Source organism: Triticum aestivum, chromosome 2B, assembly GCF_018294505.1.
Source record: "Triticum aestivum cultivar Chinese Spring chromosome 2B, IWGSC CS RefSeq v2.1, whole genome shotgun sequence".
NCBI lineage: Eukaryota > Viridiplantae > Streptophyta > Magnoliopsida > Poales > Poaceae > Triticum > Triticum aestivum.
In genome coordinates, this window is record NC_057798.1 from 807589898 (window position 1) to 807661986 (window position 72089).

At 43.1% G+C, this 72089-nt stretch overlaps 3 protein-coding genes and 1 long non-coding RNA gene across 5 annotated transcripts; 3 read left to right on the top strand and 1 right to left on the bottom strand.

The window, feature by feature from the left end:
• Positions 1 to 14145: 14145 nt before the first annotated feature.
• Positions 14146 to 19651, top strand: LOC123047591 (disease resistance protein RGA5). The gene is made up of 5 exons (XM_044471183.1): positions 14146 to 14296; positions 14550 to 15413; positions 16985 to 18969; positions 19053 to 19100; positions 19277 to 19651. Exons 2-3 carry the CDS (start codon positions 14593 to 14595, stop codon positions 18957 to 18959), a joined length of 2796 nt encoding a protein of 931 aa, XP_044327118.1. The 5' UTR covers positions 14146 to 14296; positions 14550 to 14592; the 3' UTR covers positions 18960 to 18969; positions 19053 to 19100; positions 19277 to 19651.
• A 14742-nt stretch (positions 19652 to 34393) lies between these two features.
• Positions 34394 to 38928, top strand: LOC123047594 (receptor homology region, transmembrane domain- and RING domain-containing protein 1). 2 transcript variants are annotated; one of them, XM_044471186.1, is made up of 5 exons: positions 34394 to 34570; positions 35652 to 35958; positions 36380 to 36604; positions 36890 to 37303; positions 37795 to 38928. In XM_044471186.1, exons 2-5 carry the CDS (start codon positions 35817 to 35819, stop codon positions 38595 to 38597), a joined length of 1584 nt encoding a protein of 527 aa, XP_044327121.1. In that variant the 5' UTR covers positions 34394 to 34570; positions 35652 to 35816; the 3' UTR covers positions 38598 to 38928. The 2 variants fall into 2 exon arrangements, with proteins under 2 accessions (XP_044327121.1, XP_044327122.1); XM_044471187.1 differs by having other exon boundaries at positions 36899 to 37303.
• A 2742-nt stretch (positions 38929 to 41670) lies between these two features.
• Positions 41671 to 45567, bottom strand: LOC123047593 (probable LRR receptor-like serine/threonine-protein kinase At3g47570). The gene is made up of 2 exons (XM_044471185.1): positions 42483 to 45567; positions 41671 to 42330 (listed from the first exon to the last, which is right to left on the bottom strand). Exons 1-2 carry the CDS (start codon positions 45565 to 45567, stop codon positions 41930 to 41932), a joined length of 3486 nt encoding a protein of 1161 aa, XP_044327120.1. The 3' UTR covers positions 41671 to 41929.
• A 9-nt stretch (positions 45568 to 45576) lies between these two features.
• Positions 45577 to 46949, top strand: LOC123047595 (uncharacterized). The gene is made up of 3 exons (XR_006423031.1): positions 45577 to 46146; positions 46227 to 46319; positions 46473 to 46949. It is a non-coding gene; the product is annotated as an uncharacterized lncRNA (long non-coding RNA).
• The last annotated feature ends 25140 nt before the right edge of the window (positions 46950 to 72089 follow it).

The following is a 72089-nucleotide window of genomic DNA, read 5'->3' on the forward strand; positions in this document are numbered from 1 at the left end:
ACAATTCGTCGGATCTCGACAAACACACCGCAAAAAGAGTTACATCGAATAGATCTCCAAGAAGATCGAGGAGAACATGGAATTGAGATCCAAAAAGAGAGAAGAAGCCATCTAGCTAATAACTATGGACCCGAAGGTCTGTGGTAAACTACTCACAACTCATCAGAGGGGCTATGGTGTTGATGTAGAAGTCCTCCGTGGTCGATTCCCCCTCCGGCGGAGCGCCGGCGAAGGCTCCAAGATGGGATCTCGCGGATACAGAAGGTTACGACGGTGGAAATTATTTTTCGTTGGCTCTCTAGATGTTTTCGGGGTAATATACGTGGGTATATATAGGAGGAAGAAGTAGGTCGGTGGCCGCCCGAGGGGCCCACGAGATAGGGGGGTGCACCATGTAGGGGTGGACGCCCCTCCACCCTTGTGGCCGCCTCGGCTGCTTCTTGGCTTGCACTCCTAGTCCTCTGGATCGCGTTCGTTCCAAAAATCACGCTCCCGAAGGTTTCATTCCATTTGGACTCCTTTTGATATTCCTTTTCTTCGAAATACTAAAATTGGGAAAAAATAGCAATACGGGCTGGGCCTCCTATTAGTAGGTTAGTCCCAAAAATGATATAAATGTGTAAAATAAAGCCCAAAACATCCAAAACAGGTAATATAATAGCATGGAACAATCAAAAATTATAGATACGTTGGAGACATATCATCTCCGAAGGTGTTTGTTGGGTTGGCATATATCGAGATTAGGATTTGTCTCTCCGTGTTTCGGAGAGGTATCTCTGGGCCCTCTCGGTAATACTCATCACTATAAGCCTTGCAAGCATTGTGACTAATGAGTTAGTTGCGGGATGAAGTCTTACGGAACGAGTAAAGAGACTTGCCGGTAACGAGATTGAACTAGGTATGATGATACCGATGATCGAATCTCGGGCAAGTAACATACCGATGACAAAGGGAACAACATATGTTGTTATGCGGTTTGACCAATAAAGATCTTCGTAGAATATGTAGGAACAAATATGAGCATCCAGGTTCCGCTATTGGTTATTGATCGGAGACGTGTCTCGGTCATGTTTACATAGTTCTCGAACCCGTAGGGTCCGCACGCTTAACGTTCGATGACGATTTGCATTATGAGTTATGTGATTTGATGACCGAAGTTTGTTCAGAGTCCCGGATGAGATAACGGACGTGACGAGGAGTCTCAAAATGGTCGAGAAGTAAAGATCGATATATTGGAAGGCTATATTCGGACATCGGAAAGGTTCCAAGTGATTCGGGTATTTTTCAGAGTACCGGAGAGTTACGGGAATTCGCCGGGGCAGTAATGGGCCTTAATGGGCCATACGGGAAAGGAGATAAGGGCCTCAAGGGGTGCCCCCCCCATGGCAAGTCCGAATTGGACTAGGGACGGGGCGGCGCCCCCCTCCCTTTCCTTCTCCCTCTCCTACTCCTTCCCTCTCTCCCCTCTTGGAAAAGGAAGATGACTCCAACTAGGATTGGGAATCCTAGTTGGACTCCCCTATAGGCGCGCCCCTCCTAGTCCGGCCTCGTCCTCCTTCCTCCTTTATATACGTGGCCAGGAGGCACCCCATAGACACAAGTTGACAATTGTTTAGCTATGTGCGGTGCCCTCCTCCACAGTTACACACCTCGGTCATATCGTCGGAGTGCTTAGGCGAAGCCCTGTGCCGGTAACTTCATCATCACCGTCACTACGCCGTCGTGCTGAGGAAACTCTCCCTCGGCCTCAACTAGATCAAGAGTACGAGGGACGTCTCCGAGCTGAACGTGTACTGAACGCGGAGGTACCGTACGTTCGGTGCTTGGATCGGTTGGAGCGCGAAGACGATCGACTACATCAACCGCGTTAACTAAACGCTTCCGCTTTCGGTCTACGAGGGTACATGGACACACTCTCCCCTCTCGTTGATATGCATCACCTAGATAGATCTTGCGTGTTCGTAGGATTTTTTTTGAAATTACCACGTTCCCCAACAGTGGCATCCGAGCCAGGCCTATGCGTAAATGTTATATGCACGAGTAGAACACAGAGAGTTGTGGGCGATAATAGTCATACTGCTTACCAGCATGTCATACTTTGATTCAGCGGTATTGTTGGATGAAGCGGCTCAGACCGACATTACGCGTACGCTTACGCAAGACTGGTTCCGACGTGCTTTGCACATAGGCGGCTGGTGAGTATCTGTTTCTCCAACCTTAGTTGAATTGAGTGTGGCTACGTCCGGTCCTTGTTGAAGGTTAAATCAACACACTTGACGAAAAATCTTTATGGTTTCGATGCGTAGGTAAGAACGATTCTTGCTAGAAGCCCGTAGCAGCCACGTAAAACTTGCAACACCAAAGTAGAGGACGTCTAACTTGTTTTTGCAGGGCTTACTGTGATGTGATATGGTCAAGGCATGGTGTGATATAAATTATTGTATGAGATGATCATGTTTTGTAACAAAGTTATCAGCAACTGGCAGGAGCCATATGGTTGTCGCTTTATTATATGCAATGCAATCGCCATGTAATTGTTTTACTTTATCACTAAGCGGTAGCAATAGTTGTAGTAACAATAGTTGGCGAGACGACAACGATGCTACAATGGAGATCAAGGTGTCGCGTCAGTGACGATGGAGAGCATGACGATGCTTCGGTGATGGAGATCATGAGCATAAGATGATGATGGCCATATCATGTCACATATTTTGATTGCATGTGATGTTTATCTTTATGCATCTTATTTTTCTTAGTACAGCGGTAGCATTATAAGATGATCCCTTACTAAATTTCAAGGTATAAGTGTTCTCCCTGAGTATGCACCGTTGCTATAGTTCTTCCTGCTGAGACACCACGTGATGATCGGGTGTGATAAGCTCTACGTTCACATACAATGGGTGCAAAGCCAGTTTTGCACACGCAAAATACTCGGGTTAAACTTGACGAGCCTAGCATATGCAGATAAGGCCTCGGAACACTGTAGACCGAAAGGGCTAGCGTGAATCATATAGTAGATATGATCAACATATAGTGATGTTCACCATTGAAAAATACTCCATCTCACGTGATGATCGGACATGGTTTAGTTGATTTGGATCACGTGATCATTTAGATGACTAGAGGGATGTCTATGTAAGTGGGAGTTCTTAAGTAATATGATTAATTGAACTTTAATTTATCAAGAACTTAGTCCTGATAGTATTTTGCAAATTATGTTGTAGATTAATAGCTCGCGTTTTAGCTTCCCTATATGTTTTTTATATGTTCCTAGAGAAAACTAAGCTGAAAGATGATAGTAGCCATGATGTGGACTAAGTTCGTGATCTGAGGTTTTTCCTCATTGCTGCACAGAAGAATTATGTTCTTGATGCACCGCTAGGTGACAAACTATTACAGGAGCAGGTGCAGATGTTATGAACGTTTGGCTAGCTTAATATGATGACCACTTGATAGTTTAGTGCACCATGCTTTACGGCTTAGAAGCGGGACTTCAAAGACGTTTTGAACGTCATGGACCATATGAGATGTTCCAAGAGTTGAAGTTAATATTTCAAGCAAATACCCGAGTTGAGAGATATGAAGTCTCCAACAAGTTCTATAGCTAAAAGATGGGGGAGAATAGCTCAAGCAGTGAGCATGTGCTCAGATTGTCTGGGTACTACAATTGCTTGAATCAAGTGGGAGTTAATCTTCCAGATAAGATAGTAATTGAGAGAGTTCTCTAGTCACCATCACCAAGTTACTGGAACTGAGTTAATCTTCCAGATAAGATAGTAATTGAGAGAGTTCTCTAGTCACCATCACCAAGTTACTGGAACTTCGTGATGAGCTATAGTATGCAAGGGATGATGGAAACGATTCCCGAGCTCTTCGTGATGCTGAAATCGACGAAGGTAGAAATCAAGAAAGAGCATTAAGTGTTGATGATTGACAAGACCACTAGTTTCAAGAAAAGGGCAAAGGGAAAGAAAGGGAACTTCAAGTAGAATGGAAAGCAAGTTGTCACTCCCGTGAAGAAGCCCAAAGTTGGACCAAAGCCTGAAACTGTGTGCTTCTACTGCAAAGGAAATGGTCATTGGAAGCGGAAATGCCCTGAATATTTGGTGGATAAGAAGGATGGCAAAGTGAACAAGGGTATATTTGACGATATACATGTTATTGATGAGTACCTTACTAGTGTTTATAGTAGCCCCTTGGTATTTTATACTTGTTTGGTTGCTAATATTAGTAACTCGAATAGGAGTTACAGAATAAACAAAGACTAGTTAAGGGTAAAGTGACGATGTGTGTTGGAAGTGGTGCCAAGATTGATATGATCATCATCGCACACTCCCTATACTTTCGAGATTAGTGTTGAACCTAAATAAATGTTATTTGGTGTTTGCGTTGAGCATACATATGATTAGATCATGTTTATTGTGATACGATTATTCATCTAAGACAGAGAATAAATTGATATTCTGTTTACATGAATAAACCTTCTATGGTCATATACCCAATGTTGATGGTTTATTGAATCTTGATCGTGATGATACACATATTCATAATATAGATGCCAAAAGATGCAAAGTTGATAATGATAGTGCAACATATTTGTGCCACTGCAGTTTGGGTCATATCGGTGTAAAGCGCATGAAGAAACTCCATAAAATGGACTTTTGGAATCACTTGATTATGAATCATTTGATGCTTGCGAATCGTGCCTTATGGGCAAGATGATTAAAACTCCGTTCTCTGGAACAATGAAACGAGCTAGTGACTTATTGGAAATAATACATACCGATGTATGCGGTCCAATGAGTGTTGATGCTCATGGCGGGTATCGTTATTTTCTGACGTTCACAGATGATTTGAGCAGATATGGGTATATCTACTTAATGAAACACAAGTTTGAAACATTTGAATGTTCAAAGAATTTCAGAGCGAAGTGGAGAATCATCGTAACTAGAAAATAAAGTTCCTACGATCTGATCGTAGAGGAGAATATTTGAGTTACGAGTTTGGCCTTCATTTAAAACAATGTGGAAAAGTTTCATAGCTCACGCCACATGAAACACCATAGCGTAATGGTGTGTCCGAATGTCGTAACCGCACTTTATTAGATATGGTGCAATCTATGATGTCTCTTACCGGGTTACCACTATCGTTTTGGGGTTATGCATTAGAGACAGTTGCATTCACTTTAAATAGCGCACCATCAAAATCCATTGAGAGGACGCCTTATGAACTGTGGTTTGGCAAGAAGCCAAAGTTGTCGTTTCTTCAAGTTTGGGGCTGCGATGCTTATATGAAAAAGCTTCAACCTGCTAAGCTCGAACCCAAATCGGAGAAATGCGTCTTCACAGAATACCTGAAGGAAGCTGTTGGATACACCTTCTATCACAGATCCGATGGCAAGATCGTTGCTAAGAATGGGTCCTTTCTAGAGAAGGAGTTTCTCTCGAAAGAAGTGAGTGGGAGGAAAGTAGAGCTTGATGAGGTAATTGTACCTTCTCCTGAATTGGAAAGTAGTTCATCACAGAAATCAGTTATAGTGATTCCTACACCAATTTATGAGGAAGCTAATGATGATGATCATGAAGCTTCAGATCAAGTTACTACAGAACCTCGTAGGTCTTCCAGAGTACGGTCCACACCAGAGTGGTACGGTAATCCTATTCTGGATGTCATGTTACTAGACCATGATGAACCTACGAACTATGAGGACGCGATGATGAGCCCAGATTCCGTGAAATGGCTTGAGCCCATGAAATCTAGGAAGGGATCCATGTATGAGGACAAAGTATAGACTTTGGTGGATTTGCTCGATGATCGACATGCCATATAAAATAAATGGATCTTCAAGAGGAAGACGGATGATGATAGTAGTGTTACTATCTACAAAGCTTGACTTGTTGCGGAAGGTTTTCGACAAGTTCAAGGAGTTGACTACGATGAGACTTTCTCACCCCTAGTGATTCTTAAGTCTGTCCGAATCATGTTACCAATTGCCACATTTCATGATTATGAAATTTGGCAGATGGATGTCAAAACAACATTCCTAAATGGATTTCTATAAGAAGAGTTGTATATGATGCAACCAAAAGGTTTTGTCGATCCAAAGGATACTAACAAAGTGTGGAAGCTCCAGCGATCCATTTATGGACTGGTGCAAGCCTCTCGGAGTTGGAATAAACGCTTTGATAGTGTGATCAAAGCATATGGTTTTATACAGACTTTTGGAGAAGCCTGTGTTTACAAGAAAGTGAGTGGGAGCTCTGTAGCATTTCTGATATTATATGTGGATGACATATTGTTGATTGAAAATAATATAGAATTTCTGGATAGCATAAATGGATACTTGAATAAGAGTTTTTGAATCAAAAACCTCGGTGAAGCTGCTTACATATTGGGCATCAAGATCTATAGAGATAGATCAAAGCGCTTAATTGGACTTTCACAAAGCACATACATTGATAAAGTTTTGAAGAAGTTTAAAAATGGATCAGTCAAAGAAAGGGTTCTTGCCTGTATTATAAGGTCTAAAGTTGAGTAAGACTCAAAGCCCGACCACGGCAGGAAATAGAAAGAGAATGAGAGTCATTCCCTATGCCACAGTCATAGGTTCTATAAAGTATGTTGTGCTGTGTACCAAACCTATTGTGTACCTTGGCATGAGTTTTTGCAAGGAGGTACAATACTGATCTAAGAGTAGATCACTAGACAGCGGTCAAAAATATCCTTAGTGAGGACTAAGGAGATATTTCTCCATTATGGAGGTGATAAAAGAGCTCGTCGTAAAGAGTTACGTCGATGCAAGATTTTACACCGATCCAGATGACTCTAAGTCTCAATCTGGATACATATTGAAAGTGGAAGCAATTAGCTAGAGTAGCTTCGTGCAGAGCATTGTAGACATAGAATATTTGCAAGATACATACGGCTCTGAATGTGACAGACCCGTTGACTAAACTTCTCTCACGAGCAAAACATGATAACACCTTAGTACTCTTTGGTTGTTAATCACATAGTGATGTGAACTAGATTATTGACTCTAGTAAACCATTTGGGTGTTGGTCACATGACGATGTGTACTATGGGTGTTAATCACATACAGATGTGAATATTGGTGTTAAATCACATGGTGATGTGAACTAGATTATTGACTCTAGTGCAAGTGGAAGACTGAAGGAAATATGCCCTAGAGGCAATAATAAAGTTATTATTTATTTCCTTAATTCCTGATAAATGTTTATTATTCATGATAGAATTGTATTAACCGGAAACTTAGTACATGTGTGAATACATAGACAAAACATATAGTCCCTAGTATTCCTCTACTTGACTAGCTCGTTAATCAAAGATGGTTATGTTTCCTAACCATAGACATGTGTTGTCATTTGATGAACGGGATCACATCATTAGGAGAATGATGTGATGGACATGACCCATCCATTAGCTTAGCATTATGCTCGTGTCAGTTTCATTGTTACTGCTTTTCTTCATGACTTATACAAGTTCCTCAGACTATGAGATAATGCATCTCCTGAATACCAAAGGAACATTTTGTGTGCTACCAAACGTCACAACGTAAAAGGGTTATTATAAAGGTGCTCTACAGGTGTCTCCGAAGGTGTTTGTTGGGTTGGCATATATCGAGATTAGGATTTGTCACTCCGTGTTTCGGAGAGGTATCTCTGGGCCCTCTCGGTAATACTCATCACTATAAGCCTTGCAAGCATTGTGACTAATGAGTTAGTTGCAGGATGAAGTATTTCGGAACGAGTAAAGAGACTTTCCAGTCACGAGATTGAACTAGGTATGATGACACCGATGATCGAATCTCGGGCAAGTAACATACCGATGACAAAGGGAACAACGTATGTTGTTATGCGTTTTGACCGATAAAGATCTTCGTAGAATATGTAGAAACCAATATGAGCATCCAGGTTCTGCTATTGGTTATTGACCGGAGACGTGTCTCGGTCATGTCTACATAGTTCTCAAACCCGTAGGGTCCGCACGCTTAACGTTCGATGACGATTTGTATTATGAGTTATGTGATTTGATGACCGAAGTTTGTTCGGAGTCCCGGATGAGATCACAGACGTGACGAGGAGTCTTGAAATGGTCGAGACGTAAAGATCGATATATTGGAAGGCTATATTCGAACATCGGAAGGGTTCCGAGTAATTCGGGTATTTTTTTTGGAGTACCGGAGAGTTACCAGAATTCGCCGAGGGAAGTAATGGGCCTTAATGGGCCATACGGGAATGGAGAGAAGGGCCTCAAGGGTTGGCCGCCCCTCCCCCACCCATGGCAAGTCCGAATTGGGCTAGGGAGGGGGTGGCGCCCCCCTCTCTTTTCTTCTCCCTCTCCTACTCCTTCCCTCTCTCCCCTCTTGGAAAAGGAAGGGGACTCCAACTAGGATTGGGATCCTAGTTGGACTCCCCCTATAGGCGCGCCCCTCCTAGGCCGGCCTCCTCCTGCTCCCTCCTTTATATACGTGGCCAGGGGGCACCCCATAGACACAAGTTGACAATTGTTTAGCCGTGTGCGGTGCCCCCCTCCACAGTTACACACCTCGGTCATATCGTCGTAGTGCTTAGGCGAAGCCCTGCGCCGGTAACTTCATCATCACCATCACCACGCCGTCGTGCTGACGAAACTATCCCTCGGCCTCAACTGGATCAAGAGTTCGAGGCACGTCTCCGTGATGAACGTGTGCTAAAACGCGAAGGTACCGTACGTTCGGTGCTTGGATCGGTTGGATCGCGAAGACGTTCGACTTCATCAACCGCGTTAACTAAACGCTTCCGCTTTTGGGGGTTCGGGGTGAAACTAAAATCCAGGCCCCTTTGTATAAACATCTAAATGATAATCAATATATATTACCAAAAGCCACTTAAAGTGTATCCAAATCATATCAAATAACTAGTTGAGTTAGAATTAGGGAGGCTTGCACAACCTTCCCCCACCTCATGTTAGGGCAGAGCCGCAGGGGGCAGAGCCCCCCATCCCCCCCCCCCCCCCCCCCCCATGACATCACTATATTTCTTTTCAATAGTTGCTTAGGTTTGAGTACATGTATTCTATAATCATCATATGTATCACATACACACACTATATACTCCCTCCGTTTCTAAATATAAGTCTTTGTAGAGCTTTCACTATGAACCACATACGATGTATATATGTGCATTTTAAGTGTAGATTCATTCATTTTCCTCCGTATGTAGTCTATTTAGTGGAATCTCTACAAAGACTTATATTTAGGAACGGAGGGAGTATATGTTGTATCAGGACATTATTTTATAATCAAAGTTACATTCTTGATGGGCACCCGACCATGCTACTCCTCCTTCTGCCGGCGAGGTGTTGTCATGTTCAGATCACCAGATTGTACTGGTCGATGTAGACAGAATAAAATAGAAGACTTGACCTTGCTACCCTTGTTGCCATTCTAGCTTTCATAGAATTTTCAAGAGCGTGCCTCCACATTACAAGTTACTCCTTTCCTTCGGTTTTATAAGACATCCCACACATTTTATGCTTTACTTGACTATCAGTTGGACAGACAATATATGATTTATGTGTCATATATATGATTTATGCAAAGGTGCTTAGACCAAGTGCTTAGTGACTTGAGGACGCTAGAAACTTAACTCTTCAATAGATAGGTATTTAGTTTGTTGTGGATAATTTTATTTTATTTTATTAGTTGTAGGATCTTACTGGTCACTTAAGCGGCAAAAGGGGAGAAATAAAAGTAAAGTTAAATGGATGATGACTATGGGATCCACATGGGATCAAAATATACCTAGGGTCTTGTGCCTATCACTGTTTGTTCCTGGAGACACCAAAATCATCTACCTCCTCCTTAATTACTATGTCACATCAATTTCTTCTTATGTAAAATGCTTAGAATTGATACAAGGTGGGGTATTGGGAGGACCCTTAGCTTTCATAGAATTTTCAAAAGCGTGTCTGCTTCTACAAGTCTTGCAGGCAATTTATACAAACTTGCTCGCTTTGCTATGCATCAATGTCAGTGTTGACCGAATAGATAGGAACTTTGTCCAAGACAATCAGTCTCGAGACACGTGCATGGGTTGAGTATCATATCATGATACCGTACCATATTAAATGATGTGCTACTATTATATGATAAGAGGCTGCATCCCATGCATGCGGTCCTTTTTCTCCACCACTGCATGCTCTAGGACTGCTCGTTTACTGGTTGTAGGGCACACTGCGTGTTAATTTGTCCACTAATTAGACGCCTTAGTTAACAACCGATGCTATTTTCAGTGCTCCAATCACTAACCATCTTTGTCCCAAAGATTTTTCCAGTGCGCCCTGTAAACTGTGATGGAGGGAGTACTATTCTTGAAGTATACAACTTGCTCGTGTATCTCTGCATTATTCGTCGGTGCGCACCAAATAAAATACTGTAGAAGACTTTGTCCGGGATACCATGTCTCGTAATTTGCTGTCATTTTAGCTTTCACAGAATTTTCAAGTGTGTGTCTCCACATTTCTCCCTTTGTGCGGGTTTATAAGGCCTCACATGTATTTTGGGATTTGCTTTGAGCATCTATTAGATAAATAATATTTTGTTTGAAAATAACAATTATACCATTAGAAATTACTTTTGTATACGAATTCGATGATATAATTTATGTGCCATGGTTTGGACACCAAATTCAATGATATAATTTTTTACCATCAATTAGGTAAATAATACTACTACTCTCTCTATCAGGATATATAGGGCCCAATACGTATTTTGAGATTTACTTTGACTATTGGTAGTATCAATAATATATGAGAGATATGCTGTAAACATTATACCATTGGAAACCCCTTTCAAATACGAATTCAATGATATACTTTTTGCAACGTACAAATCATATATTATTGGTCTAACTGATAGTCAAAGTAAATCTCGAAATACGTATTAGGTCCTATATATCCGAATGGAGGGAGTATATGATATGGCATAAAAATTATTTCATTAGAAAATATTTTTCTGGCATATTAAAGTTATAACTGTTGATTGCACTAGGACCCAGGTGTTGTTTAGAGAGGGTAGCACATGGTAAAGCCGTTCCTGAGTGTTTTTGACCATTTAGCGAGTGTTTTTGGCTTGGGAAATTCTCGATTCTGGTAGTGGTTAATCTTTACCGAATGTTTTTGACCATTTACCGAGTGTTTCTTGCGTCCTAGCCTCCCGACGCAAACACCAAATAACATTAGTCTCAGTTCGTAACACGACCGGGACTAATGCTCTAATCTGCGCAGGACCAAAGCCCTGTTTTCTACTGGTGACATTGGCCAACGGCCCCGTGTTCGCATCCTCCTCATCCGCAGCGAGACAGGAGAATCACAAAATGATCCGCAAGATGGCAAGGAACCACTCGCCGGGCAGTTGGGGCAAGTGTGAGGTGATACGCCTATTCGCCATGAAGACTTGGTCACAACCCACACGGGCACTCCTGTCGTGCAACAGTCCGATAGAGCTGAGGTTTTCACACGGCCCATACGTCGTACATTGTTCGTCTCTAGTAGACAGGCACACCTTGGACAATGCATACAAGTCTAGACCCGCTCGAACAAATATCCTGGAAACACAAAGAAACGAGCCATGTCCGCACAATACACTCTGAAGCACAGTCATTGATCACAAAAAACCAAACACAATTGAAAACGAGAATCTTGGACCAGTAAACGGTCCGCGTGCACCCTTGTTTGCCTCGAAATTGCCGAGACATGTCACACCCTGACGCAGAAGATCTATGTCTGATTCCGGCTGAAAAGTATTCAGTAGAACAAGTGGCAGCGCTCGAGGCTGGGCATGCCACAACAATATTGTCCAGCTAATTAAGACAGTGACAGCAGCCACGGTAACTGACAAGGTTGACTGACCGACTCGAGGTCTTCGCTCCATTGGCGGTCAAGCTTGATATAACGTGTGAGAATTACAAGCTAACAAGACGGGTTGCTAAGCTTGCAAGGAGGTTAGGTATCACAATGTACAAAAAGGAATGATCGGAACTTTAATTCTGCTCCCTATCCACGCAAGCTTGCTTGCGAGTTATTGTTAGAACACCAGCCAGGCGGCTAGTATCCAAGTGTAATTCGTCGTATAAAATCTAATATGGTATGCTGGCTCGTGTATAAATTGCCGGTTCACTCATATCTTTCCGTGCTTCTAAGTATAGTGGCATCGATTTATCACACTTACGCTTATATTTTTCCTCGACATAGGATGCTTTTATTGACTCATATTATCACATCAAAGGGATACAACCATACAAGTTCACACCCGACCTCTGCATAACTAAGATGCACACGGCCACCACACACTCAAAAAACGTCGGCAAAATACAAAGTCGCACAAGACCAAGACAATGCCTAAGGCAAGGGGAGAGGGGGGATGGAGGGTCGATCCACAGACTAAACCGGCGTCCATGTTGGGTAAAAACATCCTTGGCCGTCTGCTCTAAACGCGTGCACACTGCTCTAAGAAGCAATCAATGTTCTTGTCGCTGAAGAATAGACCACGAACAAAGCCAATGTCTACATTGGTAGATAACCTGCGGCGGAGAGTAGTTTTTGCCTTTAAAACCATATCATTTCTGCATAGCCACAACGACAAACCAAGACGGCCGCTCCTGCCCTTATGAGGGCGATAAGAGTGTGATATATGCCATGTAGCCAATTACCAGCCATGTTGGCAACACTATGCGGCAGATGCAAGTTAGAGGCATGACTTGGATGACTGACCATGTCGCATGCACAAACTTGCAGTGGAAGAGAAGATGTTTTACTGTCTCATCGGATTGACAGAAACATCATCTCTTACTTCAGGGCTAGTTGAGAGGCACAGGCGGACCTTGATCCCCTTCCGTAGTGGCATGTGGTCCACATCATCGATCTCCCTCACCTGATGCCGGACAACTCTGTCGGCTTGAGCCCATGTGGCCAATGGTGGCGGTGGAGCTTGGAGAGGATCCCCGATGCCCTCTGCTGCGGCGGTGTTCCCTAGTGCGGCATAGGCGTGAGGCATGAAGGCAGCACGTTGCGCGACCACGGCGGATAGCGGCGATCTATGTTGGTAGTGTGGCATGGCAGACACAGTGCGCGACGACAGTCCCAGTGAAGTCGGCCAGCAGAGCGGCTTTTCAAGCCATGTATCTGTTGCCTTGTGCGTGGATTCCGAAGGCTTGACAGTTCATATCACTGCGAGGCGCTTCGTGGAGTTTGCATCGCCATGACGGAGCTAGCGGCGATAGATCGCGGCAATGGCAGTGCAAGTGGCGGTACTAGGTGTATTTTCCCGGGGCCATGCCTAGATCTACCACCGCCGCACGCTTGCGAAGAGGTGTGGGGCTACTGGAGTGTCCCAATTGTGGGATTTTGGCAATACCGGTGACCTTCCTCTCATGCCAGTTTGTTCCGTGATCTATGCAACGCCGTGTGTGGTTCAATGGATGTCCATGACTTAGTGGGTGGCTCATGGTGACTGGACTTCCTACTCTGTGTGGGCACATCGCATGACATTGTCGACGTCTACATTGTCTTCGTTGGGCCAAAAAGTAGTGGAGGCAGCACATGTGGACTTCGTTCGGGGTTGCTTTTCCTTGAGTACCCGGTATCGAGCTCCAAGGTGAAAACCCTAGGCCTGACCTTAATGGTTATTCTTAGCAGTGGTAGTGTTTTTGCATTGTTTTCTTGTTGAAGGCATTACTTGGAGGTTAGAACCTTACCTTGAAGGTGAAAACACATGATACGACCTTTACGGGTTGGATTTGACAACAAAGACACAAGGTGCATTGTTCCTTTCCTGGAGGTGTTGCTCGCGGAGAACCATTCTCTCGTAGTAGTGTGGCCCGTGTAGCTGCTTGATGTGGATCATCGTTTTTTTTTAATATGGCTGTGTGCATGCTTGGTGTCTTGAATAACTTTTGGAAGTGTGTTATTATTGAGAGGCCAGGTATAATTGATATATTCTTGATATTAACATATTTTTTTATAAAAAAAGAAAAAACGAGTGAACAGGAGTGCGTCCGGTTTCCTCTTATCCATGAGTCTTCGGTCTTAGTATATATTTTTCCCAATATATACAATTGATCGGCTCGGAGTCTATAAAGGATGAACCTTCAACCACACCGCATGCGGCAACCACTACGCACAGGCACATGCTTGAGCAACGAACCAAGAGAGCCTGTGTTCCGATAGAAAGCAAGAGAGCAAGATTGATTGACACCTTTGGAAGCACGTCCCTCCCGCAACGCTGTTGTCTTTACAGGTCAGGCCCCCTCACTACTCATTAGCTTGCATCAGGATGATACAGCTCTCTTTGCATGCTTGGCTCCCTGCTGCCCTGAAGAACGATTCCCATGTTTGGCGCATGCGCTTCAGGAATCCCTTTGTGATATCTCTTTATTCCTCTTGTACTATTAGTCTATATGAATTTTTGATTTTGCTAACCACATGTTCCATGCGGTCCTTGTACTAGTCTCTTGACGTAACATTTGGGCTCTTTTTCTTGTGGTATTCAGATCCATGCCCGGTGGCCATCAACAAGAGAAGACTGAGTGAGCCATGGATCTGGCCATGGGGGCCATGGGCTCCCTCCTCCCCAAGCTGCTCGAGGTCATCAAGGACGAGTACAACCTACAGAAGGAAGTTAAGCAAAAGGTCGAGTCCTTCTCCACTGAGCTGGAAGCTATGCAAGCTGCCCTTGGCAAGGTGGCAGAGGTGCCGCGGGATCAACTCGAAGACGAGACCAAAGTTTGGGCTGACGAAGTTAGGGAGCTGTCTTACGAAATGGAGGATGTCATCGACTCTTTCCTGGTGCGTGTTGTGGGCTGCGACCCCAACCCTAATGATGAGCAGAACAGGCTCGAGAAGCTCTGGGTCAGCTTCAAGAAGCTGTTTAAAAGGGGCAAGGCAAAACATCGGATTTCCACAGATATTGAAGAGATTGACAAGCAGTTGCAAAAAGTCGCCATCCGACACGAAAGGTATAAAACTCCTAATCTACCTGCAGCCACAAGGGCCACCCTTGATCCTTTCTTGGAGGTTCTCTATGGAGATAAGAAGAATATCATCGGCCTAGAGGAAGCAAGGAACGATATTATCAAGAAGATCACTGAGGGTGACTGTAAGCAACTCAAGACACTCTCTATTGTTGGATTTGGAGGATTGGGCAAGACTACGCTTGCCAAAGAAGTATATGATGCCCTTGCAACAAAATTTGGACACAAAGCTTTTGTGTCTGTGTCTCGGAATCCCGACATGAGGAAAGTATTAAGCGATCTTCTCTTTAAACTTGACAAGAAAATACATGCTAGTCATAATGCAGAAAATTTGGCAGTAGAGAAGCTCATCATCCTAATTAAAGAATTTCTTAGCAACAAAAGGTATGCCATTTCATTTATATTGTTGTAGATGCCATCCACGCAAGATACATCTATGCAGAATCCATAGCATCAATCCTGACGGAAAAATAATTATAATTTTGTCAGATAAAAAGCATGGAGAAAGGTCCACCACAACATGCAATCATGCCTAATAAAAAGCCACCTCAACATGCAAGCATGCATGAGAATTTACATTCTATTATGATATTTACATTATACAATAATCAAACACCACAAATCATATTTATTTTCAGTTTTAGTTCTCATATTACTACTCTAAATATTCATGTTCCATACAACCAATTCTAACTGAATATATTGCTAAATTTGTATACTTATTTTAGTTCATTTTATAAGGAAAAACACCAGGTCTCTAAAAATCATATCACCTTATTTTTCATGCATTTCCCATTGTACATGCCTATGTCAGCACGCCTACTTCTACTTTTCTCCCAGTACCTACCTTGGCCTCTTGCCATTAATGGGGCTCCTTGTCATGCTCAACTTCATCCTTGACTGCTCTAAACAACCGACACTTTTGTTCTTAATATTTTCAAGTGTGCAATATCTAGTCTCTTTATTACTTCATAATTGTATTATGTATATTCTGTTTTTTCTTTCCCTAAGCCATACAGACATATGGTCTCTACCTTTCTTTTCCGCTCATTTCCATTTCTAGATATAAAATACAAAATGTCTTTTTCTATGGCAAATCTACACTGTACTTTGAGATTGTACCTGATAGACATGCATTTCTATTTCCATTCTAACTTACTTTTTGCTATATTAATTCTGTACTGTTCTTTACAACTTACTGAATATATTAATTTTTGCTATATCAAATCTCCACAAGTATCATGATGTTAAAATTTAACCATACGTTAACTTCCTTAAATCTCAACTCTAGAAATCATATTACTTTGATATTTCAATAGATGTTTCACAATGTTATACGATGTGTGTTGATTTTTGAACGATTATCCTTTTTTAGTCTATATTATACAAGTATCAACAGAATATGTATTTCGTCTTGATCATATTTGTCAGCACATTTGTTTTCATGGACATAAATCCTAGCAATTTCGTACAAAAATATTTGTACGAAGAAACCCCGAAGGTGTTTATATAACTATGGGGACAGTGGAATGCGCTGTAATCTGCTCTTGTATTAGGGGTATAAGTTCCAATATTTCCTAGTTTGGCTTAAGGTGGTTTGTTTTTCTGTTAGCTTTCGTATTGCCTTGTATTAGGCGATCTTTGTGACAAGAGAAAATGTATCGCCCTAGTGCATTGGCTCTAATTGCTCTTTTATGCATTGAATGTGGTAGCGTGCACACTGCTCCATGGGGCCTCGATTTACATTTTTGTAGGTTGTGATAATACGATTCAAAGTGTGCGCTGTGAGAGTCAGTACCGACCCCCTTTCCCAAACACCCAACCATGAAAATTCCAAACCTTCAAATCCAAGAATCAAACAGACCCACTGCTTGAGTGATACTACTCTTTCATGTTTTTGATAAATATTTGGTGTTGTTTTGCTAAACTTAGCTCTCGCATTGCCATGTACATAGGTACTTTATAATTCTCGATGATTTATGGGATAAAAAAGCATGGAAAGAAATCAGTTATGCACTTATGGACGATGAGTGTGGAAGTATAATAATCACTACAACCCGCCATGTTGAGATCTCTAAGGAATGTTGCTCTTCTAAAGATGGTATGATTCATAAGATGAAATCTCTCTCTGATGATGACTCACAAAAACTTTTCTATGGAAGAATATTTCTAAGTGAGGTGTGTCCTTCTCGGTTTGAGAAAGTATCCAAAGAGATCTTGAAGAAATGTGCAGGGGTACCATTAGCCATCATTAGTCTGGCTAGTTATTTGGCTAACAATCAGAACAGAGACCAAATTGATCAATGGGAAGCTTTGCTCACTTCTATTGGCCGTGGACTTAAAAATGGTGATGATCATGTGGACGAGATGAAGAGGATATTGTTATTGAGCTATTATGATCTCCCTTCCTATTTGAAAACATGCTTTTTATATCTAAGTATCTTTCCCGAAGATCATCAAATTAGCAGAGACCGGTTGATAAGGAGATGGATTTGTGAAGGTTTTATCCAAGTAAAAGGTCAAACCAGCCCACTTGCAGAAAATCAACCTAGTCTCCTTGAGCTTGGAGATGCCTACTTCAACGAGTTAGTAAACAGGAACATGATCATGCCGATAAACATACATGGTGGTAGGGTTGAAGCTTGTTGTGTACATGATATAATGCTGGATCTTATATGTGAATTGTCAAGCGAAGAAAACTTTGTTACTGTATTGGACTTCATCAAGGGAGACACACCTTCGGAAAAGAAGTTCCGCAGGTTGTCCCTCCAAAAGGGCATGACAGATCCCACCACTACTCGGATGGCTACCACAAGCATGTCACAAGTGAGGTCTTTTACCACTTTTAGTCCCTCTGTCAGTAAGATTCCATCTCTTTCTAGATTTCAAGTTTTGCGTGTATTGGATCTGGAAGGTTGTGATCTTCAAAAAATCCCTGGCATTGACCTTAGTCATGTTGAGAAGTTGTTACATCTGAGATATCTGGGGTTAAGGGGCACAAAGGTTGGCAAGCTCCCTATGGAAATAGGAAAGCTACGGTTTTTGCAGACACTAGACTTGCAATTGACCAATTCAAAACAATTGCCGTCCAGTGTTGTTCAGCTGAGGCATTTGATGTGCCTAATCCTTGATTTTGATATGCCACTACCAAAAGGGTTCAGCAACATGACATGCCTTGAACAGCTGATGGGGCACAATATGGGCTTTGTTTCTGAAGAAACTGCAAAAGAGCTGGGCCATCTGAGCAGGTTAAGAGAGCTCGCCTTTAGATTTGATTCAGATATTGGCGAGGGAGTTGATGAAGCTAGTAAAGCTCTGATTGGATCCCTAGCCAAGCTATACAAACTCGAGAGCCTGGAGATCTCCTCTCCTAAGTATTGGTTTGACAATGTCCTTATGGATTGGGTGCCGTCACAAAACCTACAAAGGCTTAGATTGTACGGAAAATTCAGGAGGTTGCCTACATGGATTTGTTCTTCGTCTCTACCTCTACTCTCCTACCTTGATCTAACTGCCATAGAAGTGCGATCCAGAGATATCCAGATCCTTGGGATGCTGCCGGCTCTCCGTTATGTCTCCCTTGACACACGCAGTACCAAAGTAGTGGTGCAGAAGCTAGTGGTTAGCGCCGGTGCCTTCCTACAGGCGAGGGTATGCCTTTTCCAAGGAATTATACTAGTGAACCCTACGTTCCAGCACGGAGCTATGCCAATGGTTCAACGCCTCCGCTTCGGTCTCCGAGTGAATGACATCATCAGTCCCGACTTCAATTTGAGCACACGGAACCTTCCTTCGCTACAGCAACTCAGAATTGACCTTCTCGATTATGAAATCAAACCTGAGGATTATTCTCAAGCCATGGACGCGCTGAGGCGTGTGGCAGAAGGCCATCCTAAGAATCCCACCCTTCGTGCTGATAAATTCATTTGATGATGGAGAGGTACCCCTGCTTCTGCATTTAGTTCAATGATTGAGTCCCCTGTTTCTTTTGGCTCCTCTAACCATTTTTTCTTCCAATTTCAGGCCGAGTCAAGTCAAGCCGAGCGATGAACAAAATCATGTGTCCTCAAGGTACTAATTGTATCCAGTTGATTTCTACATCACGCATGTGTTAGGTAGTAACTAGTACTCGCATTATTCCTTCAGCACCTTCTTCAGCTCTGCACTGTCAGTTTACTTCACCATCTTCCTTATGCAATATAAACCGTATGTGACTTTTTGTCTCTGCCTTTGATTTCAACTAGCAGGAGGTGATTTCCTCGGCGGCATCGACTCTGTCATGCAAATCTCCATCTTCCTAGCCCCAGTTACATGCTTTCGATCTTCCCCATCTTAAATTCATGTACCCTCTGTATCATCGAGATGAACTTAATTCTGTGTGCTTTTGACTGTACTGTTTATTTGATGAACCAACTTGTTTGCTCAGTCTGTAATAAGGCTAGTTTGGTGGCACGCCAGGTTTTTTGTCCCTTAGGTTATGTTACCAGCGAATGTAACTAGAGGGTTTTCCTGGTGTGCGTTGAACTCAGCTAACCTATTTCCAGTTCTATTGTTGTGTGGAATACTGTCTACATTCTTGTAAGATAAAATTTGGTGATATTCTATTCTGTTCTTGCTTTCCATGGTTCAGGAACCATTACATTTCTAAGGTCCTCAGTTTTACTTCCTGAAAGCTAGCTAGCTCATGATGAACTATCTATTTTCACTTTCCTTCCAAATAAGTAGTTCATGATGTACTACGTAGTTCACTTCTTTGTGATGTACACTACTACCGGCTTGTTAGCCGGCCGCCTCTGCTGCCCTCATGGCTGCTTTCAGACTCCTTTTTGTCTTTCCCAAAATCAATAAGTGAAGCCCTAGTCAGTTTGTTTATTTGGATGCCTATTTTTTTTTTCATTCCCAATGAGCTGATCTGCAATTGTTTACTTCAGAATTAGTCTCCCACTGGAGACTGGGCAGCTACTTATTTTTGGTGTTCGTATCATGTAGTAAAACATAATCTCAAGCAGGCAATTTTTACAGAACACAAAGAATACAAGTTCTCACTAATACTATGCACTAAGAGCATCTCCAGCCGCACCCCCAGAACGGCTTCCCCAGGCGATTTTTCGCGCCGGTGCCGAAAAAACAGCCCAGTCATGCCCCAGGAGCCCGATTTTCGCCGGCCTGGGCCGAAATCAGCGCCGGCGGATCCAGGCCGAACCCGGCGCGCTGGGGGGCCCGCCCGGGGGCGCCGGGGCGAGTGGTTTTGGCGCGAAGCAGCCGCGGGCCCGCCGCGTCAGGGAGACGGGCGCTTCGTCCCCCTCATCTCCTCGGTTCCTGCGGGAATCAATGCCAATGCTGTCGCGCTGCCGCCGCCGGTCAGCCTTGCCATTGATTCCTCACGGGCGGCGCGTCACGGGGCGGCGCGGTGACGCCTCCCCTCCGGCCACGCGTACACACGGGCGCGGCTATATAATCCGGTGCCCTCCCTCACCTCAGGCCACACCAGCCCTAGCCGCCGAGCTCTTTCCCTCTGCCGTGCACCGCCGCCGCCGAGCCCTCCCTCTCTCTCTCCCGTGCGCCGCCTCTGAGCCCTCCCTCACTCCGACAGCACCCCAGTGGCTGAACGCTTCCCCGGCGACGAGGCGGCGGCCAAAGGCTTCGGCCGCCGCTCGCTCCGCGAACAGGAGTCCTGGCTCCTGTTCGAGGCCAACATCCCGGCGCCGCCGGACATGCGTGCCGAGCTGTCGGGGTGGCGGCTCAGCAACGGGGGAGTGCCCGTTCCCCCGTTGCCTGACGCCGTGACGCGGACCGCCTACTTCGCCGACGAGGTCGAGCTCGCGCGCGCCTCCCTCACCGATGAGCAGCGCGCCCTTCCCCAGTACGCCACCGACAACCACTCGGCATGGGCGGCGTACTTCGAACGCCGACAGGAGCAGAGGCTGGCGTCCACCAACGGGGCGCCGGTGGTGGGCGGCATGAAGAACAGCGAGGGGCGCCGCGTGTGGTGAAGCGTCCCCGGCCGCACGCTCGACGGCGTGCTGGCGCACCTTGAGGGCGGCAACGAGCTGCCACTGGCATACCCTCCCCTGGCGGCCCCGGCCCCGGCCCACCGCCGTTGCGCCGGGCAATGGCTGCCCAAAAGGTTCGTCTCCTCATCGTCTTCCTCCTCCTCGTCGCGATCCTCTTCCCACTCCTCCGGCTCTCCGGCGTTGCTCGGCGTCAAGGCTGAGCCCGTGGCGGAGACGTCGCTCAGTCGGCGCACTCGCAGTGCCGGCATCGTCATCAACGAAGGCGGCCGGCATGCCCCCTCGTCGGCTCCTCCGCGCTTCGTCAAGCCGAAGACGGAGCCGGGGCTGGCCGCCGTGAAGACGGAGCCCGGCGAGGTGGAGCTCGACGACGATGTGGCCCTGAAATGGGCGCGCAAGGACTTTCTCAGGATGGAGAGGGAACGCCGGGTCGCCGCACTGCGGCGCTTCGAGCAGCGCCGCCGGGGCCGCGAAGAAGGAGGAGTCGTCGTCCTCGACGACAGCGACGACGACGCACCACCGCCGCCGGCACCTGTCCGCCATGGCGACGGCTGGAGATGCTCTAACAGTTTCAATTTCATTTGTGAATTTCTTGTGGTGTCAACAAAAAAAAACTTCCTAATCTGTAAGTTTGAACAAGTCTAATTAGGAATAGCCACGGTCGGCCTTCAGTTGCGGACAGGGAATATGGCTCACCTAGTGGCCGCGTGCCGTGCCGCCGTCGCGGATCTGCTGCAGCTTGCTGCCATCTGGTTATGGCCTTGCGCAGGTTGGGGGGTCGCCGGTGCTGCCCGCTCGGCTACTGCTAACTAGAGCGCCGACGAGCCACCGCTCACCTCCACTGGAGTGAAAATCCCATCGGAGGGGTCGCCGCCATAGCTCCCCTGCCGCCTCCAGTCGACGGCGCACGCAACCTTTTTTTTTTTTTGAGCCAAACGATGGGCGACCGATGGATTCGCGTCCGGCCTTCACGAGCGGGTGGACTAATTCGCTGGCCTGGTGTGGGCTGGCCCACTGACCACGCATCCGGACGTCACACTGCCGTCACCCATGCTTTTTCCTGCCCCTCAAAAAACACTCATGCTTTTTCGTTTTTCTTCACATTTTTGTTTTCAACTATTGTTTATGTTTTGAAATATTCCAAATGTGAATATGTTACAAGGAACACTTTACATTTTATTTTTTAAATATTATCATGAATTCCAAAAATGTTAAACATGTATATAAAAATGTTAATCATGCGTTCGGAAAATATTAGTGACATGTAGAAATGTCACTTGTTTAAAAAATGTGTCTGCCATTTTATGAAATGTTTTATACAATGTCCAAAAGCTGTTTGCATAATTCAAAAAAAATCATACATTCAAAAAATATATGTTACATTTAACAAAATGTTCATGACCTTCAAAAATGTTTTCAGGACATTTTAAAATAAGTTGTATACATTGTAAAAGAAATTGCTAAATATAAAAATAATTCGAACCATTAAAAGTATGTGTGATATTTTACGGAAAAACTCCAACGATTCAAAAAAGATTTGTGACGTTTTAGAAAATGTGTATACATGTTCAGAAAATGTTCTGTAGGTTAAACGATGTCTATTCCATTAAGAAAATGTACGTGCCATTTTAAAGAAATATTCATGTGTCTTGAAAGAATATCTGTGACAAAATTAAAAATGTCTATACAATGTGAGAAGATATTCATGTAGTTCAAAAAAATGCTTATTGACATTTGAAAATGTACAGCGTGTGTTTCAAAATTATTGTGTATTTCAAAAAGTGTTCAAAACATCTATTTTTGAAAACAAATGTACATCATGTATTTGAAAAATGTCCAAAATGTATCAAAAGAATGTTTCACGTGTGCACTAAAAATGTACATGTTGTACTGGCAAAAGGTAGACATGTGTCAAACAAGGAAACCGATTAAAACAAAAAAACGCAACGAAAACTGAGGAATACACAGAAAACCAAAAAAAAAAGACAAAAAGAACCAAAAGTATAACAAAGAAATAAAAATCAAGAAAAACTTGTGAAAAAAACAAAGTACAACGAAGGAAAACCGGTGAAAAAACAAAGAAATAAAAAAACCAAAAAAAACTGGAGCGAGAGAATGAACCTACAGCGATGTATTTTTGGTGTTCGTATCATGTCGTAAAACATATTGAGTTCACGTTATGATCTCGAGCAGGCTCTTTTGAGGGAACACGAAGAATACAAGTTCTTATGAATTTATTATGGTGTCAACAAAAAAAGAAACTTCCTAACCTGAAAGTTTGAACAAGTCTAATTGGGAATGGCCATGGTCGGCCTTCAATTGTGGAATCTCTCGGTAAATTACAGGGAATGGCTCAGCTAGTTGCCGTGTGCCGTGCCGCTGGCTGCCCTCACCATCGCTGATCTGCTGCCACTTGTTGCCTTCTAATTTGGCCTTGCGAAGGTTGGGAGTTCGCCGGTGCTGCCTGCTCGGCTACTGCTAAATAGAGCGCCGAGGAGCCACCGTCCAGCTTCACCGGAGTAAAAGTCCCATCGCCATAGCTGCCTCCGGTCATCGACGCACGCAAAAGAACAGTCTCGAGCCAACGAAGGGCGACCAATATGATTCGCCTTCATCCTTATTTACGAGCGTGTGGCCTCCTACACGTGGCCTGTTGTGGCCCAACTAAGAGAAAGACTAAATGGGGTGATCTTGATAGATGGGCGCAGATGCTATAATCTCAACTATTGCGAGATCATACCCCCTCAACTACACTGAGCTCGAGTCGCTGACGAATGAGCCAATGCGCATCCCCCGTGCGCCCTTTCCGGCCGGCCCATGAGCGGGGCCGGAGGTCCCCTGGTTTTTTTTCATCTCTTTTTGTTTTTGCTTTAAGTTTTTTTCTTTTCTAATTCCTTTTACCTTAATATAACTTGGGACTTCAAAAAAGTTCTAAATTTTGGAAAAAAAACGTGGATCCAAAACATGTTTACAATTTTGAAAATGTTTACAAAAATAATAAAATTGTTCTTGAATTTTAAAAATTGATCATTATTTGTTTTAAATGTTGTCATATAGGAAACTATTCACGAATTTAAAAAATGTTTGGGATTTCATAAATATTCATCAAAAACAAATAAAAATGTTTGTGGATATAAAAAATTGTTCCCGAAGTTCAAAAGAAAGTAAAAACGAAATTAAGAAAGAACAAACGAACACAAGAAAGGGGAAAATAAAAAAAAAGATGAAAAACTAAATAAAGGTGGAAAAGGGGAAAACAGAAAAGAGAAAGAAAAAACGTAAGTCATAAAAGAAAGAAAAAACAAAAAAAAGTTCAGGGAGGTTCTAGAACCTTCCCAGAAGCGGTGGAAAGGAACTAGATGGGCCAACTCATACAGAGCACATGCACACGGGCAGGGTATGCGCTGCCACGCTACTTAGCGTGGAATAGGACTGGCCGCCAATGTGCTCGATCACATGGACGATCTTCTCCCCACAAAAAAAAAAAACATGCACGATCTTCTTTCGTTCCCTTTTGTGCCAGATGTGTCTACAACTAAGAAATGGTCATCGCGTATTTAGAAAATGTCCATCATGTATCTGAAAAATTCACCGTATATTTTAAATGAGGTTCATCATGGTTTACAAAAATATTCAGTGTGCTTTTGAAAAATGTTCAACATGTAATCAAACAAATGTCAATGTGACTCAAAACTGTTTGACCTGTATCTCAAAAGTATTTGACGTGTATTTGAAAAACCTTAAACATGAATTAAAATAATGAAAAAAACTGAAAAAAAGAAGATTAAAAATGAAAAATGGAAAACAAAAGAAAACTGATAAAACAGTAAAACAAACATAGGAAAAGAGAAAAGAAAAAATCAATTAAAACCCCTGCAAAACCGGACAGAAGGTTCCTAAAATTATTGGGCAATGTACATAGAAGCCTCTCAAGACCAGCATAGAGGACCGGACAATTAGGAACCAGCACTTCAGGCGCAAATGGATGTATGTCTTGCAATAAACTATTTATAGCTTTTCTTGTCCGGTGCCTCCCAGCGTGGAGCATATGTGGGTTTTTCTTGACGTTTTTTCTTCTTCTTTTGGTTTCTTCAGTTTTGAGCATCAGTTAATTTTTGAATTTTGAATTTTCCCTTAATCTTTCTTTTTATTATTTGTTTTGATTTAAATAAAATAAATATATTTCTAAGTTTTCATTTTCTAAATTAGTATGTATATTTTCATTCCCATTTTATTTTACTTTTTTCTACTTTTTCCTACACCTTTTGTTTTATTATTTCTTGTTGTTTTTCTTTCAGATCATTCTTTTACCTTTTCATTCTTTTATATTTCTATGATTTCTGTTCACTTTTTCATGGAAGTTTACACAAAAATGTTCTGTAGCATTTTCGGTGTTTTTTTGTGCTTGTTTCTATAACATTGAATAGATGTTCGTGTAATGTACAAGTTCGTTTGCGTGTATAAAAACAAATGTTTGGACAATTAAAAAATGTGACATTTAAAAATTCACATGTTTAAAAAAAAATCATGAGTTTTAAATAAATGTCCATGAAATTTGAAATTTTATTTGAGTAATTTGTAAAAAAATCTTGGAAGCGTTCTAAAATTCATTAATGACATTTAAAAATGCATTTAATAATTTATTCTTTGCATTTTCTTTGCATTTTAAAAAAGTTCATGAAATGTAAGAATTTGATCGTGCACTTTTGAAAAATAAATCATAACATATAAAAAATGTGTGTGCCAGTTTTTTCATCACCAATGAAATGTTCAGATTCTTAAAAAGATATTCACGAAATGTTTGAAAAATGTTCAATCTGTGTTTAAAAGTGTTCATTGAGTTTAAAAATGGTCAGTATGCATTTAGAAATGTTCAACCTGTATTCGGGTAAAGTTCAGATGTATTTAAAAAGTATTCAGCAAGATTCTAAATTATGATCAACATGTAAACGAAAATTGTTCGACATGTACTTGAAAAAGTCGACATTTGTATTTAAGAAATGATAAAAAATAAAAATTGTAAGAAAAAAACTAACAAACCAAAGCAAAACAGATAGAGAAAATACAGGAAAGCAAACACAAAAATTAATTTCAGCAAACATATCCTGCTCTGCATAAACATGTCATTATATCGTTCAACCATTCCATGAGATATCTTATTTCTCAAATATGTCTTTGTGATATTGATGGCTGAGAAAACTCTTTTAGTGGATGTCATCGCTGCAGGTAAAAAATTCATGCTGATGTGCCGATAAACCAGGGGAAATTGTAAATGTTCCTTACACTGAACAAACCTGTCAGTAAGACTAGGCTATCAAATTCACACACCAAAAGGAGATCATTTCATCACAACAATGTATATAATTTTTTTGGTAATGGATATCAATGTATATCACGAGTTGACTTTGGTGTAGGGGGTCCACATCCTACTCCAGTCGGTACAAACATCACGTATACCATGGTACAGGTATGTGAGAGTAGACATATCTTTTATACAACCTTTTAGTTCAATCCTCAAAAGATGGAAGTTTCAACAGCAAACCCCACAGACCGTGACAGACCCTATGGTGGGCCTCATAGTCCTAGAGAGGAAGGACAATGCGCTACCCCCACCCCATATGACAGAGCCATGAGAAAGTAAAATCACCATGAGGTGCGAAAATCAGTCCCGAGGACGAGAAGAACTCCAAAGTCTACATGGTGTGGATGGGTGGATGGCGTGCGCAATATAAAGTGAATGAATCATAGGGCAGCCAAAGGTTGAATGCAAAAGTCATTACAACTATCAAAGGGTGCTATCCGTGCGATAGTCCATCTATGTGTTTCATGGCTAGCCAATCTATAATGAGGCAAGATGTAGAGTTGTAAATCATATTTAAAAGTGTGGAGGAGGTGAAGATAAATATAACGTTAACGTTTTGTTTTCCATGAGGCCTATATCAACACATCATAAGTATGAGCACTCTTCACCATCACATCCCATTGCTTCAGGAGCATGGGAGAGGTGAATGTGTGATCCCCCACCTTTAGTACATGTAGTTTTATCAATGTATCATATAGTCCCTCTGTTCCTAAATATAAGCCATTTTAGAGATTCCAATATGGACTACATACAGAGTAAAATGAGTGAATCTACGCTCTAAAATATGTCTACATACATCTGTATGTAGTCCGTATTGAAGTATCTAAAAAGGCTTATATTTAGAAACAGAGGGAGTATTTAATAGAAGTACAACTACATAAATACAACACGAAAATGTGAACCATGTCCCTATTAAAACCTTAAATCCTCACATGTAATTCGCAAAAACATATTCTACACAATTTAAAGTGGTGAAAATTGAGCCATGATAGACATAGCATCACAAGGACGAAAACTCACCGTCCAGCACCCATAGTATGAAGAGGATAAGACACATCAAGTGAAGACAAAGTGTCCCCTTAGTTGTGAGCATAGAGCAAGAAAAAGCACCCCAAGCCCTAGGACATACGTTAAGAAGGTTCTTCGCTCATGAAGTTTTTTTTGCTTTAAATGCACATGCCTGCATGTTACAAGTTTGTACAAAGTACAAAGCATGTGTGCATTGCCATATGATCGATAAAAACACATAGACATGAAAGATATGTTCCACAAGAAAGAGCCAATAAAACAAGCAACATTGAAGATACGAGAACGAATCCTTCTAGACACCTCAAAGATTCTAAAACATTCTCTCTTTTTTGCACCTAAGATAGATAACTATATGCTATAAAATCAATATTCACCCTTACACCTTAAGATGGACAAACATACATTGTAAACCATTGTAGGGATTTTGTAATGTAAAATACGCTTTAGTGCGTTTTTCTAAGGTATTTTAAAATACTAAATGGACCACAATACACGCATGTACACGATGATTCATTTGAGTGCCAATTAATATGTTGTTGTGTGTGAGATTTTTTCATTTTCTTTTGCTTGGACCCAGAGATAATTCATTAAATAAAATGTAAAAAAACAATGCATCAAAATGAAAAAACTAATGTAACTTATTTTCCAAGCAAAATAATGTTAAACTATTTGAGTACATTTCGATGACAAACACTAATATCGTATAATAAAAATAGATTAAATGTTTAGATACATCATCAAAGTTTAGTTTTATGAAGTGCAATAGAAGTTTATAATTCAGTCACATAATGTATTTGTATTTCAAACTCACCACAAGATATAAAATTGCAGACATGAGCTATTGGGAGAGGCCAAACATTTTGCCGTACTAAGAAGATCACAACTCTATATAGTTTTAAACTTTAATTAATGATTTCTCTGATGTGTATATCATCTCTAGGTGGAAACACATATGTTTGCCTTTTTTTCAACGTGACCAATCAAATTGTTGTAATTTTGGAAATATATTTTTTTTTTGAATGTTATGTGAACATGGTTGATCTAACCAATATTTATATGTATTACAATTCTAATTTTGTATGTATATAATTTTTGTGTTAATTATGTCCACACATTAATTCTAGTTTTTCGTATCATGTATCCCCCTAGACTAGTTTGTTGTTGAAACAGATGAGGCCCCACACGTTGTTGTGGAACTGTGTTAAAACAAATTTATAAATAGGTGCTTAAAACCCAAAAAACTAATGAAAAAACAAATGTAAGAGTGTCTTTGTTTTACATTTTAAAAACAATAAAATCTAGAAGGACACGTGTTCGTGTCAATCATGTAAATGAATGCATGCATGCGACAAAAATGATGTATAAAACGAGAATACTTTTTTCCAAAAAACGAAGACATGACCGTCTTGATGAGTTGGCATGGTTTTAATTCATAGGTTAATGCTAAAATGTAAATGAATGCATGCATGACTTGGAAAAAAGGCATGGACTTGATGAGGTGGCATGGTTTACATGGATAGGTTAATGCACAAAAGTAACGTTTGAGCACATGCATGACTTGTTGATGCCACACAATTTTGATCAGACGGCTATCAAAAATTGACTTGACAAATCCTTGCAGACACATCATAAACTTTCTAAAATATTTTATTTTTCTTGCAGCTAGGACAGAAAAGCATATGGTCTAGAATTTTCTATTTACCCATAGACCTTCAGATAAACAAACATACACACTATAGACCTTTGTATCGAGAATTTGTTAGAAAATATGTTTTAGAGCTTTCTGCCCCGATATTTAAGTATACCAAAATGGACCACAATACATACATATACACTATAATTCATTTGAGTGACAGAAAAAATTGATGTGTGTGATTTGGTCATTTCTTGTTGGCGTTGTCAGGATACTTGCTTAAATTAAAAGATTCCTAATAAACCATGCATCAAAAGTGTAATAGTTAATATAACCTTCGATGCAAAACAATATTACAATTGAAGTGCACTTTCAATGGCATATGCTAATATTGTATCTTATATATTTTAGCTATAATATCAAAGGGTCAACTTCATCAAGTGTAATAGACAACTATAATTGAATTACAAAAGTCGTTTGTATTTAATCTCATACCATTAATATTGTTTAATGAGCAACATATACACAATCTTGTTATGTTTTATTTCGTGAAGAACAAAGTTTTGAAACAAATTTGGAGAATTCCATTAGTCAGGTTTTGGCTAAATTCAGTACTCTATTCGTGCTTGAATATTCAATTTGCATTCGTTCATTTTTGTCTCAATGTATAAGGAGATTCGCGCTAAAAAATACTGAGTTTGATTGCGACAACAACAGAACCACCATTGGAAACAAGAAAACTGATATTAAAAATTGGAATAAATAAAAATATATTAGGCTTATTTGGTTTCTTTTTGTTTGCTTCTTATTTTGTCCCTTTGCCTTGTTCAAAACTAAATTTTGTCAACTCAAGTTGGCCTGAAATGAACTTCTATGAACTCCTGAGATAATAATATGTTTAATATATTTCACCAAATGTTTGGTTTTGAAATTATCATTATTATTTGTTGAATCATATGCGTACACACTTAATTTTGAAGATTTAAAAAACGTTCTAATTTTAGTTTATTTATTATTTTGTCTGTCCACACCACTGGTGGAGCTACGCTGAACCTGAGGGGCCAGCCCCCCAACCTTGGTCAAAATTGTGAAGGGAAAAAAATAGGGTCTTGAGATTAGAAGATATATAATCTTTGCCCCCTCCAAAACATCTATATTTTGTGATTTGCGCACCCAGAATATCTTGGCTAGCTCCGCCGCTGGCCCGCATGTATTATTAGTGGGTTGCTCGTTTCTTTCATACTACCACACTATTTTGTTTGTTGAAAATACTATCTCTTCTAAATAGATGATGTAAGGTATTTTAAAACCTCAGAAGGTTATTGCCTCAAACCTCTTGCCCAAATTTGGGATTCTTGGTCTTCAAATCTTTAGGGTATCTCCAAAGGCAAAGCCCATCCCCTCCCCCTAAACATATGCCTAGAGAGAAAAATGCCCGCTCTATGAGCTTCCCCAAAGCTGGGCCAAATGTCTGAAATTGTCCAAACCCTCCCAAAGTCAGTCCATATAGAGGAGTGAAATAGAGTTGTCCGTACGTGCTCGCCATGTCGGCAACACCCTTGGCCCATCCCAAACCCAACAACCCCCATGTTCGGTCCTCACAATCTCTCTATACTGTATCATTTGCTTAACACTCCCCCAAACCCTAGCTTCTATCCGCCCACAATCTCGTCTACATGGATAGCACCGATCCGCCAACACAAGGGGCACCATGTCGGTTGGGAGCTCCTGGCAATAGGGGGTGATGAGGAGCTCACGCTCCACCGTCCGATGGTGGACACTTGAGGTCACTTGACATCCCTCTCACCCCAATGTTGGTTCAGTAGCTGCACGTCGTTCCTGTCAACCGGACACAAGCAGTGAAAGTGGACCATCCTCGGCACCCAAGCTCTGAGTGATAACCTAGCGTCCCCATTGTGGCACGAGTCAAGTGGCAGCGCTCCGTCCCCGACACCTCAACACTGGTGGAGTAGCGGAAATTAATTAATGCATCTAGCTCGTTCGACACTCTAGCACGGAGCATCCCTATCTATGTATGATGCCCATGAAAGATGCATGAAAATGGGGGAGGATAAATGGTGTATGTTGTTAGAGTGGAGAATTTATTTTGGCACAAACCAATGCTTACTGTGGACATATGGGGTGGCAATTTGATGGTTACCCTTCGATATGCCCTTATATCCATATGATTCGTTGTTTTCTTTGGCCGACTCTTTTTTTTGCGAAAATGATCAGATCTATTACAAAGATTCACCGGAAGTACAAAGCACCTCATAATAAAAATTACATCGAGGACCATTGTCGCTACCAGAACGAGCCGCTGAGGCGCCGCTGTCGCCGCTCCCATACCGGAGCTGGCCTGACCTTGTCGATGAAAGTCGGGAAGTCTTCGTGCACGTGCCCCTAAGGACGAGTGCCCTGGAGTAGTAATCATCACCTTTGAATCCTTGAATCGATCTAAAGAACCTAACACTAAATATCGCCGTTGCGTACGCACGACGAGATATCCTAACCTCGCTGCCCCAAGGAGCTGGCAGGATCTCCGTCTAATCCATCCTCACGGACGAACTTGAGGAGGATCGGAGCCCGGAAGACTGACTCGAAGAAGGAGCGTCGCCATCCGTCCAAAAGCCGCCCCTACGAGGACTAAAACCCTACCTATCTACTAGCGTAGTCAAGACACCAGTATTTTCCTCCCCGCCACCGGCCGCCGGGGTGGCAGGCAGAGGGGAGGCGAATCCACGGGCTCCCCGGCGAAGATCGAGGGGAAGAAGGCTTTCCCAAGTCGCCTTGGGACACAGAAATTACTCTACTACATGAATGTTAATCTTATATATTCACATGGTAATCCAACTTTTTTTTGTGGCAAACAACAATCCTCAAAAGAAGGTTCCAGATTTTATTATTAGCATCCAAGGCATTTACAGAGATCAGGTTCCCTCTAGGAAAAGAAATGGCCTCAAGAGACATTTTATTGTTACATCTTGCTCCTTTACTGCAAAGAAAGCTATACTAGAAGGAGGTTTAGAAAAGTATGCCTTTTTTGGCAAGATTATGAGCCATCAGGTTGTTGATCCTTGGAATGTGCTCAATCCTGTAAGAAGCAAGACCAGAGACCAGATTGAAGAAATCAGCAAGAGTAGGTCATAAGTTCTAGTGTCCTAGACTTCGAATCAGATCCTTTACTTTCACCGTCTCCACTAAAGTCCTGCAGAGATAGGAAATAGACAGAGCTCCAATTCAAATATTTGACTGTTTCAACTGCCAGAAGAAGCCCAAGTGCTTCAGCCTACAGAACAGAACAAACATTCCTAGCAATAACTGGAATGATTCCTTGATTCTTCCCTTAGAAATACTTATCTTGACTAACTATAGGATTGTATGCAGCATCGATATATGCTAAGAAACCTGCATGATGAAAATTCAGCTCCCTGTCAATACATTGCTATTGCCTTCCATATTAGCAATCCTCTTATCTTTCAACTCATCCTCCAATGCACCTGCATTAAGCATTGATTTGGCTGATTATATAACTTGCATTGGACTCCAGTTTTTCTTATTAAATAGGAGATCACTTATGGCTTTCCAAATATTCATAAAGTAGTAAAGATGATCTCTAAACTTAAATCTGGGTGATGGCTAGACAAAATGAAGTTGATGACATCCGAAGGATATAAGCTATGATCTACCATATCCAATCTAAAACCCAATTTGAACCAAACCGATCTAGAGAAATTGCATAAAAAGAACATATGCATATCAGATTTTTTGTTGAAATATATTGCCCACCTCCCTCCATCAGTTAGGACTTTTGGATGAGTTGGCTGGTGCATGAATTCAATATGGTATCGGAGCCAAAAGGTCTTGAGTTCAAGACCCTGCCAACGCAGTATTAAATAAAACGATTCTGCGGCCTACATCGATCCCACGTCTAAGGACTAAAATAGCCTAGACGTGAGGGGGAGTGTTGAAATATATTGCCCACCTCCCTCCATCAGTTCGGACTTTTGGATGAGTTGGCTGGTGCATGAATTCAATATTTTTCAACCTGGCCAGACCTACAACGTTCTTTCTCTATATGTTTTGAAAATCTAGAGACTCTTAGCCCTGAAGCAACAGCTCTTCTAATAAGTCTCCAAGCAAAAGTTTTAACTCTAGGAGCCAAAGTTTTATTTCTCCAAACCTGGTTAAGAATAGCTATCTCCTGGTTGGCCACAAGAGGTCTTTGGTTCGTCGTGTTATCCTCGATACCCCGCATAAAAACTTTGTAAGCACTTTTAGCAGTACATTTTGCTTTTGGAGTGTGAATCCAGGACAAGGTATCATCAAGCTCAACATTTATGACAGGAGTATTTAAAACATGATTTATAAAAATATCATCAAAACAGGATAGTAATCTAGCTTTGTAATAGACAAACAATGAACAAGCACATGAGAGAGAGAGAGAGATGGACTCAAGTACTACAAACAACAGCCGACCTGGGCCCCCATGCACCAAAACCAGATGCTAACCATGGTTTTGAGTCGAGGTTAGGTATCACTAACACCAGTCCAACCATCACTTAATAATAATGCCACCACACCAAGCTACAAATACAGGTAGTAGGTTCCTTGTCCCTTTCATTCCCCAAGGACAAAAGAAATAAGTACGCTCCTGATGCATGCCCATTCGACGGCCGAGGGCCACTTGGGCTAATTTTAGGTCACAAGGCGTCAAGATCACACCCCAGCCGAACTCAATGAATGAATGATAGATTGATGTCCCCTCCACCCTCAGAGCATATCCACTCGCACCATTCTCCGCATCCGTCCGCTTCACCCATAACAGAAAAAAAGCAACTTTTCCCTCCTATCAGAAAAGAAGATAATTTCCTAAAAAAATCTTTCTACAAAACACTTTCTGCTGGATACATCCGTTTGAGCTTCAACTAATTTCGGACGGATGGAGTAGAAAAAAAGAGGCATCGTAAATGGTGTTTCTGTCTTTGTTAGGGTACTACTCCAGCAAAAACAATTCTGGTGTCATTTTCTGTGGGAGAAACAAAACACACACTTTTTTTCTAAACACTTTCTGCTGGATATATCCGTCTGAGCTTTAACTAATTTTGGACGGAGGGAGTAGAAAAGAGGAAGTATTGTAAATGATGTTTCTGTCTTGATTAGGGTACTACTCCAGCATAAGCAACACAATTCTGGTGTCATTTTCTGTCGGAGAAACAAACACACATTTTTTTTAAAAAAATAGAGAAGTTAAAAAGCATATCTTTTTTTCTACCAGAAAAAAGAAGAGGGTCGCCATTTTTCCGCAGGCTGGTCAAGTACGGATAGGCTCCCCCTCCCCTGCCCTGTCCACCTCCCCCCCTCCCCACTGCCCGCGGCGCCTCGGCTCGATCCCCTCCCCCCGCCCGCAGCCGCCGCCGCCGATCCCGGCCCTCCTCCGCCACCCCGCACTTCACACATGATGGAAGCCGACGTCGCCATTGCCACCCCCGTGCTCCGCCCTCAGGTATCCCATCACGATTCCCATCCATCCCGTCCGCGCCGATTCCCCTTTCACATCTCCCCTCCGGTGCTCGTTCCCCTTTTTCCTTTTCCGGTCAAGCCCTGTCAAAGATTCGGCCTTGCCTCGTCAATTCCCTCCCCTTTTAGATTATAAAGATTTAGTCTTGCGGCGGCGATTCGAGTTGCGTGCGCTGACTATTTGACGGACGCCGGCGACCGCTGCGAAAGGCAGATTCGCTTGCTCCGTCCGTCGCTAGGTTTCCAGTGGCGTTGAGCTGAATTGGAGTGGTGGTGGTGATTTAGATGCCGACATGAGAGCATATCCAGCTTCTGGCTGATCTTTTAGTGCTGTGTCCCGATTTGATTTGCCTATCCAACCCTAAGAAACCTGCTGGATGTATATGCCAGCATCATACTCGCTAAATCCGGTATGCTGGTGATTCGGTTCTGCATGTCGGGATACGACGTTTAGAGTGCCGGAAGCTTGGAATGAACCAGACAGGATGGTATATTCCATTTGAATGAAACAGGTGGAATTATGCGCGAAAAAGTCGGTCCGTTGGCGGAACTTTTATTCCTGTTTGCTTGGTGGTGATGAAAAGTACCGGTCATTCTGGCGGAATGTGATAAGCCTGGTTGCTAGTACTAATCTTACTCATCGCATGATAAGTTTAGGAGATTGCTGAAGATTTGGAGTTCTAGGCACCGTTACTTATTCCTGACTTGTTTAGAAACGTTAGAGAGGATCTTATTTTTGGCAATTTGTTGCTGGCTGTCCACTTGCCATCTTAACCGTGTTTATGGAAAAGGAAAACACCTGATTCCTTAAAGGTCTTCACTTTGTGATGGGAACAAGGTTGGAATAGAATAATTTTGGTGGATTTACTTGTGATTTAGTTTGGACTACAGGGCCCATTTTGTTGTCGTATTTGTGATCCGTTACCTTTTAAAGTATGTAATTATTTGAAACCTGTGGATGCAAAGCCTGCAATTCTGTATTTTCCGTGTAAAAGTCCTGCTCCTTTTGGCGTAATGTGAGTGATAAAATGCCAAATGAATCTCAACATTGTCGTCTTTCGTTGCAGGTATTGTAGCTGATTGGATGCTTTCGAGCTGCAGATTCAGAGCACATAGTGGTCGTCGAGTGCTCGCGGAGACGTGGTTTTGACGCATTGAAGTATTAGGTGGCTTTTTCATTGCGTAGCTGTAACCTGTAAAAACAAGTTGGGTTTTCGCCAAGAGCTGATAAGATGAAGAGTGCACGAGGAGCAATGTTATCTCCTCTCTGTCTCTGTGCAGTGGTATGCCTCATGGCTCAGATAGGAGCTGCCAATGTAGTTCTGATGGGGAATAATCTTACTTTGTCGTTTGATGATGTTGAGGCAAACTTTTGTAAGTTCTGGATTTCTTACCATCATCTAGCAACTTCTACCATTTGGCTGTCACTACATTTGTTTGCATGCTTTCACCTGTTCCCTACCTACTGCTTATGGCATATTTAGGTGCTAATGTCTGGCTGCATACTTCTTGGCTGCGATGTTCATTTATGGTGGCATCCAAAATATGTTGCAATAATCCTATTATGTTATGTCCGGCCAACTCTCTTAACTACATTAAGCTTGATTTGTTATTCCGTTGATTGTGCCATGACTCATGGTGCATTTGCATTATAAGTTTTTCTCTTCTACTTTGCACTTTTCTGTGGAGTCTGCAACTCTGCATTATGTTATGTACTTTGCACTTTTCTGTGGAGTCTGCAACTCTGCATTATGTTATCTGAAGGACTAATTATGCCATTTCAATTTGTTTGCAGCTCCGGCAGTAAAAGGGTCGGGTGTTAATGGCTTAGTTTATACTGCCGAACCTTTGAATGCCTGCAGTGCATTGACAAGCAAGGCAGTCGAGGGTCCACCGTCTCCGTTTGCCCTGGTTATAAGAGGTGGCTGCACATTTGATGAGAAAGTGAAAAACGTGCAGGATGCTGGATTCAAAGCTGCAATAGTGTATGACAATGAAAACAGTGGAGTTTTGGTTTCAAGTAATGTACCTTGTCCCTCTCAACCGTTCTTCTTTTTTACCTTTCATGTCCTGTAGATGGCCACATATTGAGTAGAGATGGAACAGACTGAGATGCACTGAAAATGCTTTCAGATCTGTTCTCCATAATGATGAAGCTGAAATACTTGTGCAGATTATTAAAAGCTAGAAATAACTGTAATGTTGATATGTTTTTGGGAACTGCTCCTACACCTATAGTTTTCACTAGTTTCGTTTTAGTATTGTTCGGATCATATATTCTCTGCACTTCCTAACTGAGAATTAGGTGTAACAGTGGCTGGAAGCTCAAGCGGTATTCAGATATACGCTGTGTTCATCTCAAAGGTCTCAGGGGAGGTGCTGAAGAAATTTTCAGGCCGTACTGATGTGGAGGTGTGGATAATACCATCATTCGAGAACTCAGCCTGGTCGATCATGGCGATTTCATTCATATCACTGCTCGCCATGTCTGCTGTTTTAGCTACCTGTTTCTTTGTGAGAAGACATCGAATAAGGCGGGATCGGCCTAGAAATCTAGATTCCCGAGAATTCCATGGGATGAGCAGTCAATTAGTTAAGGCGATGCCAAGCCTTATTTTCACCAAAGTGCAAGAGGACAACTGCACGTCGTCGATGTGTGCCATTTGCTTGGAGGATTACACTGTCGGAGAACAGATAAGAGTGCTGCCTTGCCGTCACAGTATGTCTAGCAAACTCTGTCTTCTAAAAACTAGTACCTTGCATATTTGATCCTTTGCCATGCCCATAGTATTTTAGGTAAAACTAGTCACCTCTATTTGCTGTACTTCTCCAACCCTCGAATTTGGTATTAAAAATAATGTTCTGTGCTAGTTTTTGAGTCTGTTGTCATGATGACTGTTGGTGTGTTGTAAAGTTTACTTAAGTACTCTCTGAATTTATTTTCATCTAGTTGGAACTTGATAAATCCTTAAGAACATAAGAATATAAAATACTGGTGCTGCACTTGAAATTTCATTGTAACAGTGTGTGTGTAATTCATTTATGTGAAAATCATTAACATTGTAGATTTACGAGTCAACTAGTATTGCAATAAAGAAAGTACTACAAATTGAACCAATTGGGTGACTCTCCTTTCATACAATCAGCTTATCTGTATCAGTATTTTCTTTCTAAGGCAGCACTCTGATAATTGTTTGAATTGCCTTGCAGAGTTCCATGCAGCTTGTGTGGACATGTGGCTCACATCCTGGAGATCATTCTGCCCCGTATGCAAGCGAGATGCAGGCGCTGGAATGACAGGCCCTCCTGCCTCGGAGACCACCCCATTGTTCGCTTCCGCAGTACACTTGCCTTCTCCGTCATCCTCATTCCGGTCGAGCGTGGCAGCATCCCCTCCCAGACCAATAAACCTGCGTCCTTCGTCGCAGTCCATATCTCGGGTCTACTCTGCTTCTGGCACCCCGCACTCTCTGAACACCCAAAGACCATACAGGAACTCATCAGCCATGAGCATGAGCAGAAGTAGCGCAGACCTTGCAAACATGTCTTCGCCCTACTTCCGCACCTCACTCCTCCGTGGAGGCTCCACACACTCCCTGGTCGGCAACCACCTGTCTCCACCAGTCAACATAAGTTATGGTTATGCCCCACCGCAGATGTACAATTCTGGCTATGCGTCGCCCAGCCCGCACGCCGGTTCTTCATACATCTCCAATTCGGGATATGGATCATCGTCGGGCTACTACCTGGGCTCGTCCAGCCAGCATCGGTCTTCGGCGTACCTGAGGCACTGTGGGGAGTCGGGGCCGAGCCTGTCCACCATGGCCCCTCAGTCACCACAGCAGCAGCAGTCCCAGCTGCTGCGGCACGGCGGCGACTCAGATGCGAGCCTGAACCTGGCGGGCGCGTCGTCGGCCCAGTCCTTCCGTCAGTCCTACTTGAGGCACTGCGGCGACTCGGACGCGAGCCTGTCCGCCATGGCGTCGTCAGGGCAGTCGCTGCCGGGATGCTGATCATGGCTAGTCAAAGCTCGCTCTGAACTCTTCTTCTTTGTTGCGCGCGAAAGAGGCAGTGTGGCTTGTGAATACATCCAGGGCGGCGTGTAACTGTAACATAGGCAATTGGTTGCCTGAGGAGTGAGTCAATGACGGAGAGAACTGCATAGATTTTGTTCCTGTTTTGTTCTGGATTTTTTTGTTGTGTTTCTAGTGATTGTGGATTTATTTTCCGCGCTTATGGATGTACATTACAGGTATATAAGACAGCATAGTGATGATACTTTTGAGCTTTGTCTTCATGGTTATGGAAGTGGAAGTAATGGTAAATTTGGTTTTAGATGCATCAGTCCTGGCGTATGTTATATATGATCCTGTCTAATCACTGCTCTCTGTCCGGTTTACGGGGCTCATTTATCTCGTCTTGAATCAAACTTATGTAAGTTTGACCAGATTTATCGAGAAACATGTGTAAACTTAATCAACTTTGGCCGAGTTTATCATGAGGTGTTTGTAAAGTGAAGCAAAAAAAAAAGTGCTCCTTTGTTGCAGTGTTTTCATTAGGGATTGTGCCAGGTTTCCTGGCAACAGCTGCTGCATCAAGTATATGTGAAGCAAGTTTGGGTTAGAGCATCAAGTATATGTGAAGCAAGTTTGGGTTAGAGCCTGGGAATTAGGGAACCTCAAAAACATATAATCTCCCAACCACACCATGTTTTGTGTTGAATTTGGTGCTATAGCTTCCAAGTTCTTTTGGCGGCTTAAAAAATAAGCCGCCTCATTCACAGCTTTTTCCATAAGCCGCCTGTCTCATTCAATGAGACTTTCGAACTAGTTATAGGATAACTAATTTATAAGGCTTAACAAGTTTTGGGAGCGGCTCATTTTTTAAACTGAGGAGAGACAACTTAATTTTAAGCCGCACAAAAGAACTGGCACAACCCATGTAGATTCAAATCATCAAATAGTTGCAATTTGAAACTTTGAAAGAAAGGTTGCTAGTGAAAATCTGATGATGGGCGCTCATCTTATGTTTGTACTACAGAACAAATTCCCCTGGGGCCATTTTGCCTTCCTTTTAAGTAGATGAGTAAGCTTAACGCTGTTTACGGAAAATATCAGAATTTTGGATTATGTGACTGATAACGAGAGAGAGTAGTCATGGTTGGAGGTTCCATAACAAAATGGTTAACTGTCAACCATCAGATTTGTCAGTCAACTGAAAACAGTTTTTTGGATCGTGCCTGACGAGGAGATGTGACGCCGCGGCCGGTCATGGCATCAACAACGTGACTAGACGCGGCATGTCGAGCCGGTGCTTTGATGGGTTCGAGTGTGGGCCACGAAATCATGGCTGTAGAGTGGGATGGCCGAGGGCGACGACAACACAATGAGGGCAGGGCAGGGCATGATGGGGATGTGTGCGCAGCCGGGTGGTACAAGGTTGTGTGGGAGAAGAACCGCTAGGTCAAAGAAAAAAGATGAACCGTTGGACTCTGATCTAACGGTGTAGAGTTTTTTTTTTTTGAAAGATCCAGCAAAAATGCTGGCTTGATTCAGATTTAGCAGGAAGCAACGGAAGAACAACATGGTGAAGATCTGAAGATCAAAAAAAAAAAAAAACAGCAGCCCTAATAGCTGCATAACGACCCTACACTCACAAGCCGGAACATCATCCACCCACTACAAGACAACGCAGCTTCGACTCCGATGGAGAGCTATGAAGAACTAGGCAAGGTTGGCGTCGCAAAAGATCACCGAACGGACCACCCGTCGCGCTCGCGCGTCATCGTACACTACCCAGGGCCTCACCGGCGCAGCTTCGGCTTCACAACAACAGAACAACCGAGGCAATCATACGGACACGCCAGAGAAGATGGTGTAGAGTGAAATGACTGGTCTGGAATCTTTTTCTAGCTGATTGAAGATGGTCCTTAAATCATACTCCTGTAGTGTATATCACCACATAACCACGTGACACATGTGGTAATCAATCCAATCAATTCAAAAAATTTATATCATCACATGAAAAATAGAGAAATCAATCCAAAAATGTCGAAATCTTGAACAAAAATACTAGAAGGGTAAACTGAAAAATTGATAAGTACAGCAGGTTCAAATTTTAGACTAGATAGATGCATGATGAGTAGGGTGAGCAGACGTTCTATCCCTCCCTCTATGCCGGCGCCTTCCTCTTGGCTCGCCGTCGCCGGCCGCAGCGCCCACCCCTCGCCCCTCCACGGCTCCTAATCCTCCTCCTCGTTCCCGGCCGCCGTACCGAGCTCCCAATCCCCATCTGCCCTGCCACCGCCGTCCTCTGCTGCGGCCATGGTGATGCCCGCCACCTGTTCGACAGATGGCCTTGCGCGCTCTCCGCCTTCTCTCACCGTCGGCGGCCTTCCCAGCGCTGCCCTGGTGCGGCTGCTTAGCGTTCTATGGGCTCTGCACAAGTTGGATGAATTCTGCAGCGCCTGCCTCTGCTTCGGCCAGGGTGCTGCACGCCACATGTTCGACCTTTGGTCTTGCGCCATCCACGGCTTCTCTCAGCGTTGCTCCTCTCCTCTACTGTCGAATTTGGATGCCTTCCTCCTCCCGTCCTGGGGCGCAGTTCTGACACCGACCTCCAGGCCGCACTCATGTCTGTTGTTGGCCTTGCTGGCCGGCCATCTGGACCTTCCTCAACTGCCCTGTACGTCGTACTTCAATCAAGCGGCCGCTATGAAGGCGCAATGTCGGGGAGATGGCTGTTCGTTCAGTAGGTGTTCTTTGGTTTCTCCTCGTCTTCCAGGCAGGCCGTGTGCTGCCCCTTGGCTGTGCAGGGTGTTCGAGGAGCTAGCTGTATTATGAGATCGCTGCTTCCCTTGGCAAAGCAGCGTCGCTATAATTAATTCTCCATCACCGGTATGCTCTTGAATCCTCTTATTTTTTTTCAGGGAAATGCTTTTCATTCAACTTTCAAGTGTAACAGTGTGATGTGCAAGTTTAACATTTTTACAGGGGCATTGTTAGTTCATATATATTTAGGCTTAAACCTTAAAGACCAGTTTATATTAGGCGTAAGCAAAGAACAGCCAAGTCGAAAATAAAATGTACCTGAATCCTCAAGTACAGTTTATTGTATACAGGCTCCTGAAGTACAGTTTATTTTATATAGGCTGAATTATAGTTTACCTTCAGTACAAATATTGATTTGCTACTGCAACAGAGGATGATTCATAACATAGATAGCATCCTTTCAACATAGATAAATAAAGCCTTAGGTAAAGAAAAACTAGTCATAGGTCATCATGCACCAGACCAGCAGCGTGTGGGCAATCGATAGATAGATACGGTTGAAATGCTTCTTCTCCTCAGCCCTGCAGTGCTGAAAATGCTTCTTTGATTGTGATGGCATCAGCGTAGACGTCCTGCATTGCTGGGCGATCTTTAGGCATCTCCGCAGCGCACAGCAAGCCAAGCTTAGCAAGGGCCGTGATGCAGCCAATTATTCCAGCAGCAATTTGATGATTTTCCTGGTCTGAAGAACTGCCTGCTTCTTCTTCATCTTGGTTCCCATAATAGGGGATGATGATTCTAGGATCTAGAATCTCACAAATCTTTTCCAGAAATGAATCTTCCACAAATTTGTAAAGGCTCAGGCCATCTTTAAACATCTCGTCAGTCGGACGCTTCCCGGTGAGCATCTCTAAGATGATGACTCCGTAGCTGTAAACATCACCCTCCGTCGAGATTTTGCTCCCATATCCATATTCTGCAGTATATATAATTATTCAAACAATTAATTAACACAAAAGGATTGGAGCAGAAGAATCAGAAAATTTTCTTGGTAAAATAAATAATCTGTACTACTTGCATATGAGACATTTTCAGAAAATACAACGTTTTGTATTGAGAAATCGTTACCTGGTGCAATGTATCCAACTGATCCTCTTGGCCCCACTAAGCTTGTAGAAGTAGAACCATCAATTCCAGAAGAAGAAGAATAACCATGTAGGAGCTTAGCCAACCCAAAGTCACCAACACATGCGCCCATGACATCATCCAGAAGGACATTGCTAGGCTTCAGATCACAGTGGACCATAGGAGGCATGCATTGGTTATGGAGGTAATCCAAAGCAGCAGCTATGTCCACTGCTATTGTTATTCTTGAACCCATACACAACGGCCTTTTTGGATGATGCTCGTTGATTAGTGTTGGATAGATCCAACTCTCTAGGTCGCCATTTACCATAAACTCAAGAACAAGAGCTTTGAACTCATTTCCTATCGGGTCACTTGTTGAGCATACGGTGATCACCCTTACAAGATTACGATGACGAGTGTTTCTTAGTGCCTCACATTCAGCAAGGAAGCTCGTTGTTGCTCCAAGTTGATCAAGTTTAAAAACTTTGATAGCAACCGTATGATGTTCTTCAGACTCAATTCTACCTTTGTAGACAGACCCATATTTTCCTGAACCAACCAAGTTGGTCAAAGAAAACCCATTTGTGGCTTTCACTAAATCAGCATATGTGATCTTCTTTAATTCCTTGACAGATGGATGTGCTGCCTGTTTGGCTTTCTTTCTCTTCTTACAAATAATGACTCCAACGCATGATAACAGAACCAAAGAAAGAGCAGTAATTGTTACCATCTTCAGAATCTTTGAGGTGTGCAGCTTTTGTTTGGATATGACTCCATTGCAAAGTGGCAACTCTAGCAATGGGCTGCTTGCACATAACTTGTTGTTCCCTTGTATGAACACCTCGCTTGCATTCTGAAACATTCCACCTGGTGGTATTGGTCCCTCGAGGTTGTTGGAGGACAAATTGAGAAGTTTCATGGAACTAAATGACTCAAAGAAGGCAGGGATTTCAGCGGACAGGTTGTTTTGAGATAGATCCATCACAATGATGCCTCTCAAATTAATGAAAGTTTGAGGGATTCTCCCATGAAAATTGTTCCTCTCCATGTGCAGTGACTCCAAGTGGACGCACTCACCTAGAGTGGAAGGTATTTGTCCAGACAACTGATTATTGGAAATATTCAATGGGCCGAGATTGACCAAGCTGCCAACCTCCAATGGTATTTCTCCTGAGAGTTTGTTGTGAGATAAGTCCAAACCTTCTGCAAGGTTGGAAAGAGTGAAGAGCTCCTTTGGTAAGCTGCTATCAAAGCTGTTACAAGAGAGGTTTAGTATGTCCAATTTTTTACAGTCTTCTAGAGCTCCTGGGATAGGGCCACTCAAATTGTTTTCCTGTAAGTATAGCTCGCTCAATTGGCTGAGGCTGCCAATTGATAGTGGAATTTGTCCGGACAATTTGTTCTGGGATAAGCTTAGGGCAAACAAGTTATGAAGATTTCCAAGTGATCGAGGGATACTTCCACTAAGCAGATTTTTTTCCATGTAAAGACGTTTGATGTTTGTGAGCTGCTCTATCTCCTGTGGTATAGTGCCTGATATTTTATTTGCTGTTAATAACAATACCTCTAAGCTCTTTGAAAGGCCTGCAATGGAACTAGGCAAATCTCCCTGAAGGATGTTTGCATCCAAGAATAATTCCACCAGTTGGGTGCAGTTGGTCAATGAGGTTAAGAAAGACCAACCTCCTGCCTCGAGACGATTAACGCCTAGATCCAGGTAGACTAGGTTGGGAAGTGTCCCGAGAGAAGGCACAACACCATGAAACAAATTGTTGCCGAGGTAAATGTGTCGAAGATTCGTTGTGTTGGCTAGTGAAGTGGGGATTCGGCCATGGAATTTGTTCACTCCCATAACCAAAGTTTGGATGGCTGGAAGGGTGTATCCAATGTTAGTTGGAATTTCCCCTGCCAGAATATTTGCACCCATGCCGAGGTATGTGAGTGTCGATATGTTGTAAATAGAGACTGGGACGCTCCCTGACAAGTTGTTGTAACTCAGGTCTAGTACTTGTAGGTTGGGAAGCTTACCAATACTCACTGGGATGCTATCTTGAAAATTATTTCTTGCAAGCATGAGCCAGCAAAGTGAAGAAAAATTCCCTAGAGTAGAAGGTATTGCGCCAAAAAGGTTATTTGATGCCAAGATAAGATACTGCAATGGTGAGCCAGCAATATTCGGGAAAACAGCTGGTATGAACCCAGTAAAGTTGTTCTTTCCAAGGGACAAGACTTCGAGTGACGTGCTATTAAATAGTGCAGGTGGAATCTCTCCACCAAGCTGATTGTTAGTTAAGACCAAAAGCTGGAGTGAAGAACTGTTAGCTAGGAGAGACGGGATAGGTCCTGTGAGGCTATTGTTGGTGAGATAAACAGAGCGAAGAGAAGAACTATTTCCAAGTGAAAGAGGAATATTGCCTGTGAGAGTATTTCCAGCAAGACTCAAAACTGAAAGGTTGCGGAGTGTCCCGAACCCTTCTGGAATGCCTCCAGTGAGCTTGTTGTCATCCAAGTTCAGCTGCTGCATATTTAGACATTGGCTTAGGTTTGGTGGGATCTCACCGCTTATGAAGTTACTCCCAAGATCAATTACTCGAAGCTGAGAACATGCGGACAAATTGCTTGGGATCATGCCACTAATATTGTTTGAGCTAAGGTTAAGATACTGCAACCTATTCAGCTGACCAAGTTCAGCCGGGATTGGACCCCAAAGCTGATTGTCTGGGAGGTGGATTCTTGTGAGGAGAGTGAGATTTGCAATGCAAGGAGGTATTTGTCCATCAAGGTGGAGCGACTCGAGGTCCAGTGCAACAACACGAGACTTGCTGCATGTAACACCGGACCAAGTGCAGAACTGTTGTAGGGAATCATCAACCTTCCACGAGGCTGGGAGTGCAGCAGAAGAAGTGCTGAGATGCAGTTTAAGGCAACGAAGGGCTTGAAATTCGGTGGTAGCATCACCATGGTCGTGTAGAGCTGTGGAACCTACTAATGAACATGTCAGAAGAGAGGATAGGACAAGGATTAGAGATAGTGACTGCGAGGAACCGAGTGTTCCCGCATGAGATATATGCTTCCTATCACACATGAGAACTTGTGCTCTACAGCTCTAGTGGACGGATGATACATTGAGATATGGGTTCTCTAGTATATTTATAGAACGCTGATGGGCAGGACTGCCAATGCTTGATGTACATATAAAACACAAGTAGTATTAGTAGTTGTCGTAGTAGTACTGCAACTACCGATTCCCATTCAAACTTGTCTAGTAATGCAGAGACTTTGACTATTTCTTTGAAAGACACGGCCAAGTGCATATGTCATCTCGATCAATGAAGAAACCAGGGAATATACCCGCTTCCACTATTTCCAGTCAAAGTTCACTTCAAAGTTCAAACTGGAGCTTTAATATATAAATAGATAGGTGTTGATGATTTCCAGTATGCCGGCCAATATTTCGTTCCATCTTGGTGCTAACTGACTAGGATTTGCCCTCACAAAGGCGATTCAGGAAGAATGTTACCTAGCACTTGCCATTTGATTCAGTTGCTTACCATGCTCATGTTGTTCCTTGTGATCTGCTTCTGCCTGCTTTCGAGCGGTTTGCCGCAGGTCAATCCCGCAGCCACCAGAGGCGCCGCAACCGCAACCGGCTTGCCCTATACCAGTAAGTATTCATGCTTTATAATGTTTTAACCTTGTAGTACAGGCCTTTCATTTGCTCACAGGCCCTGATGTTTTTACCAGGTGAGCATAACCACTCCCCACGGAGAAACCGTATACTCTACCAACCCCCCTGTATCTCCCAGTGCCCGGACGGCCCCTTTTCACCTTCTAACGGTAAGTATTCATGTTTCTTAGCTTTCTAAACCAATCGCAGTATAGGGGCGTAGTTCTCTGTCTAGTAACAGTAAAGCTGATGCACACAATTACCTCTTTATTTCTGCTCTTCTCTCGTATACTTGCAGTCTGATATTATCAAAATCGTAACAGGCCAGCCCAAAGGCTACATACCGATCGCTCCCTGCGAACCACCGATCTGCTGATAAGAATGGTACTGGTTCTAGACTATGGAGCGTGCGAATATATGGATGGCCACTGGTCCGAGGCATCTGTCATTTGGACAAGCTGGTTTTATTAATGTTTCCACGATCCATTGCGCACCAAGTCTTCCGCCTATAAGTTTAGCATTCATCACCATACATCAACTATTTACTTCTGCAACTGTAGTTTGCTTATCGAGATTATACCTTGTAATTTCTAAGATGTTTTTTTTAAGTAATTGAAGATTTGTTTTCTTAATTTGGGAGAACCTGAAGTTTGCCATTTCAATTTTATATATTAGTGAAAGAATATACATGAGCTTGCCATTTCAATTTTATAGGCAGAAATTGAGTGCCATGTACCAGCAAATAAAGCCCAACTCTGCTCCAAAAGCCCAGTCAATATATATTTTGAAGTTTTTCTGAATATGGTACTGCTTCTCAGTTATTTTCTTAGCCTGTGTTTTGGACCAAGAACATCAAACAATGATCATTTCCATTTCACTTGATATATAACCTATGGACTAGAAGCTGCAGTTGGATTTTGTTAGAACTGCAGGTTTTCAGTTGTGGAAATTTAGCGTAAATGATGTACAAAAATTTATGATTTTTCTGAAAAGAACTAAGTTAAAATTAGCAGAACTATGACAAAATAATAATCAAAGGATGACCAATCTTTTATATCTAAGTATCTAGGCTCCACTAATCTATTTCTCTCAACATGCAAGCATGTCACCTCAACATGCCACATCCATTGAAAAAGATCCACCTCAAAATTCAACCATGCATAACGAAAGTCCATCCCAACATGCATGAGAATTTTCATTCTATTATGCTATTTATATCTAATGCATATACTACAAATATACAATAATCAAACATAATAAATCATATGGATTTCAGTTTTCGTTCTCATATGATTACTCCAAATATTCATGTTCGAAGCAACCAAATTTTATTAAAATATAGAGTCCACGACAAAATGCGGGTATAATCTAGTAATAATGATAACATGCTGGGGAATGCGTGTTCCTCATGCCATCAAAAATTTGCAACGGAAAGCATTATATTATGTGTTATCTTTAGAAAGCTTGCGTGCATCTAAGAAGAGTATTGCTAGACATCCGACATTTTCTGTATGATGTTTGTCTGACACTAATCAACAACCGTGAGATCACATCGCTACATCAAAACGAAATGCAGGATCAGTGTGTCGTGCGCAAGTCGTAAGTAAAACTTCGTACGCAAATCAGAATTTGTAGCGATTACAATTAGCTGAGAAGGGTGAGCTGGTGGACAACGATTGTATAGCTTTGTCCATAAATTTACTGTGTTAAAAAAAGAACAGCGAGGCATGTATTACAACTGGAAACGAAGATGAATGAAGGGGAACGCTTGCATGGAAAATAAAAATAAAATCCTACGAAACACCCAAAGATGTATCTATGAAGACGCTACCAACAAGTGAGAAGTGTGTGTCTACATACGCTTGTAGACCGAAAGTGTTAACGATCTAAACATTATGGTTGACGTAATTGTACTCGCGTCGCGATCCAATCCGATCCAAGCACCGCACGTGCGGCATCTCCAAGATTAGCACATGTTCGGCTAGGTGGCGTCCTTTCCTTGATACAGCAAGCGAGGGAGAGGAGGTAGATGAGATCCGAATCAACACGACATTGTGGTGGCGGCGGTAGCAGCGGAACTGCAGTATGGCTTCACCAAGCGTCTGCGCGAGGTGGAGGAGGTGTAACATGAGGGAGACGGGAAAGTGTCGGTGGCTGCCCCCAACGCCTACCCACCTTTATTTAGGAATTGAGGGGGGGGGGGGGGGGGGGGGGGCTTGCCCTCAATGCTAACCTAGCGCTACCGAACGTTAAGTGTGTGACCCTACTGGTTCGAGGACATGCAGACGTGACCAAGACTCCTCTCCGGTCAATAATCAATAGCGGGATCTGGATGCCCATATTGACTACCACATATTCAACGAAGATATTTATCTGTTGAACCACAATGTCAAGGATTCAGTTAATCCCGTATGCAATTTCCTTCGTCCGGCGATATGTTACTTGCCCGAGATCGATCGTTGTATCTCCGTACCTAGTTCAATCCCGTTACTGGTGATGTCTACTACACAACCTTCTTGTAGACGTTGTTCGGCCTGCAAGTGCACAAGTTTGTAGGACAGTAGCAAATTTCCCTCAAATGAATGACCTAAGGTTTATCAATCCGTAGGAGGCGTAGGATGAAGATGGTCTCTCTCAAGCAACCCTGCAACCAAATAACAAAGAGTCTCTTGTGTCCCCAACACACCCAATACAATGATAAATTGTATAGGTGCACTAGTTCGGCGAAGAGATGATGATACAAGTGCAATATGGATGGTAGATATAGATGTTTGTAATCTGAAAATATAAAAAACAGCAAGGTAACTAATGGTAAAAGTGAGCGTAAACGGTATTGCAATGATAGGAAACAAGGCCTAGGGTTCATACTTTCACTAGTGCAAGTTCTCTCAACAATAATAACATAGATAGATCATATAACAATCCCTCAACATGCAACAAAGAGTCACTCCAAAGCCACTAATAGCGGAGAACAAACGTAGAGATTATGGTTAGGGTACGAAACCACCTCAAAGTTATTCTTTCGGATCAATCTATAAAAGAGTTCGTACTAGAATAACACCTTAAGACACAAATCAACCAAAACCCTAATGTCACCTATATACTCCATTGTCACTTCAAGTATCCGTGGGCATGATTATACGATATGCATCACACAATCTTAGATTCATCCAACCAACACAAAGTACTTCAAAGAGTGCCCCAAAGTTTCTACAGGAGAGTCAAGAACGTGTGCCAACCCCTATGCATAGGTTCATGGGCGGAACCCGCAAGTTGGTCACCAAAACATACATCAAGTGGCACATGATATCCCATTGTCACCACAGATAAGCACGGCAAGACATACATCAAGTGTTCTCATAAAAGACTCAATCTGATAAGATAACTTCAAAGGGGAAACTCAATTCATCACAAGAGAGTAGAGGGGGAGAAACATCATAAGATCCAACTACAATAGAGCAAAGCTCGGGATACATCAAGATCGTGCCATAGAGGGAACACGAGAGCGAGAGAGAGATCAAACACATAGCTACTGTTACATACCCTCAACCCCGAGGGTGAACTACTCCCTCCTCGTCATGGAGAGCGCCGGGATGATGAAGATGGCTTGCGGCGGCGGAACTCCCGATCTATCTTGATATTCGACGGTTTTAGGGTACGTAGGGTTACATAGGCGAAAGAAGTCGGTCGGGGGGGGGGGGGGGGCTCTAGGGGTCCACGAGACAGGGGGCCGCACCCAGTAGGGGGGGGGGCTCTTATCTCGTGGCCTCCTCGAGGATCTTCTGACGTGGACTCCAAGTCTCCAGAATCATATTCTTCCAAAAAATCACGCCGCCGAAGGTTTCATTCCGTTTGGACTCCTTTTGATATTCCTTTTCCTCGAAATACTGAAATAGGCAATAAAACAACAATATGGGCTGGGCTTCCGGTTAGTAGTTTAGTCCCAAAAAATGATATAAATGTGTAAAATAAAGCCCATAAACATCCAAAAGGGCTAATATAATAGCATGGAACAATCAAAAATTATAGATATGTTGGAGACGTATCAACCGACAAGTCTCTTTACTTGTTCTGTAATACAAGATCCCATGACTAAGCTCATTACTCACTTGCTTGCAACTTGTGATGTTGTATTACCTAGAGGGCCCAGAGTTATACCTCCATTACACAGAGTGACAAATCCTAGTCTTCATCGATGCAACCCAACAAATACCTTTGGATATACCTATAGAGCACCTTTAGGATCACCCAGTTATGAGTTGTCGTTTGATAGCACATAAACAATTCCTCCGGTTTCCTGAAGTGGCATGATCTCATGGTCTTAGGGACAGATACTTGACATTACAAAAGCTACGACAAAGTGAACTTACTGACATGATCATATGGTAAGCTTACGGTTGGGTCTGGCCATCAATCATTCTCTTAATTATGTGATCCCATTATCAAATGACAACTCATGTCTATGCTTAGGAAACCTTAACCATCTTTCGTCAAGGAGCTAGTCTAATAGAGGCTTACTAGGGACACAGTATTGTTTATGTATTAACACATGTATTTAAGTTTCCGGTCAATACAATTCTAGCATTATAAATCTTTACCTACGGACCATTCCGGAGCTCCTTGTGATGTCCCAGATCCCATCTGGGACGCCGAAGTACTTCCGGACTTCACCATATGAATATCTCAATGCTTACCTAGCGCTACCGAATGTTAAGTGTGTGACCCTACTGGTTCGAGAACATGCAGACGTGACGGAGACTCCTCTCCAGTCAATAATCAATAGCGGGATCTAGATGCCCATATTGACTCCCACATATTCAACGAAGATATTTATCAGTTGAACCACGATGTCAAGGATTCAGTTAATCCCCTATGCAATTCGCTTCGTCTGGTGATATGTTACTTGCCCGAGATTCGGTCGTTGGTATCTCCATACCTAGTTCAAACCAGTTACCGGAAAGTCTCTTTTCTCGTTCAGTAATACAAGATCCCGTGACTAAGCTCATTAGTCTCTTGCTTGCTAGCTTCTTGAGATGTTGTATTTCCGAGAGGGCCCAGAGATATCTCTCAATCACATGGAGTGACAAATCCTAGTGTCGATCCATGCAACCCAACAAATACCTTTCGATATACCTATAGAGCACCTTTGTGATCACCCAGTTATGAAGTGATGTCTGATAGCACATAAAGTATTCCTACGGTTTCCGGTAGTGGCATGATCTCATGGTCTAAGGAACAGATACTTGACATTAAAAAAGCTACGATAAAGTGAACCTAGTGACACGATCATATGCTAAGCTTATGGTTGGGTCTGTCCATCACACCATTCTCCTAATGATGTGATCCCGTTATCAAATGAAAACTAATGTTTATGGTTAGGAAACCTTAACCATCTTTGATAATCAGCTAGTCTAGTACAGGCTTACTAGGGACACGGTATTGTTTATGTATTCACACATGTATTTAAGTTTCTGGTGAATAAAATTCTAGTATGAATAATAAACATTTATGATGCATAAGGAAATATTATAATAACGAATTTATTATTGTCTCTAGGGCATATTTCCAACAAGTATTAAAAGAATGATGCGCCAGATGTGGCGGGACCATACGTTTGTATTTTCGGTAACATTCATTTGTCAAGAGAAAAAAATCTTCTCATTTTGTTTTCTCCCATTCAATTCATAAAAAATCATTAAATAGTATCCATGAGCACATGTGGACATCGTATTTCTTTTGTATAAATTGTTACTGGCTCATAATATCACACTTAGAGGAAACAACGACAACCAAAACACACTCGACCTCTGCATGACTAGTCTGCACACAACTAAAATCAACAGAGAGCACAATATAAAATGTCAGCAAAGAACAAAATCGTACAAGATCAGACAATGCCTAAGGTGATGGTAAGACTATATCCATAGATTATGTCGTCTGTCAACATCACTAAAGCAAATTTCGTGAACTTATACTCATATGCACCTTTCGTAAGGTTATCAAATAGACCATACTATGAAATGTTAATTTAGTTCATATACATAAGGCTATAAAATACAATTATGACATTGGAAAATAAAATGGGAGTTATTAAATTATATAACAAAACAGAGTAAATTATACAAAGCCACATGTGGGGGCAGTTCTAAGACAAAACCACAACTTATATATTTTCCTCCATAAAGCATGAAATAAAGCGGCAAAATATTTATATCATTTTTCATTTTTATCAAATATAGTTCACAAACAATGTGCAGGTAAACAATGAGAGCAAGATATCTATTCTAACTTGGTGATACCTCGCGCTTTGCTGTGGAGGTTACAATAATTTTTTGATGAAATTTGATATGAAACATAAATACTTTGATTAATAATATGAGAAATGAAACATATAATATATATGATTTATTGTATTTGGTTATTTTATAGTTGTAAACTATTTATTGAATATATAGCATAATAGAATGAATTCGATTGGAAAAAAAATTCATGCATGTTTGCATGTTAAGGTGGCATGTCTCTTGAGTTGGAATGCTTGCATGTTAAGAGAAATATATTAGTAGAGATCACCTATTTTGATGCATTTGATATGGAAGGTTTTACTATCTACAAGGTTTAGTATGGGACAATGCGGGGAAAGGAGAGACAGAGGCATGTGCAAATCATGACGACTTGTGTGTTCCTCCATAACATGATCATAGAGAAGTGAAGGACAATTGATGTGTATTATGAGTACGTCTACGTGGGCCGAATCATCACACGTTGTAGGAACATGAGCCAGCTCCAGAGATTTCTTGAAGTGTACTAGAGGATTCAAGAGTGGGGTGCACATGAGCGACTTGCGAACATATTTTATCATTAGTGATAGCTACATGGATAATAGTTTCATTTTGCTTGTTCATGCTTTATTTGGGTCATTGGTTGCATTTGAAATGTATTTATGTTGGAGTTGGAAATTATGGATTTAAAGTATAATATCATGTAGTTGTGTAATGTCGAAACATCGATGCAAGATTGTAGTAAAAATAGAGCTTGTTCACACACATAAGAAAAATAGAAAAGACAAGGTTATAAAGGCTGCAACTTTAGGGAATCTGGAAAAAATTATAGGGCTCCAAAACATTTGAAATGGTTTTAAAGGGTCCTTTAAGCATTTTAAAGGCTCCCTTTTATTAGGGAGTCACCTAAAGTTGATCTAATATGACAATAAGGATAGCGAGCCTTGGTGTCCGGTATAGAGTTTTATTCTATTATGTCAACACTGAACTATAGTGCATGGAAATATTAACTACTTATGTTGATTGCCTGCAAGAATAAAACAAGACAAACTCTTGAAAATTCTAATACGACAACAAGGTATCGAGACTTATCATGGACAAAGCTTCATATTCTATGCTGTCAAGATTGACCAATAACGCATTGTATTGATTGCATGCAAGTATAACAAAAAATGAGTCAAAGATATGACCACTAACCGAGGTGGTAATGTGACCACTAATGCATGTAAATAATAGTTTGTTATACTGATTGTCCATAAAAATAATAAAAAGAGTACACACTTTCAAGGATTTTGCAACAGCACAACGGGGATGTTGAGATTTTCTGTCCTAGACAAAGCTTTATATTCTATTCAGTCACCATCGGCCATTAATGTTTATCAAGTTGTATTGAGTTCATCCAAGTAGTAGCTAGTTGTATGTATTTCCTACGAGAACAATAAAAATACGCAGTCTTGAAAATCTAGGATATCGAGACTTTGTAACTTGGACAAAGTTTTCTGTCACATTCAGTCAACATCGATCATTAATGTACATATCAAGTTGTATTGATCACCTGCGTATAAAAAACGAGTCTAACATGTAACCACAAGTGGGCGGTTAGTGTATTGTGACCATAAAATGCATGTAAATATCAGCTAGCTACACTGATTGCCTACAAGAATAAAAAAGATCGTGAAAATTGTACAGAATCTAATATGACAATAGGGTATGGAGACTTGTATCCGGGACAAATCTTTATATCCTATTCCATCAACTTTGAACATTCATGTATAGATCAAGTTGTATTGATCACATGCAGGTAAAACAAAAAACATGTCAAGATGTACCCACGGGTTGGAAGTTAGTTTAATGTGACCAATAATGCATATATCTACTTGCCAGCTACAATGATTGCCTACAGGAATAAAAAGGCATCATTGCCGGTATAAGCTTGACTATAAATGATGTGACAATGTCATATAGCCAGCAGTTGGCCATAAATATTAGCCTTGCTCTAAGTGAAAAGCAACAATTAATCTCTGCCTCTAATAAATGATTGCGCTTGCATCAATGCTTGGATCAACTTTAATATTGATTGCCTCCAAGAATAAAGAAAAAGACATGTTATTGAAAGTTGTACCGAGTCTAATATGAGAGTAGGGTATCAAGACAAGTACCCGGGACAAAGTTATATATCGACCATTAATTTATAGATCAACTTGTGTTGATCACATGCAAGTATAGCAAAAACGAGTCAAGATGTAATCATGGCCAAAGATTCTTGTACTATGACTAATAATGCATGTTAGTATGCTAGCTACAATTAATTGCCTACAAGAATAAGAAAAGGACGTGCTAATGAAAACTGTATGGAATATTACAACAGGTCATGACGACTCGGTATCTGCGACAAAGTTATGTATTGTACTCAGTCAACTTCGGCCATTAATTTATAGATCAAGTTGTATTTATCGCAGCAAGTATAACAGAAAAAAGTAATCAAGATGTAGCCATGGTTGGAGGTTGGTGTACTATGACCAGTAATGCATGTAAAAATAAGCAAACTACACTGATTGCCTACAAGAATAAGAAAAATATGTGGTCATGCCAATTGTACGTAACCGGGTACCGAGACTTGGTATCCTGGACAAAATTTTATCTCCTATTGAGTCAACATCCACCATTAATCTCTACTTCTAAAGGAGGAGTTGGTACGTAGTTTGGTTTGGCTTCACACGTAGCCATTAATGCCCAAAAATCGTCTCAGTTTTCTCTTGTCCAATTCCAGCCATGCACACAGTTGCATGCAATTAATTAGCCATACTAGTTAATTACGTGTGTCAATTAGCCAGATAGTTAATAGGTCCATTTAATTTGGAAGTATAATCGAGCATTGGATGGGAGGATCACATTAATTATGAAGAATATCATTCTTTGGACGGAAAAATAATTAATTATGAAGAGTAACGTTATTTGGACGGGAGGATCATGTTATTATGGAAAGTATTCTCACTGTTTGACAGTCGGATCACTTTAATTATGTAGAGTATTTTTGACCACATTAATTATGAAAAATATCACTGAGTGTTTAACGGAAGGATCACGTTAATTACAGAGAGTATCATTCTTTGGAAGTGAGTATCTCATTAATTATGGAAAGTATTATCGAACCTTGAACGGGAGGATCACATTAATTATGGAAAGTATCAACCAGTCATTAATGCAAAACAATTTCGAAGCCAAGCACCAAATCAATTTGAAAATCATGACACTAATGCAATTAATTAGTTAGACAATTAATTACATGTGTAATTAACTAAGTTTGTTTGAGTAGGCATTTTCTAACTCCAAATCAATTATGAAATCAAGCTGTTAATGTAATTACTTAATTAATTAGTCAGACACTTAATTAGGGATGCATATAATTAATAGTAGGAAGGTTTTTGGATCGTATCTTTATTATTAAACCCTTGATGCCCGTACGAAAAGACCCATCCGCTCCCATGTCCCCACGTGCACAAGAAAACCCACCTCCCTTGCCTCACGCAAAAGAAAAAAACAAAAAAAAAATGGAAACCTAGGACTGAATCAATATGGAAATCAAGCTATTAATGCAAGTAATTAGCAAGACAATTAATTACACGTGCAATTAATGAAGTCTGTTTAATTAGGGATTTTTATGCAACAAATCAATTATGAAATAAATCCACTAATTTAATTAATTAATTAGTCTCACACATAATTAGGGATGAAGATAATTAATAGTAACAAGTTTTTTTCAACAGGCACGATCACAATTGTGGTTGCAACAGGCCCGTGCATAACTAATCCCGGAAAAGTAGGATCGTACGAGGCGACGAGGGTTCCCTTGCACGCCGCTGGTGGCGCCGCCGGTTCCCTCTCTCTCCGTCGGCCGCTCCGGCAGCGGGAGAGAGGGGGAACCTCGGGTCTGTCCGCTAGGTGGGTGTGTGGTAGGGTTAGGGTTGAGGGTGACGCTGCCGAGGCCGTTGTGGTGGTGTCATGCCGTAATAAGTTTCTGTGGGCTCCATTCGCGATCAGGCGAGGCTTTTGCCTTCGTCTAGGAGCCAGCGGGGTGGGGGATCCCCGGATCTCGTCGAGGTCGCGGGCTATGGTGGCTGGAGTTCCATCGGCACTGGCTTTTTGGGTCCTCAGATGGGCGATGGATTCAGGGAGACGAAGACCCTTTTTCTTCCTTGTCGGTATGATTTGTTGCTGCTGTTCTTCTTCTTCCTCTGCGCTGATGCTGGAGGGAGATCCTGCTTTGCCTGAGCGGATGGCCCGACCGCGGTGCTGGACCGGTTGGATGACTCGAGTTCTCTTCCTTCTAGAAGAGACATTTTTTGCGGTACTCAAAGCCAAAGATGGTGACGGCTGTTGCAGGTGTGTTGGATTGATGTCCATGCCCTCTCAGCGCTGGTGTCATGAAAGGAGGAAGCAGCGTGGCGGCAATTGTTCCGTGGGGGAAGATGATGACCTGCTTGCTGCTACGTCTTGAGCTTGCTTTGGTTTTCCTTGAAGAGGAAAGGGTGATGCAGCAATAGTAGTGTAAGTATTTCCCTCAGTTTTGAGAACCAAGGTATCAATCCAGTAGGAGGCTCCTCAAAAGTCGCACGCACCTACACAAACAAACAAAGAACTCGCAACCAACGCAATAAAGGGGTTGTCAATCCCTTCACAGCCACTTGCGAAAGTGAGATCTGATAGAGATAGTATGATAAGATAAATATATTTTTGGTATTTTATAATATAGATGCAAAAAGTAAAGATGCAAATAAAAGTAGATTGAAAGCTTATATGATAAAAGATAGACCCGGGGGGCATAGGTTTCACTAGTGGCTTCTCTCAAGATAGCATAAGTATTACGGTGGGTGAACAAATTACTGTCGAGCAATTGATAGAAAAGCGAATAATTATGAGATTATCTAGGCATGATCATGTATATAGACATCACATCCGCAACAAGTAGACCGACTCCTACCTGCATCTAGTACTATTACTCCACACATCGACCGATTCCTGCCTGCATCTAGAGTATTAAGTTCATAAAGAACAGAGTGACACATTAAGCAAGATAACATGATGAAGAGGGATAAACTCAAGCAATATGCACTACAAAAAAAAGACACATCCGTGACATTTTGGGCCGAACGAAATTTTTTCTGTCATACATATGACACTTCTATGATGATAATTGTGACAAAACCCGGTATCATCATAGATGTGGTGGGCTCCTACTTCTATGAAAAAAAATCATGACAGAAAATGGGCTTTTCGTCCTAGGCGGGCCGGAGACGCAGCTGCATGACATTCTTTGGGCCGTCCATGATGGAAAAAACCGTGGTTGAAGCGAGGGGGAGGAAAATTTCGGGGAGTTGCCGGTTACGATGGGAGGTCGGGGGCCGAGCGATGCGCATTTCTCTCGTACACATATACGCGTGTGTGCGAGGCGTTGGCTCTAACTGAACCCGAGCGAGGCGTTGGGCTCTAACTAAACCCGAGCGATTGCGCTGCAGGCTACGCGTTACTGAACCTGAGTGACCGATCGATGGCTATTAACTGAATCCGATCGAGCGATTCCTTCGCTACCGCTGGTAACTGAAGCCGATCGATTGGATGAACAATGAGCGTTGTGGGAGGGGGGTAGGTTGGATGAACAGTAAGCGGTAGCGTTGCCTCTGGATGAACAGGACCCCGTGGTGTGGAGGGCTGGATGAATAGTAGACGGTGGAGGGGTGGCTGTGGAGGGGTGGTTGAACAGGACCCCGTGGTGTGGAGGACTGGATGAACAGTAGATGATGGAGGGGTGGTTGAACAGTAGCCGGTGGAGTAGCGCGCGGTGGAGGCTGGATGAGCAGTAGCCCGTGGAGGCTGGAGGAGGTCGACGGTAGCCCGTGGAGGCTGGAGGAGGTCGACGGTGGAGATGAACAGTATCCCGTGGAGTCCCGTTTTGCGGTACGCCACACCCCTCCTGATGAACAGGACCCCCGTTTCGACCGTAGCGCTCCAACACAAGTCCGTTTCATCCGTTTTGCTGTACGCCACACCCCTCCCGATCGACAGGACCCCCGTTTCAATCGTAGGAGGTCTGTTTCGTCCGTTTTGCGGTACGCCACACCCCTCCTGATCATCAGGACCCCCGTTTCGACCGTAGGAGGTCCGTTTCCTCCGTTTTGTGGTACGCCACTCCCCTCCCGATCAACAAGACCCCCGTTTCGACCGTAGGAGGTCCGTTTCTTCCGTTTTGCGGTACGCTAGGCCTCGTTTCCATCGCCTGTTCCGTCCAAGCCCTCCAGATGAACACGACCACGCATTCTGTTCCGACCCGGCTGGTTGGCTCCCACGCGTTCCGTTGCCTCCCGATGAACACGATGCATTCCGTTGCCTCCCCATGAACACGACGCATTCCGTTGCCTCCCTATGAACACGAGCCCTCGCCGTACGTATGCACGAGTAGGCGTTCGAGACCCCGCCCGTATGTACACATACGTGGCCGTATTCTTGCACCCCGGCCGTTGTACGTACGTGTACATGCTATGTGCGCGCCTCTACTATGACACGTGCGTGCCTCTACATCCACTAGTATATATGTACGTACACGTTCACGACCAGAATGAAAACGCTACGTATGCTTCGACCAGGTGGGTCCCGACTGTCAGGCACTTCCTTGCCCGCGAAGATGTAGCTGGTGGGTCCCAGCAGTCAGGGGTGCGAATCGTTTTGGGTTTTTTTTGCCCGGACGCACTTCCTTGCGTGCGAAATGTAGCTGGTAGGTCCCAGCAGTCGGGGGGTGAATCGTTTTTTTTTGCCCGGACGCACTTCCTTGCGTGCGAAGGTGTAGCTGGTGGGTCCCAGCAGTCAGGAGGGAAATGTTTTTTTTCATGAAATACGGTGGCCCGTCCGATGGGTCCCTGCTGTCAGGTGGAGGAATCATTATTTTCCGCGTAATAAGGAGGCACTTCCTTGCTACGGCCGTGGACCCAGCTGTGAGCCTCACCACGTACAGTCCACGTCCGATGGAAGTCATTTGTTGACCACATTGACCACGCCGCGCCGAGAGCACCAGGGCGTGGACGACAGCGAGGCCTAGGAAGGGGATGACGCGGAGCCGGTGAAGACGCGGCAGTGGATGCCCACGCGAAGAGGAGTATGAGGGTTCAGTCGTTCGGCTGCGGTGTGAGGCTGCCGTCGCGGCAGGGCTTGGCCAGCGGTGGGAATACAAGGGGGCGGTGAGGCCTCCGCGGCAGCACAGCCGGCCACGGGAGGCAGGAGCAGGCGGCACGACCGGCGCTGCTTTGGGCGGCTGGAGCAAGAAGACCAGAGGTTGAAAAAGCACTACGGGCGTTGCATGAACATCGTACGGTCACTGGAGCTAGAATCATTCATATTCACTATGTTGACAAAGCCCTCCATCCCCATCAACTTAGTAGGCCCACAAGTCAGCCTCCCACCAAGGTGGGTCCCAGCTAGCAGGGGGAGTATTCATTTTTTTTGTGCGTAATAAAGAGGCACTTCCGGTGGGTCCGAGCTGACAGCGGGGGGAAAGTTTTTTCGCGAAATACGGTGGCCCGTCCAGTGGGTCCCAGCAATCAGGGGGAATCTTTTTTTTCACGAAATAAGGTGGCCCGTCCGGTGGGTCCCTGCTGTCAGGTGGAGGAATAATTATTTTGCGCGTCATAAGGAGGCACTTCCTTGCGGCCGCCATGGACCCAGCTGTCAGCCTCTCCACGTACAGTACTCTTCCGATGGAAGTCAGTCGTTGACCACGTTGACCATGCCGCGCCGAGAGCACCAGGGCGGTGGACGACAGCGAGGCCAAGGAAGGGGACGATGCAGAGCCGGGGAAGACGCCGCAGTTGAAGCCCGCGCGGAGAGGAGTACGTGGGTTCACTGGTTCGGTTGCGGTGTGAGACTGCTGTCGCTGCAAAATAACAGGGTGTGTCGGTGAGTGGAGGGATGGCCTGGCCAGCGGTGGGAGTAGTATGGGGGCGGTGAGGCCTCTGCGGCAGCACAGTCGGCCACGGGAGGCAGGAGCAGGCGGTACAACCGGGGCTGCTTTGGGCGGCTGGACCAAGAAGACCAGAGGCTGAAGAAGCACTACGACCGTTGGATGGACATCGTACGGTCACTGAATCTAGAATCGTTTATACTGACTAAGTTGACAAAGCCCTTGGTATGATCCAACTTAATAGGCCCACAGGTCAGCCTCCAAAACGGTGCGCCCCAGATGTCAGGGGGGAGGAATCATTTTTTGGGGCCAAAAAATATTAGTTTATAAAACGTGTTTGGTGCATTTTTTATAGTTACTTCCCAGTTTTTATAATTACATCCCATTTATTTTTTTTAAAGCCCATTTTCCTGTTAAGCCTAATGCATCCCTCCTAGGAAAGATTTGCAGCCCAGCGGGGCGGAGAATAACAAGTTGACCTTGCCTGGGTATTCCTCAAAAAGACATATAGCTGGGCTAGCCATTTTCATCTTGAAACAATTAGTATCTGGGCTAGATATCTGGCCTGGGCTAGACGGGCCATAGCCCGCCCAGTTAATACCCTGCTCTCCTCTGAATAACAACGAGATCATCGCCAAGAAAAACTCTGCAGTGCTCACGCCTCAAAAACACAAATACTGCTCGAGCTGCTTGGTCCCAGCTGTCGGCCGCACCTTGCGCAATTATCTGGTTTATATTGACTATATAGGTTGAAAATGGTGTGGGACCATGATGTTAGGAAACCAGGAGAAAGCAAAAAATATATATAGTTGTACATAATAAGGAGGCACTTGCGTACGTACGGCTATGGCCCTAGTGGGTCCCTACTGCCATCCAGTCAAAATAAAGTCATCTCCGGAATCCTCATGTTCGTTGATGATGTTAACAATGCTGGGGACCACGGCAAGTGCAACAACTCGAAGGACAAGGGAGAGGGCCTCGCGGACCCTACGGAGGTCTGATACGGTAAGGCCGAGCTTGGGAGCTCTGGTTTATTTCAAACCTGTATTAACATACAAGTGTAATTTACTCGTCATCGGAAACAACGCGTAAAATACAGGCGTAATGAAACTGAGGGCCCGAGGTCTGTAAGTAAAACCGGCGGGTTACACGTGTAATTTGAGAGACCAGTGTATATTTTACGAGCACTACTATATGGACGACAATACCAGACGATACATGCACGACGTGCGTATCATGCCATCCATGGGCAAGGCTGAAACAGCAGCTAACGGCTGGATTAGCAATCGTCCGAGTGTCGTTCAGCATTTTTATCGTGTGTGAAGTACTTCCGATATTTTACTAGTCAAAATCGACCAACCAAGCGCCTTCGCCCAAGACCATCTGCTTTTATTTACAAGCGTCAGTTTTACAAGCGGTTTTGGTTGGAAAACGACAATCCAATCACGGCCTAATATCATGAGTTAGTCGGAAGATCATATGGTTTCACGTCTAACCTACCCGACATGTCGTATAGGCTATGAATGAAACATCAGACGATGAACTTCTTACGCACGGAAACAACAGAAGATGATGATTTTTTTTAAAAGCAAATCACTGGCATTAGATCGACATGCAAAACAATACGAAGCATTATTCTCAGGAGGCACGGTGAACAGCTCGTGATGCCGCATGCCACACCATTCCAAGCTCAACTTTGCAATCAAACACAAGGCCTGGCATTATATAGACAATATTCAGAACAAACTCTTAACACATGAATATCTCAGCAGAGTAACTATTTACTTCTAAACTGAACACAGGAATAGGAAAAAAACACTCGACGCTGCTCATAGCAAGGGCGTCCCAGTCAAAAATATCAAATGCATGTCTTCTGGCTAACATCAATGAGCAAATTTTGACAAGGTTTTCCAATTCCAATATATTAAACTAACGTCTTCTTGCTAACATCAATGATTAAACTTTGACAAGCTTTTCCCATTCAAAATATGTAATGCCTATGATCGTGGAGTCCTGTCGTAGCTTCTTGTACTTGTTTGGGCACTTTTTGCCCAAGGCACTCCACGTGTTGTTAAATTGCCAATGGTCTCTGCAGACTAGTCATCTCACTGGTGTCTAATAATACTCTGTAAAGCTTCTCGGTCATTCCTTCTGTAATGTAGCGCAAACAGTGACTGCTTCTTTCTGCAAAGTGGAACGACCAACTGGACCCAGTAACACAACAGTTTGCCTTGGACACATTGGCTCCTTTTGTGCAGTTCAACTAAAATCAAAGTCGGAATAAAACCGACCTTTAATTTTGATATCCCCGTAAGCAACAATAGGTATAAGGGAAACAATTACTGAGAACTAATTGTTGATGACTTGTCTTAATGGGAAACAAAGCAGGAGAGTAGCAATTCTCCATCAGTGTGATTCATTCCTATTGACTGAGACATTATCTTAACAATGCCTTGTTTCAACATGTATAAAGAACGGCAAAGCAGAAAAGTACCATTCCGAAAACAATGCAATTGATTCATTTTAACAGAGACATTATCTTAACAATACCTTGGTTAAACATGTAGAAAGAACTACAAAGCAGGATAGTGTCATTCCTTACAAGTGTTGCAGTTTTGAACTAAGATTCAGTAGTTAATTAATTCTGAGAGTGGCATTGCTTAATTTTACCAGCGGCATTAGATTAACGAAAAGCATAAACAGTTCCAGGGGAGAGTGGGCGCAACAACAATATGTGCTTCCATCTACTTATAAAGGGGGTGATGCAGAGTTTGTTGTAACAAAGCAACAAGCATCATGACTGGGTTGGTCCCATTTTTGTTCACTACTTAATGGGAAAAGACAGCAATACAATAACTTCAATTCAATATTTATTTAAAACAGTACCAATACAAGTAGGACAACATCTCAAAGCACACTACACAATCATGTGGATGAAGGCCTGTACTGACCTTTCATGAGAACACCAGGATAAAATACGAATCTGCCAACACGAATAGGAAATCCAATCTCTTTTTGTGCAGTTGCACTGAAATCAAGCAAAGTGTTTCGCGTAGCGAAGCAAACTGTCGCAATAGCAACAAGTTGAATAGATATCCCTATTTAAACAGAGGCAGGAATCCATTACTGTCTAATAAAGGAGGATGAAACATGCGACCACAAAAATGGTAATCCCGCCAATCACTAACAAGTGTTGCAGTTTTGAAATAAGATTCAGTAGTTAATTCCGAGAGTAGCATCAATTACTGGCTTATAAAGGGGGTGATGCTGAATTTGTTGTAACAAAGCAACAAGCATTTTTGTTCACTACTTAATGGGAAAAGACAACAATACAATAGCTTCAATTCAACATTTATTTAAAACAGTACCAAAACAAGTAGCACAACATCTCAAAGCACACTGCACATCATGTGGTTGAGACCAAGATTTGAAACAACTCGCCACGAAGACTGGAAAAAAGTCTCGATCTCCTTTTGTGCAGTTCCACCAAAATTAAGCAAAGTCACCGGTGTGACATCCAAGTTGAACTGCACAAAACACTCCTAAAACATAAGTGTTTCGAGTAGCAAAGCAAAATGTCGCAATAGCAACAAGTTGAATCGATACCCCTGTTTTAACAGAGGAAAAAAAGGAAACAATTACTTGCCGATAAAGGAGGATGAAACAAACGGTGACAGAAAGAAGCATCTAACTTATCTTGAATGGAAAACAAAGTAGGATAGTAGCATTTCTAAAACGGTTGCATTGATTCATATTAACAGAGACATTCTCTTGAAACAACATTCGTTAAAAAATGTAATTTACTTTTAATAGTGGCATTGCTTCAAATTTCCAGCGGCATTCTTAGATTAATAATAGCAAAATAGCTGTATGGGACATGCTAGCACCATGTGCGTCCACACGTATAAATGGGTGATGCAGAGTATGTAGCCAAGCAGCATATCTGTGTTGGTCCCATATTTGTTCTCTTTGAACTTTTTTCCTATGTGAGGGTAGCAAATCTAGTCCTGCACAAACTACTCGACCCCCCCCCCCCAGTTTCTTTCCCTTTTCAACAAAGAGATCGGTTCCTTGTAGATGTGTGTACTGGGTTACCCCCTTTTTCCCTTTTCGACCAACAAAGCGGCTGGATAGCCAGTCTATACTACTTTTCCTCCCTCCTTTCCTCATTGAACCACGTCCTAGATTCATGCTCCACCCCACCGCACCCTTCTTTCCTCTTTGAACCAAGACCTAGATTCGACTATAGATTGAAAAAGATCCACATGCAGCTAGAGCAACGACGGTTTCAAAGAAACTTATACCTTAGGGTCGTCGGGATGTGGCAAGGCGTGCGGCGGGAGGCCGGATCTGCCCACACTACGTACGACAGCGAGGAAGAAGGGGTCGGTGTCCCTCCCACACAGGCGCTGGGTGAAAGAGAACAGCGCAGCCGGCAGTGGATTTCCTCCCTCGCCGATGGCGATAGGGTGAACGCTGCACCTCCTCCCCTTCCCGGTGCAACGGGATACGTACGCCTCCTTCACCAGCTGTGAGGGGGGAGAGAGAGACAAGAGGCCAACGCAGTCTTGTTTAGATCTGGTGAAGAGAGGGTGAGAGACTGTGAATATAGCAAACCCTAGCAAATGAACGCTGAGCCTCCAGCGTGTAACATATATGTAGTGCGGCGAGCGTTTGGAGAGTGCAAACCCTAGTGAATAAGCGCTGAGGCTCCCGCTTATATATATACTAATGTAGTACGGACAGAGCTCCAGTGCCTTCACTGCATCTGCTTTTGGCTGTATGACAGGTGAGCCAGCCACATTGTGGGCCCACCTGTCATAAACCCAAAGGCAGGTGCACTAAGTCAATGAAGCTACGTCCATATAGTACTCTCGTGTATACGACTAATATATAGTGGAGTGGTTTTCTTATTCTCTCCATAACAATCGTTTTAAATTGTGTAAGTACGAAACGGAACTATTTATTTAATGTACAGTGAAGAAAACTAGTACTACTTCCGATGAACTAACGATCCACGCCCACGCGTCCTGGTCGCACTTCCTGTCCTTCACGTGTGGTACACTACCCTCCCTTAAGTGAACAACCACTCATGCGCCAAATTATCGGAAACGTGTGAGAGTGTGTACAAATAAAGAATTTTAATTTCAATTATCGGAAAGGGTTGAGAGTATTACAAAGTTTGACTTCAGTCAAATCTAATATGCGGAGTAAATAAAAATGGAGGGCTACTACGTCCATCCGGGTTTTTAGTCCACACCATTTTTTAAATTAAAGTTAATAGCTGGACAAATAAAATTACAGGGGAGCTGGAGACAAAGTTTTGAGAAGGCTTAGAAATCAATACAAAACTTATGCTGTTAGTACCAACTTCGATCCTTCTTCGAGGAAACATTTGGTTCATAGCCAATTGTGTGATAAAATTGCACCAACGTGAAAGACGACTGCGTCTCCAACACAACCAAGGTGAACTGACGAAGGATATCATCTTTGTGTGTAACAAGCAAAGAGCACTAATGGAAGACAGCTTGTTTTTCATTGAAAATTGCTCAGCTTCACCAGCCGACGCAACCATGAGGCGTAACCATGAGCATCGGTCATCGTGGTGATGCATCATCCATTTGGCATCAAGTTTGGGTGAGGCACCTATGAAGTTCGACAAATCCTCACTGTGGTCTGTTTCTTCTCAGTAATCAAGCTCGAGGAAGGAAGAACCACGTGGCAGAGGACAGTGAGGCGAAACAACAATGGCCATCCAATTTTGTGTAGTTCCACTAAAATTGAGGAAGACATGCCCAGGTATGGAGACACGCATCGCTGTTTCCAAAAATATAAAAAAGGGTTAGCAACGACATCTCTATTGTCAATAAGAACTAATGAAAAGTACACCAACAAACAGAAGCATCATAATTATATCTTGATGGGAACTAAACCAGGATACCCGAGAAAAAAAGCATTTCTTCATTTAACCAGTGATAGTACTACCACCATATGGACGGAATATGGACAATGACCGCACAACCACCATGTACTCTTTGTCAAAACAACATGTATACCTCCACCAAGGCATAAATCAGGACAACTTTTCGAGTGGCATTTCCTCTATAATAGTACTAGTAGGTGATGTTGGACCAGCCGACGAACCCTAGCTACTATGCATGGGGAGCTGGGGAGTAGTCGCATAGAAGAAAACCCGCACGCAGCGACCTAGGGAGCTGGACCAGTACAAGAAGTTATACCTCAGGTGGGCGAGATGTCGTTTAGGCGGGCGGGCGGGATCTGCCCACACGACGGCAGCGAACAAGGGCGCGGAGGATCTTCGTCCGCGCCAGCGCCGACTCCGAGAGGACAGTGCGCATCGGCTTCCTCCGTCACCGACGGCGACAACGTCAACGCTGCACCTCCTCACCTGCCGCAGCGGACGAGATTCGGCCGGATGTGGGAACACCGGTGAGGAGAGAGATAGAGTGTGCACTGTCATCTTGTTTTGATATGGAGAGGGTGAGAGAGCGAGACGCGAGAAACTCTATCAAACAAGAGGCTATAATGGAGTAAAAAAAATCTCTCCATAGCAGTGGTTTTAAATAGAATACGCGCGTTCCTGGAAAAAAGAAACGAAAACTGGTGGAAATTTTTTTAAGGGTCTGTCTAGGACACATCTAGATGTGACATAGTTATGTCACATCTAAGTTGATGTCCACTCTATTTGTGGTCTATTTTTTTTGTCCTAGTTTTTTTTGATTCTTGTTGCTACATTATATACTTGTGGGAGCTTAGATGTGATATCCTTAAATAACATCTAGATGTGAATTAGACAAACTGATTTTCTAACGTACCAAGAAAGAAAACTCGATCAAAAACACGCCCCCGCTTCCAGGTCGCGAGAGTCGTCGCGCACACACACATAGACATAGACATGCATATCCGTGTTTACGTAAAATTCTATTTCCATCTCCATCTCCAATCATATTTGTCCAACTGGCACATTATTTACGTTGTTAATTATATACGCAGCAATATTAACGTACAACATCTCTTGTTTGCGCACGTCCGGACCGCTGCCATGGCCGGTCCTGACCAACCCGAACCCTCTTCATCACCCGCGCTTGCTTCCCGCCCGAAACGGTCAGTGCTGCATTCATGCCCGGCCAGAGCGGACGCAACCTCTCACTGGCGCCGGCATTGAAGCGGCGTGCCGGCCGAGAGAGCGTCGCCCGCGCCGCTTCCTGGTGCACGCGGCTGCTCCGCGTTCAAAGGTCGCAATAGCCGGCTACAACATGCATGTAAAAAGTTCTTGGGAGTCCGTGCTACAGCTAGCTGTCCTCCCCCAACTCTTCAATCTCTTCTAGTAGTGCTAGTACTCCATGGCGCGATCCATCGACAAGGAGGCGGGAAAGTTATGGTATACTCGGTTTGCGGTGAGTGGCATGCCGAGCGACCGTGTGGGGTCGAGCCGTGGAGGAGGGTGAGACACAAACACGACAGACGTGATTTAAACTTTGGTTTTGCTCGATGGCGCGATCCAACGAAGCGAAACATCGGTTTCTCTCCGTTTCCATGTTTTCTCTAGAAAAACGAAAACTTTCCACTACAAAGGAAAACTAACACGCATGCTGATGCATCTCAATGATTCACATATCATAGCCAATATTTACTTCACAACTAAAGAAAAAGTTGTGAGAGCATGTACGAAAGAAAAAGTACTGATGGGGTCACTACGACTTAAACCCTAAACCCTAAACATGATTTAATTCCCTGGCTAGGTAGAACCTGTCGAAGGAAAGACGGCTGGCACCCTCGGATCATACGATGCTTTTGTGCAGTTCCACTAAAATCGACCTGAGCATCCCTGATGGCAAAGATATTGAAGAAGTGTGATTAGAATAATAGAACATGCACTAGTTCATGAGACATAAACTCATCACAAGTAGAAGCCGGTAGAAGTAGAGAAAGATCGACATGGAGATGGAGCTACGACAATGGAGCAAGCTGGCTCCAAAAGGAAGATGGACTACCTGGGACGTCGGGCTGTAGCTAGAAGAGCGGTCGGGACGCTTCATCGGCCCATACCCTGGTGACCCGGGATTGGGACGCACCGACTGTGGGTTTTCTCCCTCGCCGATGTCGACCGCGTCTACGCAGAACATTGTTCCCTTCCCCCAGCTGCGGGATCAGGCCGGTCATTCTATGCTTGTGAAGAGAGCAACCTTAGCAAGTAGGCTTGTAGCTTAGGCTCCTGCTAGTGTATATATAGTGGTTTTCTTTTTCTCTCCATATCAACCATTTTATATTGCGTACGTGTCATTCAAGAGTGAAATGATGGTTGCTTCTTTCGACTAACTTACTGTGTGATTTGACTGCTCCTTAGTGGCCCCTACACGTACTCCCCCTACGTGTATGCAACAGTCACACGTACACATGGACGCAAAAACATGCGTGACACCCTAATGCATGCATGTCCGAGCACACGACGGAACACACACGGTCACGCTAAATGCTCAACCTACATGTGCATGCACACACATACTCATTCAGGTTGAGCTAGTGACCATATAAACACCGGAAAATATATATATTGAGCGCAATGAGTGTATTATGAAGTCCACTGACCGCATTTTTACAAATATACAGTGAAAGTCAATGTATTTATCTCGTTTGAAATTAAGCCATATTAGCAGGAGAGGAGGCAGTATGGAACAGCATTACTTTTACCTTGTTTGGATACTCTAACTCAGTTAGAGGTTAGAGTTAGATTCTAACCCTGAACTAACCATGAACTAACTCTAGCCAAAGAGGTGTTTTGATGACAGGGTTAGATGGAGCGCGGATACGGCGAGGCGCCTTCACGGGCGTTGCGAGAGGGAGGAAGGAAGAGGACGAGAAGCTTCGAGGAAGTGGCGAGGGATTTGCTGCGGCGAGAGCGAGAGAAAAATGTGTTTTTTTAGTGCTCGAGGGAAGAACTAACCCAAATAAGCACCTCTTGGGTGGGTTAGATTTTTTGGATGGGTTAGATGCTTCTAACCCAAACTAACCCTCGTGTTTGGATACTTTTGGGTAGTTGAGTACAAACTAACCCAAACTAACTGTAACCCATGGATCCAAACATGGCCTTTGTTGTGTCCCGTCAACTTGCCGAACGAGGAGAAGGTTGCAGGACGGGAGAAGCTTGCGCGCGGTGGCTCGCAGGACTAGGAGAAACTTTTGACTAATGCAAGCTCTCCCTCGCTCAGGCGGTGGACATGCAACAGTTAATTCGGTGTCAGATTGCCAGAAGCATACACTATACTATTAGTGCTACTATTGTTCGACTTCCCGAATAGGCGAACAGCCAAGCGCAAAGTTTACTAGTACTAGTACTACTACTATAGTCTATAAAGGTATGTACTATACTAGTACTAGGAACCGGATGGAGGAGCATCTCCACTCTTATTATAATTTTAAAATGTGATAAAGCAATCTTCAACACATTTGGTTCTCTTCGAGGGTTCTCAGATGTGATAATGGAAGTTGATTGCATGGAACACTCGCCACAATTCTCGCTTAATTCTGGCTCATATCCTGTTACAAATAGTAGCGCTCGGTAATATTTCCTCTTTTTTTGTTATTCAGCATGTAAACAGGTCAGCAAACCTTGCGGCGCATCTTCGTGCGAACCGTGCTTGCTGCACTTTGAATGTGGCCGAGAGCTGGCTTGATGAAACACCTCGCTTCCTACTTCTTTTTTTGCGGGGTACCTCGCTTCCTAGTGACCAGTGTCTTGGCTGATCGTCCTAAGAATGCTTATACATGAATAAAGCTCTCTCATTTACCCGCAAAAAAGATTAAGCCATATTAACCGAAAAGGAGGGAGTATGGACTAGCACTACTTTTTGGTGTGTCCCGTCAACTCGCAGAACGAGGAGAAGCTTACATGGCAAGGTGAAGCTCTCTTACGCCTTTTAATTAATGCAACCTACCCTCGGGGGACATGCATCAGTCCATTCGGTGTCAGATTGTCATAGGCATACACTGTAGTACCCAACATGCGGAGTACCATCATTGTTCGACTTCACGAAGAGGCGAAGAGCCAAGCGCAGTAGTACGAGTAGTACTACTACTAGAACGACCTGGTGGAGCGTCTGTACTCTTATTTTTTTATCTCTGATAAAGTACACGTTTATTCCGGAGAAGGGCGGAAAACGGCAGCCCAACATGTAATGAATGATATCGATCAACCAACCATGCTCGAATATATCTTGGCCTCCGTGCAAGCCCGTCTGTATGTTCTCGCTCCTCGTCTCTCTCAAGGAACGGTGGGTTGACTCTTTGCCGTCAATTGAGATCGGTTTGCTCACACATGTCAGTGATATGCCAAGAGGAGGTGCGTTGACCACTGGCCATACGCGTACTTGGTTTTGCACCTTCATACTACTCCTCCCTCCGTCACAGTTTACAGGGCGCGCTTCATTATGATGCATTTCCCTCAATGCATTTCCACCACCAGATAGACTTTAGACGCGTTTGGTTTAATGCTCAATTAATTAGGGCGTGGTAACCGCAATCAAGTCCACAATCTTCTCTCCATGTACTCTGTACTACTACAGAGTGGAGTAAGTGCATGCATGTGTGTACCCGGGGTGGAAGCAACGCATGCATGTGTGTACGCATTATTCCCTCTAGTAATAGACGCTGTGCTATAACTACGAATGCTATTTTTCAGGCCGATCTCTAGTAGCCTTGGTCCCACAGATTTTTTTTCTTTTTTCTGTAGCGCGCTGTATGAACAGATGGAGTAGTATGAGCAGATTCAAAGAAGAGCGTATTGATGGTTGCTTCTTCAGAGCAACTTACAGTGGGAAAGGTGGGGCTTATGATTTGACTGCTCATTACTCACTATTAATGCAGCGCAACGACCGGGCTGAGTCTCCCATGCGGTTGTGCACTACCCCCTTGGTTCTTAAATATACTCCGGAGTATTTGTCTTTCTAGAGATTTCAACGAGTGACTACTCAAATATTTGTCTTTTTAGAGATTTGAAATGGACTAGCACATATGGATGTATATATACATATTTTAGAGTTCATTTTGCTCCGTATGTAGTCACTTGTTGAAATCTCTAGAAAGACGAATAGAATATTTAGGAACAGAGGGAGTATACATACGAAGCAAAATGAGTGAATCTACACTCTAAAATATGCCCGTTTGAAATTTGTAAAAAGACAAATATTTAGGAACGAAGGAGTATAATTTTGTGCATGGCACATGGACCCGGATGATGAAGAGGCTTCTGGCAATGCTATCAAGCTTCCATCATTTGTTTACATAATTGACGTACTATACAAATAATTTTCCAGCGACATGAAATTGTACAATGGTGTGAGCTTTCAGCTTTTGTTTCGCATGTCTTGCCATCGATGCTCTTTCGGAAACAATAAAAAACTAACTTCCTTGCTAATGCATGTCAATTATTAGCAGATCAGAGCTAATAATTACATCACAACTGAAGACAGAAGAGTTGTGAGAAGGTGTTAAATTAAAATTGATCCATGCTTTCATTGGCAGCAACGTCCCCCTAGCTCTGTCTAAATCAGCAAGGCATGTTGGGAAAAAAAGTAACTGTCTGGAGCATGCAACATTCCGATCATTTTGTGCAGTTCCACTAAAATAGAGCTGAGCGTCCCTGTTCCAAAGATATTAAGTGTGATTACGATAATAGAGGACTGCTGATGAAACAA

Bases quoted from the DNA above. Each gene is read 5' to 3' on its own strand.
- LOC123047594 (XM_044471186.1), top strand. From the start codon at position 35,817: ATGAAGAGTGCACGAGGAGCAATGTTATCTCCTCTCTGTCTCTGTGCA. The intron at 35,959-36,379 runs GTAAGTTCTGGA...ATTTGTTTGCAG, and splicing joins TGATGTTGAGGCAAACTTTT to CTCCGGCAGTAAAAGGGTCG. The intron at 37,304-37,794 runs GTATGTCTAGCA...ATTGCCTTGCAG, and splicing joins AGTGCTGCCTTGCCGTCACA to AGTTCCATGCAGCTTGTGTG.
- LOC123047593 (XM_044471185.1), bottom strand. From the start codon at position 45,567: ATGTGTGATAGGAAGCATATATCTCATGCGGGAACACTCGGTTCCTCG. The intron at 42,331-42,482 runs GTAACGATTTCT...TATATACTGCAG, and splicing joins AGTTGGATACATTGCACCAG to AATATGGATATGGGAGCAAA.
- LOC123047591 (XM_044471183.1), top strand. From the start codon at position 14,593: ATGGATCTGGCCATGGGGGCCATGGGCTCCCTCCTCCCCAAGCTGCTC. The intron at 15,414-16,984 runs GTATGCCATTTC...CCATGTACATAG, and splicing joins GAATTTCTTAGCAACAAAAG to GTACTTTATAATTCTCGATG.